We start from the raw sequence: 72,089 nt of genomic DNA, 5'->3' as shown, positions 1-72,089 counted from the left end.
TTCTGTTTACTACATTTGTCTAAGATCTTGGTTTTTACAGACATCTGATTAATTTACAAAACTAAAGTGTTAAAATATCAACCACTAAATATAAAATCAAGTACTCTTTACTTATTTAGATCCATAAAGTAATATATTTAAACATTATGTGTGTTTTCATAAATTGGTAAATGAAAAAAAGTTTATTATTGCTTTGTGTCTGTGTCTTTGCTAAAACAAGGTTACTAAGAGTTAAGATTCTGTCATGTGTAATTTATATACAAAGAGTATAAGAAGTTTCAGTTGGGTTTCAATTATAGTATTATAGTACCATAAAAAAACATGAAAGTATTTCATCTTATTAAAGTGGAGTAATTTGTCTAATTAGAAATTTTATAAGAGTTGTTTCAGAATGTAAATTTATAAAAAGGGTTAATGGCTAGAAAAGAGATATTAAAATATTGAAGATGTGAAAATATATTTTAATATGGAAGGTTAAAAGAAAAAGAAATGTTTCTAGATGAGATAATCTCTGTGTGGTAAAGTAAAAAGTTGTAAAATGCCATTTAAAAAGATTTTGAGGAAACTAGACTTACTTTAAAAGCTTGAGAAAGGAAGAAAGAAGAAAAAGGTATTTGTACATGGCAGATTGAGACAAAGCTTCTTAATGGAGAGTCCTTCCTCTAAGCAACATTGGGTAGGCTGACAAGGAAATTGCCATGCGTCATTCCTACTTGGCTATGGCTCTCAGCACTGGTGCTCTTGCTGGGTGAAGCTGCCCTCCTACCCATTTTCCTGTACACTGAGGAGAGAGGAGAGAGCTGGTGATTCTAGAAGGGTGATCTGGATGATGTCTTCTCGGCCTGGGAATATTTGGGAGAATCCCAAATATTCCCAGGCCGAGAAGACAGATCTGCAACTCTGCCTTTGTCTCCAAGACTGAAACGCCACTAGCCATGTGCCTTGCTTGTTGCTCAGAGAACAAACTGAGGCTGGAACTTTGTGGTCCCTGCTAAGTTCCACAGGGGGTGGTCATCACACACTTGTGCCCTTGGATGCCACAAGGCCCATCCTCTAGCTGGTTCCTTTATCTCTGGGGCTTTGGAAGATCAGGGGAAGGCTGTATCTACCTCCAAGCCAATGTCAGGATCAGAATCATGGATAGAAGTTGTCATCAGCTCAGCCTGTACCTAGAATCCTTTACAGCCTTCTCTCTCTATTTTTCTCATTGCATTCTGGGGACCTAAGTGTGGCTTTTCTTAGCCACTTTTCATCCTCATGGGTCTTGATAAGGCCTGTTATCTGTCTTCCTAGACCAACCCTCCCTAGAGAGGTCAGGATGAAACTACCTCATCCTACAAATTAGCCCCAAGTCAGAGCACTGAATCACGGTTCCTATCAGACCAGGCATGTCTCTGAAGTCTCTGAAAATCCTGATCCATCCATTCTTCAGTTGCTTTCTCAAGGCAGTTCCATCCCCACCCTGCCACCCCTGAAGAGTCTCACTAGAGGAAGCTTTCCAAAGTTCCCAGCCAGCAAGACCTCTGTCAGCTGTGTGCATGTCCAAAAGCTTTGAGGAATGGAGATAAACCAGCTCAGCTCAGAAACCCTATAGGGCTGGGTCAGTCCCACATAGGAGACAGGTTGGGGCAAGTATTTTCTCATCTCCCGTATGGCTCCATCCATGCTTGATGGGGTTTGGACTACTACTGTCCTTTATATGAGCATTGCAGACTCTTGTGGTCACAGGAGTTTATTGCTATCCAGGTAAGTCCTGTCACCTGGTCTCCAGCTCTTCTGAACTTTTTAGAGCTTTGTGCCAAGCCCTCAGTTGGTGTTAGCACCTCCTCTCTCTCTCTGTCCATTTTCCATGGAGAAGCTTGGGCCAAGTGTGACTGGGGAAGCTTTTAAGCACTTCTGCTCATTTTAGCCCATCACTTCCTTTTTCTACTACAGCAAACATGATCTCCACCATATTAACCTAGAGAACCAGCCTGAGAGGTCTGGGAGAAAAAATTGACATAGTGAGCAAGGAACAGATTCTAGCCAGAAACCCATGCTCTGAGAGTCCACCTTTCTTCATCTTTCCCATTGATGGCTTTGGACTTGATTCTTCCATCTCCATGGGAACAGAATTCTACAAGCACAACTCACTGAACTTTCCTTCAATTTTACATGTTAACAATGGATGACATTAATCTTGAATCTTTTGGCATCTTTTCCACTGAAACAGAATTGCTTTCTCATAGTTTTTATTAGAAAGATGTCCAATATACTAAAGCAAACCAGACCTTGTCACTTTTCTTTTTTAAAAAAAAATTTAAATTGATTTTTTAAAAAAATAAATGACAGCAGAATGCATTACAATTCATATTACACATAGACAGTACAATTTTTCATATCTCTGGTTGTATATAAAGTATGTTCACACCAATTCATGTCTTCATACATGTACTTTGGATAATGATGTCCATCACATTTCACCATCTTTGCTAGCCTCCTGCCCACTCCCTTGCCCTCATACCCCTCTGCCCTAACTAGAGTTCATCTATTCCTCCCATGCTCTCCCTCCCTACCCCACTATGAATCAGCCTCCTTATATCAGAGAAAAAATTTGGCATTTGCTTTTTTGAGATTGGTTAACTTCATTTAGCATTATCTTCTCCAACACCATCCATTTACCTGCAAATGCCATGATTTTATTCTTTTTTATTGCTGAGTAATATTCCATTGTGTACATATGCCACATTTTTTTATCCATTAATCTACTGAAGGGCTTCTAGGTTGGTTCCACAGTTTAGCTATTGTCAATGTGGCTGTGTCCCTGTAGTATGTTGTTTTTAAGTCCTTTGTGTATAGACCAAGGAGAGGATAGCTGGGTCAAATGGTGGTTCCATTTCCAGATTTTCAAGGAATCTTCATACTGCTTTCCATATTGGCTGCACCAATTTGCAATCCCACCAGCAATGTATGAGTGTACCTTTTTTCCCCACATTCTTGCCAACACTATTGTTTGTCTTCATAATAGCTGCCATTATACTGGAGTGAGATGATATCTTAGATAGTTTTGATTTGCATTTCTCTAATTGCTAGAGATGATAATCATTTTTTTATATTGTTGATTGATTGTGTATCCTGTTCTGAGAAGTGTTTGTTCAGATCCTTGGCCCATTTATTGATTGGGTTATTTGTTTTTTTGGTGCTTGACTTTTGAGTTCTTTATATACCCTAGAGATTAGTGCTCTATCTGATATGTGAGCCTTAATCTTGTAACGTTTCTTACTGAAACATCCCAAGCACAAAAACCAGTGTGAAGGTGTTCACAAACATGAAGGGTGGGATTTGGTGAGATCTGTTCATGATTGGAAGAGAACCATCCTTTGAGATCTGGGCTTGGACCATAACACCAGCTATCAGTTTTTGAATATTTCTTGGCTTTTTTCTCTAAAAATGGATGCTAGTGGTAATAGCCTAAAAACACTTGGGAATAATGAAATTAATTAACTTAATGAAAGACCTATACAATGAAAACTACAAAACGCTAAAGAAAGAAATTAAAGAAGACCTTAGAAGATAGAAAAACCTCCCTTGCTCTTGGATAGGCAGAATTAACATTGTCAAAATGACCATACTACCAAAAGCACTATACAGACTTAATGCAATTACAATCAAAATCACAATGACATTCCTCATAGAAGCAGAAAAAGCAGTCATGAAATTCATCTGAAAAAAATAAGAGACCCAGAATAGCTGAAGCAATCCTCAGCAAGAAGAGTGAAGCAGGTAGCATCACTATACCAGACCTTAAACTATACTACAGAGCAATAATAACAAAAATGGCATGGTATTGGCACCAAAATAGACTTGTAGACCAATGGTATAGAATAGAGGACACAGAGACAAACCCACATAATTAATTATCTTATATTAGACAAAGGCACCAAAAATATATATTGGAGAAAGATAGCCTCTTCAACAAATGGTGTGGGGAACACTGGAAATTCATATGCAGCAAAATGAAAGTAAGACCCTGTCTCTCACCATGCACAAAACTCAACTCAAAGTGGATCAAGGACCTGGGAATTAATCCAGAGATGCTGCACTTAATAGAAGAAAAAGTAGGCCCAGATTTTCATCATGTTGTATTAGGCCCTGACTTCTTAGAACAAGAAGTCCTATAGAACAAGAAATAAAATCAAGAATCAGGGCTGGGGATGTGGCTCAAGCGGTAGCACGCTCGTCTGGCATGCGTGCGGCCCCAGTTCGATCCTCAGCACCACATACCAACAAAGATGTCGTGTCCGCCGAGAACTAAGAAATAAATATTTAAAAAAATTCTCTCTCTCTCTCTCTCTCTCTCTCTCTCTCCCCCCTCTCACTCTCTCTTAAATAAATAAATAATTCTCTTCTCCCCCCCCCCTCTCTCTCTCTCTCCTCTCTCCCTCTCTTAAAAAAAAATCAAGAATCAATAAAATGGGATGGGTTCAAACTAAAAAGCTTCTTCTCAGCAAAAGAAACAATTAGTGAAGTGAATCAGCAAAAGAAACAATCCTACAGAATGGGAGCAAATTTTTACCACACACAAACCAGATAGAGAACTGATCTCTAGGATATATAAAGAACTCAAAATCTTAACATCAAAAAATTAAATAATCCAATCAATAAACGGACCAAGAAAATGAACAGACACTTCTCAGAAGATGATATACAATATAAACAAATGTTCAACATCTCTAGAAATGCAAATCAAAACTACTCTAAGATTTCATCTCACTTCAGTCAGAATGGCAGCTATTAAGAATACAAAAAATAATAAGTGTTGGCAAGGATGTGGGGGAAAGGCACACTTGGTGGGACTGCAAATTGGTGTGACCAACCTGGAAAGCAGTATGAAGATTCCTTGGAAAACTGGAAATGGAACCACCATTTGACCCAGCTATCCCACTCCTTGATGTATACCCAAAAGTTTTAAAAACAGCATACTCTAGTGATGCAGCCACTTCAATGTTTATAGCAGCACAATTTACAATAGCTAAATTGGGGAACCAACCATATCCAGATTAATGGATAAAAAAATGTGGTATATATACACAAATGGAATAATATCAGCATTAAAAAAGAATAAAATCATGGCATTTTCAGGTAAATGGATGGAGCTGGAGAATATTATGCTAAGTGAAGTAAGCCAATCCCCCCAAATTAAATACCAAATGTTTCTCTGATATGTGGATGCTGATTCATAATGGGGATGGAGGGGGGAGCATGGGAGGAATGGAGGAATTTTAGATAGGGAAAAGGGGAGGAAGAGGAAAGGGAGGGGGAATGGGTGTAAGAAAGATGGTGGAATGAGATGGACATCCTTACCCTATGTATGAAGAAATGAATGATGAGACTACTTTGTGTACAACCAGAGACATGAAAAATTATGCTCCATATGTGTAATATGAATTGAATTGCATTATTCTGTCATATATAACAAATTAGAATTTTAAAAAAGTGGAGAAGTATCAAAGGATTCAAAGAATATGCAAACAAATATTTGAACGAATTAAAGAAGACAGTACAGGATAAGAAAGAGCATTTTAATAAAGAAAGATTATAGAAAAGGATAAAACAGAAATATTGGAAATGAGAAGCTCAAGAGGAAGAAAGAATGCTGGGCTTAAAAACAAATTGGATGAACTAGAACATTCAAGTCATAGTAAAAACAAGAAAAAAATTAACTATGAACAGAAAATACAAGACCTCAGGGGCAATATTAAAAGGCCAAACTTAAGACTTATATATTTTGGGAAAAGAGTAGAGATACAGAATAATGGCATGGAAAACTTGTTCAGAGAAATAATAGCAGAAATGTTCCCTAATCTTGGAAATGAGATGGGCATTTCACTTCTGGTGGCATTTAGAAAATAAGGTAGATGTGACCAGGAAAGAACCTCTTCATGACATATTATAGTTAAAATTACTTTGTTACAAAACAAAGAAGGAATTTTAAAAGCTGCAAGAGAAATGTGCCACATGGCTTATAAAGGCAAATTCATGATGATAACAGATTTCTCAGCAGAAATTCTAAAGGCTAACTAAGGACAGAGTAGGGACGAAGAGCATGAGAAGAAGATTAACATTAAACAGGGATGAGAGGTGGGAGGGAAAGGGAGAGAGAAGGGAAATTGCATGGAAATGGAAGGTGATCCTCAGGGTTATACAAAATTACATACAAGAGGAAGTGAGGGGTAAGGGAAGAATAATACAAGTGGAAGAAATGATTTACAGTAGAGGGGGTAGAGAGAGTAGAGGGGAGGGGAGGGGAGGGGGGATAGTAGAGGATAGGAAAGGCAGCAGAATACAACAGACACTAGAAGGGCAATGTGTAAATCAATGGAAGTGTAAATGATGTGATTCAGCAATCTGTATACGGGGTAAAAATTGGAGTTCATAACCCACTTGAATCAAACTGTGAAATATGATATATCAAGAACTATGTAATGTTTTGAACGACCAACAATAAAAAAAGAAAAAAAAAGAAAGAAATTCTAAAGGCCAGGAAGACATAGAATGATGTATGTCAAGCCCTGAAAGAAAATAACTTCCAACCTAGATTAGTATATCCAGGAAACTATGATTTAGTATCAAAGAAAATAAAAAATAACTTTCCAAAATAGGCATAATCTAAAGGAATTCATGCCCACTGATCCAGTATTGTGGAAGACATTTAAAGGAATCCTATAAATAGAAGAGGAAGTGAGACAGTACAGAAAAGAACAAATATCATTTGAAGAATACATGGGCAATTGATAATTAGTAATGAGTCAAATATTAGGAAAAATAATAAATGACAGGAATTTAGTGCATCTTTCTATAATAACCCTGAATATAAATGTACTTAATTCTCAAATTAAAAGACATATAGAATGGCAGGTGGGATTAAAAAAAGATACTCTGTGTTTGTACAAATATATCAGAATATACTCTATTGTCATGTATATCTAAAAAGAACAAATAAAATTTTAAAAAAATAAAATAAGTTGAAAAAAAGAGCAGCTATATATTCCCTGCAAGAAACATATCTTACTGGCAAAGACATACCCAGACTGAAAGTAAAGAAGTGAAAGATGATATCCCATGAAAATGGAATGCAAAAGTAAGCAGGAACTGTTCATTCATATTGCCAAAGTGGAACTCAATTCAAAATTAGTGAGAAGAGACAAAGAAGATCTGTACATATTGATACAGGGAACAATTCAGATATAAACATGGAAGATATATATATACACCTAACATTGGTACAATCAATTTCATAAAATGAATGCTACTTGACATAAAGGGAGAGATGGGTCCCAATGCAATGCTAATAGGCAACTTCAATATCCCATTATCACAAATAGGTCATGTGAATAAAAAATTTACAAAGAAATAACAGAATTAAACTATACTATAGACAAATGGACTTAATTAGATATCAATAGAATATTCCATTCAAGAAGAGCAGAATACACATTCTTTTCAGCAGTTCATGGCACATCATATTTTAGATAACAAAGTAAGTATTAACAAATACAATTTTGAAATAACTTTTTGCATTTTATCAGATCATATGGAATGAAATAAGAAGTCAACAGTAGGAGAAACTACAGAATCTATTCAAACACGTGGATAGTGAAAAATACACTTTTGAAAAATCAGTGGGTCATTGAATAAATCAGGGAGAAAAACATAAAATTCCTATAATCATATAAGAATGGAAACACAACATACCAGAATCTGTGGGATACAGCAAATGCAATTCTAAGAGGAAAATTTATTAGCTGTGAGTGCCTACATTAAAAAATCAGATGCATCTCAAGGCCTTAGAAAGGAAAGAGCAAACAAAACTCAGAAGAAGGAAAGAAATGTAAAGATAAGGGCTTTAACTTAATGAAATAGAGACTTACAGATCAATACAAAGAATCAATAAAACTGTGAGTTGATTACTGGAAAATACAAATTGAATTGGTAAACCTTATAGCAAAACTAATCAAGATAAAGAGAGAGAATACCAAAATTAATAAAATTAGAGATGAAAAGGAAATATTACAGCAGACATAATTGAAATCCAGAGAATTGTTAGGGATTATTTTGAAAACTTATATTCCAATAAATTGGAAAATATAGAGTAAATGAACAAATTTCCAGACACATGATCTACCAAAATTGAATCAAGAGGTTAGTAAAAAACCTAATAAGATCAAGAATAAACAATGAGACTGAAGCAGGAAGAAGAAAAATCTCTCAACAAAGAAAAGTCTGGGGCCAGAAAGATTCACTACTGATCATAACTTTAAAGAAGGATGAATACCAAGTTGGACATAGTGGCTCATGTCTATAACCCCAGCTACTTGGGAGGCAGAAGAAGGTAGATCACAAGTTTGAGGCCAGCATGGCCAACTTAGTGAAGCCCTGCCTCAAAATAAAATAAGAAGAAGGGATCAGGATACTGTTCAGAAATGAAGCACCCACCTAGCATATGCAAGGCCCTGGGTTTAATGCCCAGTACAACAAAAACAGCAACAACAAAACCACCCCCCATGCAAAATTCAATAGCTAATATCAATTCTCTACAAATTATTTCATGAAATTAAAAGGGAAGGAAAACTTCCAAATTCATTCAACAAAGCCAGTATCACCCTTGTGCCAAAGCTGGATGAGGACACAATAATAGCAACAATGACAAAAAGAAAGTTACAGACCAATATATTTCATGAACATAGACATGAAAATCCTCAATAAAATACTTGGAAACTGAATTCAACAGTACATTAGAAAGATAATATACTGTGTTAAAGTTTGTGTCATTCCAGGGATGCAATTTATCCAAAAGAACAAAAATTGGCATGCTGTAGTGATACAGGTGCATCAGTATTTATAGAAGAGCAATTCACAATAGTCAAGTTAAGTATCCAGCATATATATATATATATATATATATATATATATATATATATATATATATTAAATGAAGAAGAATAAAATTATGGCCTTTGCTGGTAAATGGCTGAAACTGGAGACTAACATGCTTAGTGAAATAAACAGGATGAAGAAAGTCAAGGGTCAAGTGTTTTTAAATATATCCAGAAGTTAGAGCAAAATAAGAAAAACAAATATGAAAATAGAAGGGAGATCATTGGCGTAGAAGTGAAAATAGAAGGGAGATCATTAGAATAGAGGGCCAGAAAGAGGATGGGAAAAGGGAGGAACTGCTGGATGAAATTGACCAAGTTATGCTATGCACATACATGAATATGCCACAGTAAGTTTAAACTTTATGTTTATCTATAAAGCACCAATTAGAAAAGCAATAAATAAGTAGAAGGAAGATTAGAAGAGTAGAAGAAGGAGAAAATGAATAAGGAGGAGGGAAGGGAAAGAGGAAGTATTGGGAACTGAAATAGAGAAAATTATATTTCATGCATGTATGATTATGTTGAAATGAACCTCAATATTATACGTAACTATAATGTACTAATAAAAACATTTTAAAGAGTTAAAACACACAAATAAAAAAACTGTAATAATCCATGCAAATAGAATCAAGGATGAAAATCACAGGGTAATCTCAATCAATGCAGAGAGGGCATTTTTGACAAAATTTAATATACCTTCATGATAAAAATACTGAAGAAACTAGGTATAGAAGGATATTGCCTCAATATAATTAAAACTATATATGACAAACCCAAAGCCAACATTATATTGAATGGGGGAAAATTGAAAGCATTTCTTCTAAAATCAAGAACAAGACAAGGATATTCACTCTTACTACTTCTATTCAGTAAAGTACTTGAAATTGTAGCCAGAGGTATTAGGCAAGAGAAAGAATTAAAAGGGATACAATTAGGGCTGGGGTTGTTGCTCAGCAATAGAGTGCTTACCTAGCATATGTGAGGTGCTGGGTTTGATCCTCAGCACCACATAAAAATAAATAAAAAAATGTATTGTGTCCAACTACAACTAAAAAAAATATTTAAAAAAGGATACAATTAGAAAGAAAGAAGTTAAGTTATTCCTACTTTACAGATGATGTAATTTTAAACTTTAAGACCCTAAAGATTCCACTGAAGACTTTTAGATGTGATAAATAAATTGAGCAAAACAGTAGGATACAAAATCAATGTACATACATCAACAGCTTTTCTATATGCCAGAGGTGAATCTGCTGAGAAAGGAATCAGGAAAACAATTCTATATATAATAGCTTAAAAATACCTAGTAGTAAATATAATCAAGGAAGTGAAAATCCTTTACAATGAAAATTCAGAACAATGAAGAAAGAAATTCAAGAAAACATTAGAAGATGGGAAGGCATTCCAGAAAAGTTAAGGTTTTTAAAAAAAATTTTATTGGTTCTTTTTAGTTACATGACAGCAGAATCCATTTTGACATAATTATATAAGCATGGAATATATCTTTTTATAATTCTGACCCAGTACCTTTCCTTCCACTTTCATTTCCACACCCCTGCTCACTTGCCTCTATTGATCTTTCTGCCATTTACATATGGTTATTTAAAAATAAATTTTATTTATTTTTTTGATGTGGTGCTGAGGTTTGAACCTAGTGCCTCACATGTGTTAGGCAAGTGCTCTACCACTGAGCTGCAGCCCTAGCCCATACATACAGTTATTTTTTAAATTAAGTATATTATCAAAAGTGATCTATAGATTCAATGTAATTCCCATCAGCATATCAAGGCCAACATCATCCTAAATGGAGAAAAATTGGAAACATTACCTTTAAAAACAGGAACAAAGCTGATGACATGATCTATACCTAGAAAATACAAAAAAACTCCACCAGAAAACTTCTAGAACTAATAAATAAATTCAGCAAAATAGCAGGATATAAAATCAACACCATAAACCAAATGCATTTCTATACATAATTGATGAATCAATTGAAAGAGAAATTAGGAAAATTGCTCCATTCACAATAGCCTTTAAAACAATAAAATACCTGGGAACCAATCTAATAAGAGGTAAAAGACCTCTACAATGAAAACTACAGAACATTAAAGAAAGAAATTTAAGAAAACCTCAGAAGATGGAAAGATCTCCCATGCTCTTTTGGATAGACAAAATTAACATTGTCAAAATGGCCATAATACCAAAAGCGTTATAAAGATTTAATGCAATTCCCATTAAAATCCCAATGACATTCTTCACAGAAATAGAAACAACAATCGTGAAATTTATTTGAAAAAATAAGAGACACAGAATAGCTAAAGCAATCCTTAGCAAAAATAAATAAATAAATAAATAAATAAAGCAGGAGGCATCACAATACCAGGCCTTAAACTATACTACAGAGCAATGGTAACAAAAACAGCATGGTATTGGCACCAAAATAGACTTGTAGACCAATGGTACAGAATAGAGGAAACAAAGAAAAATTCACATAAATACAGTTATCTTATACTAGACAAGGGTACCAAAGACATTCACTGGAGAAAAGAGAGCCTCTTCAACAAATGGTGCTGACAAAACTGGAAATCCATATATAGCAAAATGAAATTAAACCTCTATTTCTTACCCTGCACAAAAATTAACTCAAAGACTTAGGCACTAGAACAGAGACCCTGTGGCTAATAGAAGAAAAAATAGGCCCAAATCTTCACCATGTCAGCCTAGGATCTGACTTCCTTAACAAGACTCCTATAATGCAAGAAGTAAAATCAAGAATCAATAAATGGGATGGATTCAAATTAAAATGCTTCTTCTCGGCAAAGGAAACAATTAATAACGTGAGGAGAGAGCCTACAAATTGGGAGAAAATCTTTATCACATGCACCTCCATCCAATAAAACATTAATTTCTAGGATATACAAAGAACTCAAAAAACTTAACACCAAAGAAAACCAAATAAACCAATCAATAATCGGGCTAAGGAGCTGAACAGACACTTCACAGAAGAAATACAATTGATCAACAAATATATAAAAAAGTGTTCAACATCTCTAGTAATTAGAGAAATGCAAATAAAAACTACTCTAAGATTTCATCTCACTCCTGTCAGAATGGCAATCATCAAGAACACAGGCAACAGACTGGGATTATGGCTCAGCAGTAGAGTGCTCGCCTAGCATATGTGAGGCCCAGGGTTCAATCCTCAGCACCACATGAAAATAAATAAAATAAAGATATTGTGTCCAACTATAAATAAATAAATAAATAAATAAATAAATAAATAAATAAATAAATAAAAGAATATAGGCAACAATAAATCTTGGTGAGGATGTGGTGAAAAAGGCACACTCATATATTGCTAGTAGGACTGCAAATTGATGCAACCACTATGGAAAGCAGTATGGAGATTCCTCAGAAAAGTGGGAATGGAACCAACATTTGACCCAGCTATCCGACTCCTTGTTTTATACCCAAAGGACTTAAAATCAGCATACTATAGTAATGCAACCACATCAATGATTATAGCAGCTTAATTTACAATAGATAGACTATGGAACCAACTCAGGTGTCCCTCAATAGATGAATGGATAAAGAAAATGTGGTATATATACTCAGTGGAATATTACTCAGCTTTGAAGAAGAGTAAAATTATGGCATTTGCCAGTAAATGGTTGGAACTGGAGAATATCATGCTAAGCGAAATAAACCAAACTCCCCAAACCAAAGGCTGAATGTTTTCTCTAATATACAGATGCTAATTCACAATAAGGCAGGGTGCACTAGGAAAGAATAGCATTACCTTAGATTATTACTGTATGCATAAATGTGACTACATGACCAATATGATTCTGCACATGTACACTCAGAAAAATGAGAAATTATATCCCACCTATGTATGATATATCAAAGTGCATAAATACATTCTACTGTCATGTATAACTAATTAAAACAAATAAAAAAGAAAAACAGGAACAAGACAGGAATTCCCTCTTTCACCACTTCTATGCAACATAGTCCTTGAAACTCTAGCCAGAGCATTAGATAAAAGAATTTAAAGGATATGAATAGAAAAAGAAGAACTCAAACTATCACTATTTGCTGATGACATGATTCTGTACTTAAAGGATTCAAAAATTTCTACCAGAAATCTTCTAGAATTAATAAATGAATTCAATGATATAATGATATAATTCAATGTAGGATATAAAATCAATACACATAAATCAAATGCATTTCTATATATCAGTGATGAATTCTCTGAAAGAGAAATTTGAAAAACTACCCCATTCACAATAGCCTTAATAAAAAGAAGTACCTGGAAATCAATCTAACAAGAGACGTGAAAGACCTTCTATGATGAAAACTACAAAACACTAAAGAAAGAAAAGGTACACTCATACATTGCTGGTAGGACTTCAAATTGGTGCAGCCAATATGGAAGGCAGTATGAAGATTCCTTGGAAATCTGGGGATGGAACCACCATTTGACTCAGCTATCCCTCTCCTCAGTCTGTAACCAAAAGACTTAAAAACAGCATACTACAGGGACACAGCCACATCAATGTTTATGGGCAGCACAATTCACAATAGTTAAACTGTGGAGCCAACCTGGGTGCCCCTCAGTGGATGAATGAATTAAAAAATGTGGCATATATACATAATGGAATTTTACTCAGCAATAAAAGAGAATAAAATCATGGCATTTGCAGGTAAATGGATGGCATTGGAGAAGATAATGCTAAGTGAAGTTAGCCAATCCCAAAAAAGCAAATGCGAAATGTTTTCTCTGATATAAGGAGGCTGACTCATAGTGGGCTAGGGAGGAAGAGCATGGGAGGATTAGATGAATACTAGATAGGGAAGAGGGGTGGGAGGGAAAGAGAGGGAGCAGGGGGTTAGCAAGGATGGTGGAATGCAATAGACATCATTATCCAAAGTACATGTATGAAGACACAAATTGGTGTCAACATACTTTATGTACACCAAGAAATATGAAAAATTGAGCTGTATACGTGTAATAAGAATTGTAATGCATTCTGCTGTCACTTATTTTTTTTAAATCAATAAAAAAGAGAAATTGTTGAAGACCAGAGATGATGGAAAGATCTCCCAAGCTCTTAGATAGGTAGAATCAATATTGTCAAAATGGCCATACTACTCAAAGCACTATACAGATTCAATATGATTCCAGTTAAAATCCCACATCACCCCTTATAGAAATAGAAAAGGCAATCATGAAATTCATTTGGAAAAATAAGAGAACCAGGATAGGCAAATCAATCCTTCTTGCTAAGGTATCACAATATCAGAGCAATAAAAATTGTACTTAAATTATACTACAGAGAAAAAAAATACATGGTATTGGCACCAAAAGACATGTAGACCAATGGTACAGAATAGAAGAAACAGAGACAAACCCACATAAACACAGTTTCTCATACTAGATAAAGGTGCCCAAAACATATATTGGAGAAAAGATAGCCTCTTCAACAAATAGTGCTGGAAAAACTGGAAATCCATATGTAGCAAAATAAAATTAGACCACGATCTCTCACTATGCACAAAACTCAACTCAAAGTGGATCAAGGACCTAGGAATTAGACCAGAGACCCTACTCCTAATAGAAGAAAAAGTAGGCCCAAATCTTCATCATGTCAGATTAGTCCCTGACTTCCTTACAAGACTTCTACAGCACAAGAAATAAAATCAAGAATCAATAAATGGGATGGATTCAAACTAAAAAGCTTCTTCTTAGCAAAAGAAATAATCAATGAGGTGAATAGAGAGCCTGCATTTTGGGAGCAAATTTTTGCCACATGCATATCAGATAGAACACTAACCTCCAGGATATATAAAGAACTTGAAAAACTTAACTCCAAAAAGCAAACAATCCAATCAATAAATGGGCTAATGAGCTGAACAGACACTTCTCAAAAGAAGAAATATAGTTGATCAACAAATTCATGAAAATATGTTCAAATCTCTAGTAATTAAAGAAATGCAAATCAAAACTGCCGCAGTCTGACTGGGTACAAATAACCGGGAGATCACCAGCCACTTGTAGGTTCAAACAGGAACTACTTTATTGCCTGAACCCAATGGGAAATCCACCGGAACTCAACAGGAACTCCGTGAGAACTCCGTGAGAGCAGGCACCTGAGGTAGCAGGAGCTGCCTTATTGCCAGACAACAGAGGTTTATATACACAACTGAATACACAGCTTGTTTCAATTTAGCATCATCCAGTTACAGCAATCAGTCATTATCTTAATAATTATACACAGCTTAACTTAATTATCATCATCTTAATGGCTGGATGGCGTTACTTCTCAACCACTCCTCTGGCAAAATGCCAGGCACCATCTTGATTTGGTTGTGGCTCTCAACACAAATCTACTCTTAAGATTTCATCTTACTCCAGTCAGAATGGCAGTTATCAAGAATACAACCAACAATAAGTTTTGGCGAGGATATGGGGGAAAAGGCACACTCATGCATTGCTGGGGGGGACTTCAAATTAGTGCAACCAATCCAGAATCAGTATGGAGATTCCTTGGAAAACTTGGAATGGAACCACCATTTGACTCAGCCATTCCACTCCTTAGTCTATACCCTAAAGACTTATAGAGAGCATACTACAGCAACACAGCCACTTCAATGTTCTTAGCAGCACAATTCTAAATTGTTAACCTGTGGAAGTAACCTAGATGTCCTTCAATAGATGAATGGATAAAGAAACTGTGGTACATATATACAATGAAATATTATTCAGCATTAAAAGAGAATAAAGTTATGGCATTTGCAGGTAAATGATAGAGTTGGAGAATATCATGCTAAGTGAAATAAGTCAATCTGAAAAACCAAGAGCTGAATGTTTTCTCTGTAAGTGGATGCTAATCCATATGGAGGGGGTTCATGGGATAAGTGGAGAAACTTTAAATGGGACAAAGGGAAGTGGAGAGAGGGCAAAGGAGTAGGAAAGATGGTGGAATGAGACAGACATCATTACCCTAGGTATGATTACACAAATGAATGTTACATGTTACATGTATGATTACACAAACTCTAATTCATGCACAACCAGAGTAGTGGAAAATTCTGCTCCATTTGTATATAATTAATCAAAGATCTTTCTATTGTCATGTGTAATTGATTCCAACTAATAAACAAATAAACAAACAAACCAAGGACATTCTTCACAAAGCTAGAAAAACTAATCCTACAACCCATAAGAAAGCACAAAATACCCAGAACAGCTGAAGAAATCCTGAGCAAAAAAGAGCACCACAATACCTTACTTCAAAATATACTGCAGAGTCAAAAAAACAAAAATTGCATGGTATTAGCATAAAAGCAGATACATAGACCAGTGGAATAGAGTAGAGGAGACAGAACTAAACCCACAGAGCTAAAACCATCTAATTCTTGCCAAAGGCGTTAAAAACATACATAGGACAAAAGGCAGCCTATTCACAAATAGTGCAGGAAAACTAGATATCCACATGTAGAAGATTGAAACTAGACTCCTGTCTCTTATTATGTACAACAATAAATTCAAAATGAATGATAGACCCAAATATAAGGCCCAAACCTTTGAAACTACTAGAAGAAAATAGTTTTAGTCAACTTTTGCACTGCTATGACTAAAGGATCTGACCAGAACAATTGTAGAGGAGGAAGAGCTTTTTAAGAGCTTATGATTTCAGAGGCCCACAGATAGTTCCATTCCTCTGGGCTTGAGGTGAGGCAGGACATCTGGCTGGAGTGAAGCAGTTCACATCACTGTATTCAGGAAGGAGAGAGAGAGAGAGAGAGAGAGAGAGAGAGAGAGAGAGAGAGAGAGAGAGAGAGAGAACTCCACTCTCCAGATACAAATATATATACCCCATAGCCACTCTCTGATTCCCACCTCCTCCAGCCACACCCTACCACTTCAGTTAATTCCATCAGGGATTACTTCACTGACTGGGTTAAGATTTTACAATACAATCGTTTCTCCTCTGAATCTTCCTACATTGTCTCATGCATGAGCTTTTCCGGGGGACACCTCACATCCAAACCATAACAAAAAGTAGGGGGAGCATTTCAAGATATAAGCACAGGCCAAGATCTTTGCCAAAGTGCCAGTGGACCAACCATTCCAGAAGCTGATAAGATTCTCCTGGAGAGGAACACATGATGATTATTCCCAGTCTCTTCTTAAATGTCGGCAGTGTCTTATTTTGAGTGGCTGAAAAATAAGAATCATGTCAGCTATGGCTGATTAACCTTCAATTATGAAAGGGATTCTGATTATCACTTGCTCATATCTGTTCTAGAAAGTTTAGAAGGAAAATTTGGAAAGCATGGTGGGACAATTCTTGTCATTCCCACTACAGAGTTCCAGGACAGAATATCAGGTACATCAAGGAAAGACATTGTGAATTCTGGCTTGGTCTACACCATGGAGTGTTGAGCCAGGCAAATTATGCATACAACCATGAAGTATAATCTGAGCTTTGACCTGAAAATAGCTGCCTATGTTACTGCCATTGAGAAAGTTTTCGAAGTGTACAACAAAGCTAATATGACTTTCACATAGATGGATCGTGGCTAACTTCCTCACCATCCTCTTTATCTGTAACTTCTGTTGACCTATAACAAGTTTATATGTAATTTTTACAGAAATTTTACTCTCATGAATCATTAAATAACAGACACTGGTCTCAACAAGTCAATCCAAGCCAGCCCTTAAAAAGAAAGAAATTAAGTTTAGGGGATCATGTTCAATCTGATGAGTGTGAAAGTAGAAATCACCTATTTCAGAGAGTCTTTCAGGCATTTTGCTATTAAATACAAATTCTCTTCCATCTGACTGTGCTGCCTTGTTCCAAGGCTCTTCTCAACACAGTTAGTGCTATTGCCAGGGAAAACAGTCAAGAACAGTCACTCATTTTTCTCTGGGCAAGTTTGGAACATGCTGTAACTTTGACACATGTGAGAATGAGATGTATGGTATTTTCAGAAGGTGGCATGGTCCTGAAATGAGTTATTGGTATTTTACATCTGCATAATAATAACTCAATTTTACAAGTTGCAAACAAAAATAAAAGCTGTGTCATGTGCATTTTATTCTCAGAATAAAATTTGTACAGCTGCTGTAATAAAATTGCCTTGAATCACTTAATAAGCCTAACCTTGACTCAAGCAGTGAATGCCTACAAACATAGTAAATGAAGAAAGCTAGTATTTTTATAACATGAAGCAGTATCATTTATAGCTTATCAGTCATGTGTTGTTCAGCAAAGTAAAGAGCCTGCTTGAGGTCTGTCTTTATACTTGGTGACATTGGAGGTTGTGTTTGTTAAGACTATCAGAATTTGCTAACTACCATTATGCCGTGTAGTCCAAAAAATGCAATAACATTCTTTCATGTTAATTAATTATTCTTCCCTTTTGAAGATCTATCCTGTTGACTAATTGAACCATAATCCAAGTGGAGTATCCCAGGAAAAACCCCCTGTTGGGGGTCCAGCTGGCTCTGAGCACTGCTGGTGGCCCCAACTCATCCTGACTGTGTCCTCTCCTTCTGGAGGCTTTGCATTCTGCACCCAGATTTATTAACAGCAGGTTGAAAATGACATAGGTTTTAGCGTGTAGAGTTTTTTGGCCAGGGCCTTTTAAGCAGTAGTGTTCCAATGAAGTACTAGATATTTATATAAGAAAGAATGCTTTTTTAAAAAATACAATAATGTCCTTTCACAAATTTCTAAGTACTTTGTAACTGAATGAATTAACATGGTGATAAGAGCAGTTATTAAAAGTTTACCTTTTTCAAGTCAAAAAGTAGATACAGGCACAGGCAACAGCCTTATGACTCCATAGCTTTAGGAAATAATAAAAAGAATCAATAAATGGGATTGCATAAAATTAGAGTTTCTGCACAGCAAAGAAAATCATTAACAGCATGAAGAGAGACCCTACAGAATAGGAGAAAAATTTCCCAGCTACTCTTCTGACTGACAGTTAATATACAGAATATATGCTGAACTAAAAAACTTAAAACAACAACAACAATAAAAACAAATAACTCAATCAATAAATGGGAAATGAACTGAAGAGACAGTTTTCAATAGAAGTGCAAATGGCCAATGTCAGTTTAATATTGTTAGCCATTAAGGAAATGCAAGTTAAAACTACATTGAGATTCTATTTTACTTCAGTCCTAATGGCTATCATCAAGAACACACACACATACACACACAATCTAATAAATGCTTGCAACCTTATTGATGGGGAAAGGAATCCTTATACATTGTTGGCAGGAATTTAAACTAGTACAACCACTATGGAAATCAGTATGAAACTTCCTCAAGAAAACTAAAAATAAAACTATCATAGAATCCAGCTATACCATTTCTTGATATATATTGAAAAGAATTAAATTCAGCATTCTATAAAGATACTTGCATACCTATGTATATCATGGCACAATTCACAATGCCAAGTTATGTAATAAGCCTAGGTGCCCATCAAGAGATGAATGGATAAAGAAAATGGAGTATTATCCAGCTACAAAGAAGAATGAAATCATGGTTTTTCAGGAGAATGGATGGAACTGGAGATCATCATGCTAAGTGAAATATGCTAACCTCAAAAAATAATTGCATGTTTTCTCTCATATGTAGAGTCTAGGGGTAAAAAGACAACATGAAAGTAAAAGAGAGACTCTTAGAGAAAGAAAAGGGATGAGGTAGGGGAAAGGGAAGGGTAGTGGGTAAAGGGGGATGAAAATAATTCAAGTAAATTATATGCATGTGTGAATATGCCACAATGAAACTTCTGAATAACTACTATGCACAAATAAAATTAGAAGATATAACTAAATCTCTTAGAGGTTAACCAAAGATATTGAAATTCATATGAATTGAATTGAAAAGTAGCATTTTTGTGCTTGGTTTATTTCACTTAACATAATATTCTCCAGGTTCATTCATGTTGTCAAAATGATAGAATTTCCTTCTTTTTATGGTCAAATATATTCCAATGTGTTTACATACTTTATTTTTTTTATATATGTATTATTGGTAGACATTTAGGTTTAACCCTTGACTTTCTGAGTTTGGTTTATATCATCTTAACATGATATTCTCCAGTTCCATACATTCTCCTGGAAATGACATAATTCAATTCTTCTTTATGGTTGAGTAAAACTCCATTATGTATGTATGTATGTGTGTGTGTGTGTGTGTGTGTGTGTATTCTGAATATTAATCTCCTTTCAGAAGTGTAGCTGGCAAAGATTTTATTTCACTCTATAGGCTCTCTATTCGTGCTTTTAATTGTTTCCTTTGCTGTCCAGTAGAAAAAGCAGTATTTCTTGTTTGTCAGTTTATATATATATATATATATATATATATATATATATATATATATATATATATATATATTTTGGTTCTGGGATTGAGCCATATATTTTTTTAATTTATGGGGTTTTGTGGGGGAGGAGTACATGGGATCAAACTCAGGGGCTCTCACATGCTAGACAAGTACTCTCACACTGAGCTAAATCCCCAGACCATTTCTAAATTTTGAGACAGGATCTCACTAAGATGCTCAGGCTAGCTTCAAACTTATGATCCTCTTGTTTCAGACTCTCTATCTGGGATTACAGTTATGCGCTATCACACTTAGCTTAATTTATGTTTTTTAAATAAATTATGTGGAAATTGATTTATGAAGTTTCTCTAAGAGGTCAGAAGCTTCTGCATAACTGTGAATCACTGGAATAAATATTTCTCTTTCAAAAACTCCCTTTTTGATGGTACTAAATAACATAAGTGGGTCTTATACTCTCTATTTTCTCTATCCAAATTGATTAAGGTTATTCTCTGTAGACATATATTGACAATATATAAATATGCCTCTTCTCTAACTTGTAAAGAAATACTCAGGACTCAAATTCACAATATACAAAGAACTAGTACAAATCAATAGGAAAAAAGACAAACATTGACAAAGGGAATTGTTAGTTGTATTCTTGATGATTGCTATTCTAACTGAAGTGAGAAGAAATCCCAGTGTAGTTTTGATTTGCATTTCACAGACCACTAAATGTTTATTTTGAGTTTTAAAAAATGGGCAAAGGCAATTGAGCAGAAACTTCCAAAAAATAAAAAGATAAGCAAATGGATGAAAAATGTATTAAATAGTGCTCCACCTCACCAGTAGTTAATAAGCAGAGAAATGTAAACTAAACAATGAGATCTGAATACTTACACTCACCAGGGTGGAGAGAATTTTAGAAGACTAGTAAGGCAAATTGCCATGATTTGAATATGGCTTGTTCATTGCAAAAGTCATGTTGAAATACTATCCTCTTCTCTTCCTGGGGGAGGAGAGAAAGGAAAGGGGGAGTACCAGAGAGTAAATCAAATTCCATGCCTGTATGATTATGTCAAAATGAACCCAACTATTATTACAGATGTACTGCACTAATAAAAGAAAAAGCTTTGCCACCATCTTGGCTGGGCACAAAATCACGAGCCACCACACACCTTATAGATTCAAACAGCAATTCTTTATTCCCGAACTCACACCGGCCTCTACACACGCGTTCTGGGGAAATCACGTTCTGCCGCACAATTCACGTCCCAAATACTTTCTCAATTCCACGAGAGCTCAACGGGAACTCAGGCAGCAGGATACGCCCTATTCTCAGCAGCAATAACCTTAAACCTGGAACTTCCCTAAACCCAGATTGTCTTAAACTGGGAACACCTTAAACCCAAATTATCCTAAACTGGGATACTTCCTAAAACCTGCAGGATACACCCTAAACCTGGATCCACCCTTGTCCTTGAGCAGGGTCACCTTTCTCAAACACACATGCAATGTCACAGCGAATTTCCAAGGCAAGTCCATTTAACATGGGGTACGCTGGCAAGGAAATTTCGATGCGTCATTCCTACTTGGCAATGGCCCTCAGCAAAGCTTAAAGAAAAAATTTAAAAGAATGCAATCCTCACTAAAAGATATTAAGAGGTAAGACCACAGGAAACTTTTAGGAGGTTATTCATGAGATTAATAGATTAATGGGTTATTCCAAGAGTATGTAGGTCTTGAGATTTTAAAAAGGAGCCAATTTGGAACAGATGTGCTTTTACTCTCTGCCTCTCTTGCTGTGTGATCTCTGCATTGCCCAGAACTCTGCCAGCAGGTTGTTCACCACCTGATGTGACTCCTTGACCTTGAACTAGAATTATGACTCAAAATAAACATCTTTTCTTTATAAATTACCCTATCTGTGTTATTGTATTATTAATGACAGAAAAAAAAGACCAAGACATAAAGTGTTTGAAAGAATGTGAACAATTAGAATTTACACTACTGATGACAGTATAATTGATATAACCTTTTAGAAAGCAGTTTGGCAATACCAGGTAAAGCCGAAAAAGAACATACCTTATGACATCAGAGTCACTTCTAGGTATATACTTTCCCCCTTCAAAATGTGTATACATGTTCACAAAATTATATATATATATATATATATATATATATATATATATATATATATATATATATATAGTATAATAGAATGGGTAAATGAACTTTGATGTCCAGGAGATGGCTTTATATTCAGTGACAGGCCATAGTGTTCTATTGAACAAAAATAATTTCACTAACATCAGGAAATGTTACTTTACTGTGGTGATGGGTTAAGAGAAAAAAAGAGCACCCCACAATTTTGTCTAAATACAGACAAAAAGGGCATAATCCAATCCATAGAAATGACCAAACATCTCTATCCTGGCCAATATTAGTAACTAACTTATTTGCCAGTAAAAATGTTAGTCTTGCCCTGTTTGCTTCATCTTCTACATAAGAATTATTAATATACCACCATAGAATTAACCTCACTTATGACAGTATCCAATCTGGAGCAAAGTCCTACTTCAAATCTCTTCCAAACCACCAAACATAAAACCAAATACCATTATGTTCTTTATTATAACTTTCTTATTTAGATGCCCCATTATCTACTATAGTGTGTAGTTTACCCTGTTGTAGTAAGTCAGTCAATACAACTTTGTTCAAATACAGGTGTTAATGATGGTCTTTGTTGAAAGACACTGACAATACACACAGGAATTCTATAAAGTGGTAATGAAAGTGAATCAAATAGAGCTAAACACAACAACATCAATCTCACAATGAGCTAAATAATTTGGGAAATAAACTAGATTCAAAGAATTATCTGCTATACACTTTAGATATAATTTTAAGGCACAACTAAATAGTTTAAAACATACACTTAAGCAAGTGTTAAGATATCTGATAGATTGAGGGGTTCCATGAACTCTATCATGTTAGGATGTTGTTAATATTTTGTACACTTCATTTTCATTCACTTTGATCTCATTTGAAAAATATGATTTTGGCTTATCTTATGTGACATTATTTGTATAGCATCTAGGATTGAAATGATGACAACAAATAAGAAATCAAATGCTTTGAATAATGAGCATGAGACAGAGTGTCAGAAGACAAGTTCTAGTTCTTACTCTGTTATGAAGAGCTGAATGAACTGGTCAATAGACTTCATCATTTGGGACCTTAGTTTCTTCATCTGTTAAAAATAAAGTAATGGACTCTAAGATTTCATCTCATTTGAGTCAGAATGGCAGCTATCAAGAATACAAACAACAATACATGTTGGTGAGGATGTGGGGAAAAAGGCACACTCATGCATTGTTGGTGGGACTGCAGATTGGTGCAGTCAATATGGAAAGCAGTATGCAGATTCCTTGGAAATCTGGGAATGGAACCACCATTTGACCCAGCTATCCCTCTCCTTGGTCTATATACAAAGGACTTAAAAACAGCATACTACAGGGACACAGCCACATCAATGTTTATAGCAGCACAATTCACAATAGTTAAACTGTGGAGCTAACCTAGATGTCCTTCAGTGGATGAATGGATAAAAAAATATGGCATATATACACAATGGAATTTTACTCAGCATTAAAAAAAGAAGAAAATCATGGCATTTGCAGGTAAGATGGAGTTAGAGAAGATAATGCTAAGTGAAGTTAGCCAATCCTAAAACACAAATGCGGAATGTTTTCTCTGATATAAGGAGGCTGACTCATAGTGGGGTAGGGAGGGACAGCATGGGAGGATTAGATGAACTCTAGATAGGGCAGAGGGGTGGGAGGGAAAGGGAGGCGACAGGGGATTAGCAAGGATGGTGGAATGTGATGGACATCATTATACAAAGTATATGTATGAAGATTTGAATTGTGTGTCAACATACTTTATATACAAACAGAGATATGAAAAATTGTGGTATATATGCATATTAATAATTGTAATGCAAAAAAACAAAGTACATGTATAAAGGCATGAATTGGCATGAACATACTTTATATACAGAGATATGAAAAATTGTGCTCTATATGGTAATAAGAATTGTAATGCATTCCACTGCTGTCATGTATTTAATAAAATCAATTAAAAAACAAAAATTGTGCTATGTTTAATATGAAATAAATTGCAATCTGCCATCATATATAACAAAATAGAATAAATAAATGATTTAATTAAAAACATATAAAACAAATAAAGTAATGGGAGGGAATTGGGGCTAATTTTTTCTGTTTTGAAATCCAAAGCCAAATATTTCTCTTCGTATGGTTTCCTCATTTGGTTTACTGAATTATCTGGGAAACAGTAATATATTGATTAAAGTATAGAAATGTGAAGTCAGACAAAATTAAATTGAATTTTATCTCTAACATTTACAAAGTAAGGGACCATAGGGTGTGACATAATCTTTCCTTTCCTATTTCTGTTTTCTGGTCTTTTTTTTTTTTTTTTTTTTAAGAATGTCTTCCTTGTAGACTTGTTGCAAGGATTGAATTAAATAACGCATGTAAATCACTTTAACAGAGTGTTGGTACATAGAAAACATACCCAATAAATATTAGTGCCATAATAATCATAAGTGACAAGCAACAAGCTGCTTCCTAAGCATTTGAGGGTTCTGGAACAAGGAATGGATCTGAGGCCAGTTGTCTTACTCCCTTCTCAGTATATCCACTGGACCTCAGGTTCCTGAAGGAGGTCTGCCTCTCCCCTTTTCTTTGCCTTTTGACTTCTTCCTCCATTCTTTCTTGCTCTCCCTCACGTCTGCCGCTGTCTCCTGGATACCTCTGCTGCCTAATACATTTTGTTTGGGCTCCAGAAGACACCGCAGGGTCCTTTTTGCTATTTGCTCGGTCTCTGGGAGCACTGTGAAGCGTGCACACATAGTTTAAAGCGGTCCCTGTTTGCCCAAGGCTGCAGTGGCCCCAGCTGGCTAGCAAATACAGTGACGTCAGCTTGAACGAACATCCTCATTGGTTTCTCAATTCCCAAGGACTTTTTTTTCCCCTGAAAGGGGATTAACAGGCGAGTCTACCGTTGCTTTGGCAACAAACTTCCAACCTCTGCCCAACTCTCCGGAATGAGAACATATCTATTAATACATTGGATAGACTGGAGTGTCGGGTTGCTCAAAGCAAAGTTGTGTTTGTTTGTTTGTTTTTCCAGTGTAAAACAGTGTACCTGTTCAGCGAGCCTTTGGTGGCCTTGCGATTAGAGATTAGTAAAGCGGCGAGCCCTGTTGAAGGAGCCTGTTGCGGAAAAGTGAAAGTATATTCTCAACAGGTGGCGGCGGCTGCAGGGAATGCATTTGTGGGAACTAATGGCGGTTGCAAGCAGAAAACCTTTGCAAAACAGGCAAGTGGCGTCTCTTTTCCTTTTTTTGTGTGTATCTGTGGGGGATGCAGCTACCATCCGCTATTCCGTGGCAGAGGAAATGGAGAGCGGCTCGTTTGTAGCCAATGTGGCTAAGGATTTGGGGCTGGAGGTAGGGAAGCTGGTTGCGCGCGGGGCGAGGCTAGTTTCCGAGGGCAACAAGCTGCATTTCCGGCTCCACCGCAAGACCGGAGATTTGTTCGTGAAGGAAAAATTGGATCGGGAGTCACTTTGTGGCAAAGCTGACCCATGCGTTCTGCACTTTGAAATTGTCCTGGGAGAGCCGCTGCAGTCCTTCCGTGTGGAAGTCAGGGTATTTGATATCAATGACAATGCCCCAAGTTTTCAAAACAAGGAACCACTGTTAAAGATTCCGGAGAGCACTCCTTTGGGTTCGCGTTTTCCTCTGCAGAGCGCCCAGGATTTGGACGTGGGCCTCAACGGTCTCCAAAACTACACCCTAAGCACCAACGCATATTTTCACCTGCACACCCGCTTCCGGAGCCACGGGCCCAAATATGCGGAGCTAGTGCTGGATAAACCCCTGGATAGAGAGGAACAGGCTGAAGTTAACTTAACAATTACTGCGGTGGATGGCGGGTCCCCACCCAAGTCTGGCACTGCACACATCCGCGTGGTGGTTCTGGATGTCAATGACCACGTGCCCCAGTTCTCACGATTGGTGTATCGTGCTCAGATACCAGAGAATAGCTCCAATGGTTCTTTGGTGGCTACAGTGACTGCCACGGATCTAGATGAGGGCACCAACAAGGAGATAACTTACTCTTTAGCTCAAAACCCAGAAGCAATTCTCCAGACATTTCAGATTGATTCTCATACTGGAGAGGTTCGGCTCCGAGAGCCACTAGATTTTGAAGCTACAGAAACATATGACATTGACGTTCAAGCTACGGATGGAGGAGGACTCTCTGCCCACAGCAAAGTTCTGGTGGAAGTGATGGATGTAAATGACAATCCTCCCGAAGTGATGGTCTCCTCTGTGTCTAGCCCTCTGCCTGAGGACTCGCCACTACAGACTGTGGTGGCCCTCTTTACTATAAGAGATCGGGACATCAGAGTGGGAGGAAAAATCACTTGCTTCCTCAGAGAAGACCTTCCCTTTGTAGTCAAACCTACATTCCGAAATTCTTATTCACTGGTGACTGATAAAAGCTTGGATCGTGAGGATGTCTCAGGCTACAATATCACTATTATTGCCATGGACACAGGACCACCCAACCTGTCCACAGAGACTGTGATAGAGGTGCTAATATCTGACATTAATGACAATCCTCCAATGTTTCAGAAAGATTCCTATGTCTTGACTGTTCGAGAAAACAACAGCCCTGCAGTTTTTATTGGTAAAGTCCATGCTGAGGATCTAGATTTGGGTGAGAATGCCCAAGTGACATATTCTCTGTTGCCTCCAAAAAGTGGGGATCTATCAGTCTTTGCTTACATCTCCATAAATTCAGATAATGGGAAGCTGTATGCTTTGAGAACTATGGATTATGAAGCCATTCAAGATTTTCAGTTTGTGGTAAAGGCAACTGATGGGGGCTTCCTGACACTGAGTAGCCAAGTTATTGTCAGAGTGGTTGTTCTGGATGACAATGACAACCGTCCAATGATCTTGTACCCACTGCAGAATGGCACTTTGCCCTGCAATGACCTGGTGCCCAGATCTGCAGAGGCAGGCTATCTGGTGACCAAAGTGGTGGCTGTTGATGGTGACTCAGGTCAAAATTCTTGGCTTTCATACCATCTACTTAAAGCCACCGACCTTGGGTTATTCTCTGTTCAGCGACAAAATGGGGAAATCCGAACATTGAGGCAGATATCTGAGAGAGACCCCATGATGCAGAAACTGACTATTCTTGTTCAGGATCATGGCCAACCAGCTCTTTCCACTACTGCCTCACTGAATATCCTGCTGGTAGATGGCTTTTCAGAGCCTTATCTGAGGTTCTGGGATCCATCCAAGCATTCTAAGAAGGTAAACTCAACCACTAAATATTTGGTTATTTCTCTGTCTGTGCTTTCCTTTCTGTTTCTTCTCTCTGTTACAGTGATCTTCATTATTCACATCTACCAGAAGATTAAACATAGAGACACATTCACAATTCAAGAGCATTTCTATGATGACTGTAACTTCCCTAACAACCTGGTACAAGGAGAAGGCAATGGATCCTTATCTCGGCCTTGTACATATGAAATATGCTCAGCCACTGGCACTGGCAATAGTGAGTTCCGGTTTCTTAAGCGCTTTATGCCCAATTTTCCTTTCCCTCATGCCTCTGGAGAGGTAAGAACAGAGGACAGATCCAGTTTACCAACTGATTCTAACAGGAATAGGTCTCGGGGGTCAGAGGACCATACCCAGGTATCTGATGACTATATGTAGCTCATAGTAATAGCCCTTAGTAACAGAAGTGAAACACAATTCTATACTTGGTATGCAAAGCTCTCCTATCCTCACTGAAACAAAAATGGTAGTAGATTAGTTTTAGCAGACAGAAGAGTACCAAGTTTGCTGAAAATGAGAAACCCAGAGTGAGGCTTAACTTACTTAGTACAAAATAGTTATCCTGATCTCTAGTTCATATATCTGTAATCCTGTTTGGAACTGTTTGAAGGAATGTCACCATCTGTAAGAACATATGTGACAGGGACTTCATTTTTATCTCCTCAAACAGGCAAATAATGAATGAGACATTGTTTCCCCCATGAGATTCATTGCAATACTTAATTCTATAAGGATAGCCCTTATTTTGCCTTTATTTTCCAATAGAAAGGTTGTACATATATAGGTAACAAGCTTCCAGTTTTGATATATCAGGAAGCAATCATGTTTGACAAAGAGATATAGTTTATTATTCAGAAATTTCTAGATTTTTGTCCCTGATGGGGACCATCTTTGAACCAACATCTTGCATGTCATCATTCATAATCATGAAAATGCCTAGTCAATAGTGGTCTTCACAGATTACCAAAATGGGAAGGAAGGGTAAGGTCTGATATAAAGAGATTCAGTTCAGGAATGTACTCCAGAATTAATTTTTTAATTTAATTAATTTTTAAATTTAGATATTGATTTCTTAATGGTTGTTTGAAGTTTTAAGTAAATCTCAAGTCTTTCTTTCATATCCAGATGTCTATCCTTGCCTTATCAAAGAACAGTTATTTGAATAAGGGAAATGAAGGGTGAGTGAGGATAAAAATAAATTAGGACTGCTGTCGTAAGTGCTATAGAACATTTATTTTGTGCAATTAAGTGCTATAGAAAATTTAAATTATTTTATAATTTGTAGAACAACTAAAAAAATAAAAAGGCATTAAAAGAAAAAAGCTCATTAATACCAATTAAGTGGCCTTAAAAGATGTATTTTCAGGTAGTACCAAATTTGATTGCAAGTCATTTTCTTCTGTGAGTATTCTCAAGTGATGATATTAAAAATGAGAAAAAAAGGTATTTCCAGTACATCATTCATAAAAGTAGATGGAGTAGGTAAACAAGTTAGTCTTTTTGATCATTATTTTTCCTTCATAAGCTCTTGCGCCCTCTTATTCTAAAAGAAAAGCCAATATCAAAACATCAACATAACCAATATTACACTCTGGCTTGAAAATTAAGTTAGCTTTAATGAGATTTTAATTTTATACCTTATTTAATACAGGACACATCTTCCAATCTTACAGGAAGGTAAAATATTTGTACCTGGAATTACAGAGTAGTATTCTTAAAATAATTCTCAAACATACATTTATTAATACATATCATCTTTATTAATATATGCTTCATTTTGGATTTATGACTCATACCTAATGTCACCACACGACTATAGACTTAGTAACCAGAAATATACTAAAATTTAGTGTTGTTATTTCTTAAATGTTGGATATGCTTAGGACAGAATTGGTGTAACCTATTGTTGCCTTCAGTGTTTTCTTTAATATTTTGAGAATAGATGAAGCAAATGCAGAATATCAACAATTTTTTATTATTAAATATTTTCCATAAATTGTGTTACAATCCTACTCATTTGCAGTAAAGATCTTTCTTGCACAAAACAAAATAGTGTTCTAGTGTATTTGGATTAAGATCAGTTAGGGAAGGCTGAAATCAGAGACTTTAAGGGAGAAAGAACATAGAATTAATTTTGTAGAAAAGCTGTAATTACTTACTAAAACATGATTAAATAAGAGCTACCCAACTACTTGTATTTGATTATATTCAATGATAAATAGAGCCTGTCTTAATGTCAAGGATAAGGAAAGAAAATTACATGGAGCAGTGATTTTCAGACTTTGAATTTCATAAAACATTAATTCACACACAAACACAAACAGTGGAAAGGGAACACAGATTTATTTTTTCCATGTTAAATGAAATAAGACCTGTTATTTCATACCACCATTATTTCATAAATAACTTTTGTTTTACATTTTGAAGATACATTTTATTTCATTTTTTCCTGTGTCCACAATTAAAAGTGATAAGTCAACTAACATTCTCAGTGTTGATTCTTTATAGAAAATTTTTTCATTGTATGGTCTTTATATGATCTTTCCAGTTTCTGCAGTTTGAGTTTGTGTTTATGTGCTTCTTACTTTTTTTTTTTACCAGTTCTTCTTAGTTATACATGACAGTGAAATAAGCCAATCTCCAAAAAACAAAGGTTGAATGTTTTTGCTGATATGTGGAAGCTAAACCACAATAAAGGGGGGAGGGAGAGAAAGAAGTTCAGTAGATTAGATAAAAGGGAATGAAAGGAAAGGAAGGGGTTTAGGAATAGGAAAGACAATAGAATAAATCTAATATAATTTTCCTGTGTACACATATGAAAATACCTAAGTGAATCCTATCATTGTGCCCACCACCCATAAGAATTGTCTTGGCAGACAATGTCTGCCAAGCTTCTCCACTATTAGTTACTATTTCTCTCCTTGTAATTAATAAGTGCTTGGAGGAAGATACTTTGAAACTTTGTAAATATCATGATTTTGCATAAAATAATAGAATAAGATCAGCATGCTTGTATAATTTTACAAAATGGAAATAAAATTTCAATATAAACGGGAAGACAATAATCTCATGACAAAAACCATTCTTTAAATACAAAATATATGGAGTTTTATGAAAGTTTTGTCTTTTTCTTATTTTTGCATTAAACTAGTGAAAATATTGTCACTGAGTTCATATTTGAGTACTGGATTAAATGATGATCTAATCTAATTTTTATCTAGATTTCAAGTTCCCATGAAAATTCCTATTGTACCTGAAAATTAAAAACTATGAAAATCTCTGTATCAATTAACAGAATATGATATGATGAGGCACACAAGCTGAGATTAAGTCCAGGTATCCACAAGCAAATTAAAGAATGGAAATAACTAGGACAATTATTCTTGCCAATATGTCAAGTAACATCAGAACTATTTGTATTTATTTAAAGTTGTAAGCCAAGAGCCTTGAAGAGTGTCTTATACAAAATGATTGATATTTAAAAAATTAAAAGTATCTATGTTGCTTAGGCAAATTGCTTCAATTGCCTTTTTAAAGTTTGGCATATAGGCCTACATTTCTACAGGAGAATTTAAACTCTCTACAAAACTTTTAATTGTAATTTTAGACTTATAAAATTGCAAAAATACTTAAGCTTAAGAGTTCCTATATATTTGTTTGGCTTCCCTTAATATTAACTCCTTACATAACGATAGTGCAATCATCAAAATTAAGAAATTAACACTGGTAAAATTTTATTAGGCTACAGACTTTATTCAGATTTCACTATTATCCCCCAGTGTCCTTTTTCTGTTCAAAGATCCAATCCTGGATCTCATAGTACATCCAGTTGTTTTATAGCCTGTGTCTCTACTATCTGTGATAGTTCCTTAGTCTTTCCTTATCTTTCATAACTTTGAGGCTTTTGAAGAGTACTAGGTCAGTTATCAGTAAAATCTCTCTCAGTTTGGCATTGTTTTTTGTTTTCTCATGATTAGGCTTGGATTAGTTTTATTAGGAAGAAAACTACAGAAATGTTGTGTCCTTAGAGCATATTATCAGCAGGTGTATGATATCCATATGTCACTATACTGGTGATATTTTTTTATTGCAAAAACACAACATTTACTCTATTAACCATCTTTAAGTGTGTATAGCTCAATATTAAGATGATTTCAATCTCTTTTTGAGGTGCTGGGGATCCAACCCAGTGCCTCATGCATGCTAGGCATCACTAAACTATATCCCCGTCCTAAGGTGATGTTAATCTTGAACTCTTGGTTAAGACAATGTCTGCCAAGCTTCTCCACTATTAGTTACTATTTCTCTCATTGTAATTAATAAATGCTTGGAGGAAGATACTTTGAAACTTTGTAAATGTCATGTTTTTGCATAATTTTAATATCCACTGCTGGGTATTTACTGCGGCAGTTAATATTGGGGCATTCTAATGGTGATTTTCTGTTTTCCTGATTCATTTACATTAGTTTTTCTTCCATAAGGAATAATTGTGTCTTCTCCCACACTTACTCAGTTATTACTTCTTTATATATGGACTCATTAATATATATTTTAGTATTGGTGTTATGATCCAGTATATCATCATTTATTTTGTTGTTCAACAAACCCTTGTATCTGAGATGAACAGTGATTTTTAAAAAAATATGTTTTAGTTACAGGTGGACACAATATCTTTATTTTATTTTTATGTGGTGCTGAGGATCAAACCCAGTGCCTCATGCATGGTAGGCAAGCGCTCTACCTCTGGGCCACAACCCCAACTCAAGATAAGAGTGACTTTTAAGACTAGAAGTAGCCACATAGAATACCTTGGATCAAAATTAGTACTTTTTAAACCCTATGTTAGATTATTTTAAACAAGAATAAATTTCTTTAATCTTGTTAAAATTTAATAACAATGAATATTTTAACTTTAAAGTAAAAGATAGTGACATTACGTGATTTCAAATTTTAATTACAGGTATAAAACTACTAGACATTAAACAATGAAAATTTTAAAATGTTATGCAGATGTGTTTATATATTTATAAGCCATGTATAATACAGTTGTCATTTAAAATAAATTTATATACTGAAATCAAACATACAGATATGTAAGAAATGTAATTGGTTTGTCAGATTTTATGTAATTCTCCTAAAAATAAATAAACATTAATTTTTTTATGTTTTTTTCTATTCAAAATGAAATTGTCTCATAGAAGCAAAATTCTTCCATATATAATTTTCCTGAATACACTTTTGCTTTCCACAGAATTTAATATTTTCAGAGTGAGATTAATCGTACATTCTTCAACCAAAAGTTTGACTTAATTTCCAAATCTAGGTAACATTTTTAATAATATTACTTGGGTATATTTTATGTTTATAAAACATTGACATGGACTTAAAGGTGAGAATAACTAAGGGTTCTTTGATCAAGCTTGTGAAATAAATGTATGCATCTGTGTACCACACTCTGCCCTACACACAGAAATTATAGATAACAAATAAAAACAGAAAATTAAATAATGCAAAACAGAAATGGAACAGATAAAATAGTAGGGTTGAAACCCTTGGATTTCTGAGATATAGGATGGGAATCTGACATTGGATGCCATTAGTCTGAGTATTATGGGCTCTCAGGAACAAAATATTCTCTATGAAAGATGGAGAATAAAAGCTACAGTCACTATTTAGGGGATGGAACTGGGGAAGGTCTTTCTTGTTCATACTAGAAGGCTGAAAAACCATTTGTTGGAGATTCTTGAAGCTATTTATTAATATGTTACAGACCCAAGAAGGCTAGAAAATTCTGTGGTCAACAAGATCAATGAAGTCATATATACTATTTCTGGTATCATGATGGCTAGGAAACCTGAATCATTATTATAAGACATAATTCTAGACCATGTTCAAATGGTGTAGGAGATGAACAAAGGTGAGGAGAGGAAGGAAGTAGAAAATAACAGTTTTTAAGAGTACCACTTGTTATGTTTTAAATATGAAGTTCATGTATAAGACAGTGCAAGACTTTTAAAGATAAAACTACTAGATTATTAGAGTTATAGCCTAATCAGTGGATTAATACACTAATACGGATTAACTGGTGGTGATTATAGGCAAGGAGGGTGTAACTGGAGGAAGTAAGTACCTGGAGATATGACTTTAGGGTTTATATTTTGTCTCTGGTGAGCAGAGCTCTCACTCTGCTTTCTGGTTATCATGAGCTGCTTTCCTCAGCCATGCCCTTCCACCATGATGTTCTGGTTCACCTTTAGCCCAGAACTATGTAGTTAGACAACCATAGACTAAACCTTTGAAACCATGAGCCCAAAAGAAACTTTTCATCCTCTAAGTTGTTTTTTGCCAGGTCTTTTGATCTGTGATGAAAAAGCTGAGAAAAACATTCAAAGACTGTTTAAGATGCTTGCAAAAATGAATTAAGACATTACACTCATAAAATAACTATAAATTATGAAGTAAACAAATAAAGACAGCCAACAAGAAATTTTAGAAATGAAACATGTTCATAGTAATAACACTTCAGCAGACGGCATAAAATTTAGGTCTGAATCTATTGAAAGACAAATTAACAAACTGGTATATAACTAAGGAATTCATCAATATCACAGATAATATAAAAATTATGAAAGTGTAGTTAAAGACATTAAACTTATCTTCTGTTATGTGGTAAGCCACACCAAATCCCGAGGCATAAAACAGCCACTGTGTTATGTTTATGGACACTGTGTATCAGGAATTCAGATAAGCCTCTATGATGCATAAGGCCTCAGCTAGAAAACTTGAAAGGCTAGGGATGACAAAGTGGTTATGAACTTGTGTCATCTGGAGGTGACTTCCCTTACATGACTGCTGCTGGCAATCAAAGAGAATACTTCCAAAAAAATTTGCATGTGTCTTACTTAGGTGGCATGGGTTTCTTTACTACATGGAGGCTGGGATCCAAAAACGGCATCACTTTCACTATAGTTTCTACTGGTCAAGCAATCACAGAAACAAGATTAGTGAAAAGGACACAGAATTGAATAGAGGAATGTTAAAGAATTTTGGAATCATGATTTTTTTTTTTTAATTCTAGGGATTGAACCCAGGTGTGCTTCACTACTAAGCTACCTCCCTAGCCCATTTTTTTATTTTGAGACAGGGTCTTACTAAGTTGCTTAGGGCCTCACTAAGTTGCTAAGGCCTTGAACTTGTGATCCTCCTGCCTCAGCCTCCCAAATTACTGGGATTACAGGCGTGTACCACCATACCGAACTATGGAGCCAGGTTTCAAAAATGCCACACAAAGACATGGAATATGAATTGAAAAACTTCAATATAGTACCAATAGAGGTTCCAGAAATAAAGTTAGAAATTATGGAGAAGTTAATTAGTTCTGGTTCTTGATAAGATGGCAAATTAGCATGGGCTGCAGATACCCTTCTTCTATATCAGTGTGAAAGAACAATATATCAAAACATTACAGTGTCTGGGAAATAATGGGGAAACCCTAAGAAACTCCTAGGAAGGCTGAAGGCTGTTTCATACTAGCATACTAAAGGCTTGATGAAGGCTGCAACCTGGGCCTTCCTAGGGAAGTTATAATGTCCATAATATGATAAATTAAAAATAAATCTCCTACCTTTGGCTTTGGACAATGAATACCTGCCTGTTGACTGGAAATAAGAGACAATAGTTCAGATCATGGGTATAGTTGTTAGCAATGGTAAAAATCAAGGCAATGAAGAAACTCTGCTTGGGTTACGATTTACATTAGGTAGCTGTAGACCTCACTAGCCTTGGACATTCATGTCCCCCTCATTTTCCTTTCTCAAACAATATAATTAGTGAATTATAATTTACACTTATTCCTTCATATGATGCTTCTTCCTGGGTGAGGGGGGGGAATGGAAGTTCAAACATGAAGGACTTCTTGATAAGGGGCTGTGAGACAGTAATGGCTTACTGGGGTTTTCTGGTACTTGGTATTTCCACTCAAGAATGCATTCTCTCTGCTTTCCTAAGTCTTATCCTGGCTACAAAGACTAGATCTAGCTCATTTCTCTTTTATATATATATATATATATATATATATATATATTTTCATGAAGAATATCTGATACACAATATATTTGAGAGAAAACATACAATGTTTTTCTGAGTCTGACTTGTTTTCCTCAGAATGATGGTCTCTAGTTCCATCCATTTTTCTTAAAGGAAGGGGATCAGGGGGAAGGAGGAGGAAAGGGTTGGGGAGGTATTGGGAAGTTAAACTGATCAAATTATATTTTTAAACACATATGAATATGCAACAATAAAAAACAACCATTCTGTATAATTAATATGCACAAATGAAAACATCTGAAAGCATACCTCCTTTAAAATACACTATTACAGTTACTATTAGAACTGAGATATTATAAGTATTGAATAACAAATTTAAAGTAAGCATAAGACACTTAAGGAAAGAAATAAGCTACCGAAACAAGAACTACAAACAGTTTTTAAAAGTGGAAATATTAGGCATAAAGGTACAATAATTGGCCAGATATGGTGGACACATCTGTAATCCCAGAGGCTCAAGAGGCTGAGGCAGAAGGATCACAAATTCAAAGCCATCTTCAGCAATGGCAAGGTGCTAAGCATTCAGTGAGACCTTGTCTCTAAATAAAATACAAAATAGGGCTGGGGATGTGGCTCAGTGTTTGAGTGCCCCTGAGTTCAATCCCTGGTACAGCACCCCCCCCACACAAAGTACAATAACTGATACAAAACACAACAATCTTAAAAAATATACCCAGTAAATAGCCTCAAGATAAATAATCAACTAACCAACAAATGCTGAAAGAAATAATCAGCAATTAAGATGATACACCACTTTGAGAAACTTGGAGCTCAAATGAGCAAAAGTAAGGAAAGACAATATCTCTGATATGTGGAAGCTAGCCATAATGGGTATGGGTAAGGGGAAGAATAGTTCATTAAATGTGGGACTGGAGATATAGCTCAGTTGGCAGAGTACTTGCCTCACACGCATAAGGTCCAGTGCTCAATTCTCAGCACCATACATACACACACACACACACACACACACACACACACACACACTAAAAATAAGAAGTTCACTGGATTAGACAATAGAGATGGAGGTAAAGGAGGGGATAAGAAAAGGAAAGACAGTGCAATGAATCTGACATATATTTCCTATGTATATATATGTGAAAATGACACAATGAATCTCATCGCCATATACATCCATAAGAATGGAATCCTAACTAGAATATGATATATTCCATGCTTGTATAATTACATCAAAATGGGTTCTGGTGTCATGTATAACTAAAAAGAACCAATAAATAAAAAAATACTAGAAATGTAACAAGAAACTTAAAATGAATATCCATTCAATATTAATACATATTTTGCAGGGACAAAATAATGAAAAATTTATTAACATCCACATTTGTTTAAGGACATATTAAACACATTAGGCTGAATACATATTTTATTTACATATAAATGAAATAGAAAAATGAAAGTGATAAAAGAAGAAAATGAAGTAATAAATTGACAGGTTTTCTGTAAGGACCAAACTTGACAATGTACTATTAACTGACTAATATGATGGACTCTCTGAATCTAGAATTTTAAAAAAAGAGATATGTTACTTTCAAACAACTAGAATAAAAATAAATGAACTTAATTCAATAGAACACAGAAATGGAGGGGCTGGGGTTGTGGCTCAGTGGTAGACCACTTGACTAGCACATGCGAGGCGCTGGGTTTGATCCTCAACACAACATAAAAATAAAAAAAAATAATAAAATAAAGGTATAAAAAAAGGAAAGCAGAACAGAAAAGGAGGGGGTAAACCCCAGAAAACTGGATACAAAACAATATTAGAAAAATAGGCCCAAATGTATCAGTTATCACAATAAAGGCAAAAGGTACATTTATTAAAAGAGACAAAAATATCACATTGTATTAAATATCATAATTCAGCTAAGTTCTCCTTGCAAGAGACATTAACTCAAACTTAAAGACTCTGTGTATCAATTTACTAACTAATGGAACAATCTACTACAAATTTGGTAGCTTAAAACACCACAAATGTATCACTTTAAAGTTCTGTGATCAGAAGTCTTACACAAGTCTTACAAGGCCAAAATCAAAGTGTCTGAAGGCTACATTTCTTTATGGGGATTTTAGAGGAGAATTTGTTTTCTTGCCTTTTTTAGATTCTAGACATCTCCTTTCTCCATCTTCAAAGCTAGTAACACCATCTCTCTCCACACCTTTGTTCTACATTCACATTTTCTCCTCCTCCTCAGCCTCTTCCAGTTTTAATGACCCCCAGGATTACATTGGACTGGATAATCTAGGAAAATTTCCCTATTTAAGGAAATATGATTAATAACTTTAATTCTATTTGCAACCTTAATTCCTTTTGCTACTTAACATAGTTTCAGGTTCAGGATCCAGACATCTCTGGGATCCATTATTCTGCCTATTACAAACAGGAAGGATAAAATCAGATATATAAAACATATTTGTATGATATTATATATGAATATGAGTTATCAGAAGATCAATATCATAAAATCTGTATGAAAAGCAGAAAAATTGTCCTAATGGCACAAGCATATGTTGAATTATATAAAATATCCTCAAAATAAAGCAAACAGATTTAAAAATTAATAATCCTAATGTGAGATTTTAAAATGCCCAACCTATTTATGTAATTGGTTGCTCAACCAAACTTAAAGTAGCTAGGAATCATTATGAATCTTTTTTATATTGTGAATGTGTTTCCTATTTGAAGAAAATACAAAATATAATACAATAAAATAAGAGAATCATTCTAAAAAAGAAAGTAGCTAGAAAATATTAGAATAATTCAAGAAATACACTTGATTTAAAGACATATAGAGATCCCAAAGATATAGAGAACCCTATGCCCCACAGTTTAAATGCACCTATTTAAAATGCATATAAAATATTTAAATAAGATTAAAACATATTAAGTCACAGAATAATTCAAGGGAATACCAGTCATCTATATTATAAAGACATCTTTTAACATTGATTTAAATTGAAGATCATAAACCTCCCATGGAAAGTTTTAAAACTTAAATTCAGCTGGGCCTGGTGGCACATGTCTGTAATCCCAGTGACTCAGGAGGCTAAGGCAGAAGGATCACAAATTCTAAGTCGGTCTCAGCAACTTAGTAAGGCCCTAAGCTACTGAGTGAGACCCTATCTTAAAATAAAAAATAAAAACATCTGGGAATGTGCCGCAGTCTGGCTGGGCACAAATCACGAGCCACTGAAGCAGGAACAAACTTTATTTCTGAACTCCACCAGCACACTCCACAAACGCTCCCGCTCCCGGGAACTCTCCCGAACGCCACCCATGCGGCTCCTCCAGGAACCACCAACTGGAAATCCCTCCTCCGGCACTTCCCCAACCAATGCGAACTCTTCAGGAATCCCTGTGAGAACTCAACCAGAACTCAACAGGAACTCCTCGAGAACTTAAAAGTCATCATCTTAATGGCTCGCCTCTCAACCAATATTATTGGCAAAATGCCAGGGGCCATTCCGACTTGGCTGTGGCTCTCAGCAGGGATGTAACTCAGTGGTTGAACACCCCTGGGCCCTGGGTTCAATCTCCAGTAACAAATAAATAAGACTTAAAGCTCATGAGCAAAATCATTCATAATTAAAATCAGAAAATATTTCTTGTGTGGTAATGAAAATACTGTTATGGTTTACACATTAGGTGTCCCCCCAAACTGTTAATGCAGGAATATTCAGAGGTGGCAACGATTAGATTGAGACCTATAACCTAATCAATCCATCCTAGTTTGAAAGGACTAGCTGATAACTACAGGCAAGTGGGGTGTGGCTGGAGGAGGTAAGACACTGGGGGCATGCCTGTAAAGGATACATCTGCTACAGCTCCTTTCCACCTGTCTCTCTGTATCCTGATCCTGCCAGGAGCCGAGCAGCTTTCCTCCACTGGGTCTTTCCTCCATGATATGTTGCCTCAATTTGTACCCTGAGCAATGAAGTCTGCCATCTATGGACCTTTGAAACTATGAGCCCCAAGTAAACTTTTCCTTCTCTAAGTTGTTCCTGTTGGATATTTTGGTCACAGTGGGAAAAGGCTAAAACTAAGACAAATACCATACACCAAATTTGGGAAGATGGAAAGAGCCACTTAGAAATAACTATTTCTAAATACTTATATATAAATTAATCTGGAAAAAAAGTGTGAAGTCAAGAAACTAAATTATATCAACAGAATAAACCCAAATAATTTATAGGGAAGAAAATAATGAAGACAAAAATAAATACATTGGTAAGAATGATAAAATAAAAATAATTATAAATAAAAAAGTTCTCTAAACAGCTTTGTGAAAATAATGTGACTGAGGAAAAACACAAATAATATTCAGAATGAAAAACTGGAAAACTTAACATATAGAAAATGTTAATAATTAATAATAAGATTAAATAATTAATGACTAATAAGATTAATAGTAATAAATACCCTAAGAACAGCTTTATGAGGATGACTGTCCTAGAAAAATTGATGCAGGAAAAATAGCAAAATTAAATAAACTTACTTCCATTAAAATAACTGAATCAGCAGTTAAAGGCACACCACATACATTCCAGGTAGAATAAGGTACACAGAGATTTTTCATATAATTCTATCAAAATAACAAACATTGGTGAGTATGTGAAGAGAAAGGAACTTTTAAACACCATGGGTCTTAACGGAAATTAGCTCATTTACTAGTCAGAACAATATGAAGCTTCCTCAAAAAACTAAAAATAGAATACAATATAATCCAACCTTCCCACTTCTGTATATATAGCAGAAGGAAATTATATAAGCATATTTAAAGGATACTTTATTTTCTTTTTGGGGAGGGGGGAGTACCAGAGATTGAGCCCAGGGGCACTTAATCACTGAGTCACATCCCCAGTCTTTAAAATTTTTTTTTTTCATTTTGAGACATGGTCTTGCTAAGTTGCTTCAGGCCCTGCTAAATTGCTCAGGCTGGCTTTGAACTTGTTATCCTTCTGCCTCTGCTTCCCTAGCTGCTGGGATTACAGGTTTGCACCACCGTGCCCAGCCAAAGGGATACTTTCATGCCCATGTTTATCACTGGACTATTCATTCACAAAAGCTAAGATATTGAATCAACCTGGATGAATATTGGATAAAGAAAATGTGGTAAATATACACAATGGAATAACACTCAGCCATAAATGGAGGACATTATACTAAGTGAAATAAAGTCACCCAATGCAGAAATACAAATTCCACATTTATATGTGGGTTTATATATGGGTGTTAAAAGGTTGATAGAAAGGTATTTTAGTGATTACTAGAGCCTAGTAATAATGGGAGTGATGGGGAAAGGTGAAAGGTTAGGTAACATGTACCTAAACACCATTAGATGGAAATAATATGTTCTAATGTTCTACAGAACGCTGTGGGGAGTAGGACTATAGTTCACAATAACCTAATAAATATTTTTATAAACAATGAGAAGAGAGGGGCTAGAAGGCTCCCAAAACAAAGTTATGAAAAGGAAATGGAAGTGTTAATTACCTGATTTAATTAGTACACATCATATACATGAATTATCAAACTGTACTCCATAGTCATGTGTAATAATTATGGTAAGGCAAAAAAATTTAAATTTGTACAATTAAGATAATAATTTAAAAATACACTAAACAAGATTTCATTTGCTAAATATTATAATATCAATTTAAAGTACACACTAAGTGTACTTGTTCACATTTCAATTATCCCAGTTAACTCTCAGGGATTACTGGATAAAATGAAGCTATCATGTATATTCACAAGACACTAACTAAAAAAAGAAAAAAAAACTAAAAAGTAATAGCAGAAAGATCAGTAGAGTACAAGGAAGAGAACAGGGGGAGGGAAGAAGGGAAGGAAAGGAGAAAAACTTGGGGCTGAATTAGAGCAAATTATATTCCATGCTTTTTTAGTTATGTCAAAGTGAATCCTAAAGTTATGTATGACTAAAAAGAAACGATAAAATGATTAATTCTTTAATTTCACAGTCTGATGAAATAATTAGATGCTTTCTTCGAAAGGATCCACATAGAAACATAAATAAATGTAGGAGTCCATCAATAAATCCACTGAACTCACAAGTAAACTGTACAACCACACTTGCATTTATTAAATTGCCAAACAGAATATACATCAGTTTACAAGTCACTCAAGGTCTGAGTTTTAATAATTGGTCATTGCTTGTAAATAATGTCATAGTATTAATGTGTAGGACTCAGTGAACTCTATCAAAATGCAATATACTTTTAGTAAAAAATTGTTCATGAACTTGATAACCTCTAATTCACATAAATGATAGATATGACCTACCTATGAATAGGAATTTGAAAAACTCAAGTCTTGAAAATAATATCCATAAATATACACATTCATCTCTCTGAAAAGTCACAAAGCATGTAGGAATCATAAGGAAACTTCGTATTTCCCTCCAAATTAACTTCCTTGAACTTACTATTCAAAGAGAAAAAAATTAAAATTAATAAAAATAAAGGGAAATATTGTCTGGCAAAATGCCCAAATTAGAACTTTGTAAAGTACTAGGACTTCACTAACTTTTGGCTTATACCTATATACTCCCAGTGAGCTCTGTAAGAACACATTTTCTTCTAATAAATATAAAGATTGAAATTTACCTTACTCATATCATATCTTTAAGATTTTTCAAATCTTGTTTCCAAAGTGAAAACTCTCTTGGCCTTAGAAAGATTTAGGAAAAGCCTATTACTAAGCATCAACTGTAATAAAAATTCATTGTTGCCTTAATCAAGTGAGCTTGATTAAGTGTACTTGTTCTTGCTTAATCAAGTGAGCTCTCAGAGAATTCGACATAATCACTTAACATATTTTTAAATTGGGCTTTCATTCATCTCACTTGTCTCCAGAAAAATAATGAAAATACCACTATTCTGAATTAAAAGATGATCCTTTTACAAACACAAGAAAGCCTCAAATTTTAAATAAAATTTCAGGAAAAAACTTGAAACAATTGAGGTAAAAGAAAACCCAGAATCCTCAAAAGATACACAGTGACAAATCTATTTGTTTATATTCTGTAGACACTGTAAACTCTAAAAAATTCTATTTTGCTTCCAAATGAAACCTGTTAGTACAACATTAAAAATGAGATATGAAAGAAAATTTCACCTGATTTTAAATTGAATATTTTCTTTTTTAATATTTATTTTTTGGTTAGACACAATACCTTTATTTATTTATTTTTATGTGGTGTTGAGGATCGAACCCAGGGCCTCATGCACACTATGCGAGTGCTCTACCACTGAGCCACAACCCCAGCCCTCAATTGAATATTTTTGATCTTTAATTTTGATTTTCAAGGTAGCCTGAGAATATTCTGTATATTTGCATGTTCAGTGTGCACGGCTTCATACAAAGGAAAACTGCAATAGCAGAAATAATACTGAACAGAAAATCAAATCATGTTAAACTGCTGGTTTTGTCCAAATATACCAGGATGCTAACTTATTTACATTGAAGTGGCCAATACACATCAAGATAGTATGAGGAAAACCTGAAACTTCTTAAGACCAAATCTGAAACCTACGTATGCTGAATATGTTTTTAGTAGAAAAAAAGCAAAGCTTTCAGGTTCATTTATTATGGGGTAGGTATTTATTCTAATTAGTTGTTTTTTAAAAGTGCTATTATATATGACTCTTTTTCTTGTTTGGGATATCATTTTAATAAGAAGAGTTGTGTTTTGTTCTAATTCAGAACATTTAATCTTAATTTTGAAACTTAGCATTAAATTGAAATTTACTATGCTATCTTGCACTTAGTATTTTGTAAATAAACTTGAATGGATATTCACTTGTGTTGATTTTTAATAGTTCAGTTTTTGCTACAAGTTGAATATCCATTATCTGAAGTGTTTGAGATCATACCATTTCAAATTTTGAAATGTTTTCAGATTTGAGAATACTTGCACAGACTTTACCCACTGAGTGCTCCTAAATCCAAAACTCAAAATCTGAAATACCAGGTAGTTCTGGAAAAAAATGGAATACCAGAGTATTTTAGGTTTCCTATATTTTTTAGTTAGGGATGCTAAACCTGTATTTGTACTCTCCTCCTTACTGAAGACCACCTACATGAACACACATACACACACATGAATGTTTCAGTACACAAAAACTGTTCTACTTTCTGAATCATCTTCTGATTGTGATACTGTAGGCTTATAGTTTAAAGGAAAATTGTTTTAATCTTAATATATTAATTCAGTTCCCTTTGTATATAGTTATACTCACTGGTAGATTGCCAATGGAGCACTTTCTATGCTCATAAATCTGACCCTAACATATATTGAAAAGGGTAAAAAATAAATTCAAAAGTATCAAGAAAACTGGGAGGAGCAGAAGGCACCCAAACAGGATGCAAAGATGAGGAAAGGAAAATAACAGTTTACTCTGCCTATGCAAACTACTTTAACCAATGATACACTCAGTTAAATCCATTTTTTTTTTCTGACCAGCAGTTAAGTACAGTCTTGGGGAAATTTCCTACTAAAAATCCCAAACAGTATAGACAATTCTTCCTGAATGCTCTAATATACCCAAATTAGCAAGATTTATTCTCTTCTTTCTAACTTTTGCCTATGCAAGGGTGAGACACAGTTTGCGACATCCAATGTTCTTTCCTGCTCGATAACACATGGAACACTCAAATGTAATAATTCCACTTCAGAAGCCAGAGTTAATATGCCACAAATATATGCTAACAAACTGACCACTGTTAAATAATGTACAGAAACAAATTAATGGTTTCATAACTTCCTAATACAGTGCATTTTTCAATTTAAACTTTATATAAGCAAGGAGGGCTCGATTTTCAAATGTATGCATTTTTATATTTATTTTCAGTTTTTTAATGTAGACACAATATCTTTATTTTATTTCTATGTGGTGCTAAGGATTTAATCCAGTGCCTCATGCATGCTAGGCGAGCACTCTACCACTGAGCCACAACTCCAGCCCCAAATGTAGCATTTTTAAATTCTCTTTATACCACTTTAAGTTCACTACTACCCATAAGGCTTTTTCTCTGTTTGTAACATCAATCATAGCACTGTGGTTACACCAAGTGAAAAATACTCAAATCAGCTTAAGAGAAAGCTTGGAAAATAGTCACAGAGATATCATCCCGTGATTTGGCAGAAATCGCAAAGGAAAGTTCTATACTAAAGACGTAGCATATCAAAATAAAACCTTCATAAATTCCTTTCCCGACTCTCCATTCTCTTTCAGTTTGGGTTTGCTCATGTAAGAAACAGCGTCTCCTTTCACGGAAGCCGGAAGTGAGTGCATTTCTAAAACCGCTTTTCCAGCCGCAAATTTTCTCAGGCTTTCGTGACAGAGGCAAAACAGTTTCAGTTAGTTTAATATGAAGAGCAGTTAAACTTAGATATTAGCGAGCTTTTTGGTTCAGGAAGTACATAAGACGCCGAGAGAGCCGCTGATTCCGTATTTTAATGCGAACTTACCGGAAGTGGCTCTGAAGAGCTCTTCCGGTACCGGCAACAAAATCAGTCCTACCTGGAGGAAGCGGAAGTGAGGCTGTTAGACTGCTGGGTTCTAGTGGTTCCTATCTATAGGACGTTTTTCTCGCTTTTCATTTGACCGCGTAGAAGGTAAGAGCTTACAGCTGCCAGAACCACCCGTTTCCAACAATAAAAGGACTTTTGTGCGAATGAGAGTGGCAGTTAGTCATCTCCATCATCACTAGTTTTTACAAGGTTTGGAATGAGAATAGAGGCCTTTAGGAATTTAATACATGTGTTTCTTCCTTGTATTTGGAGGAGCCTTAGACAAGGTTCTTTAAAGAAAGAAAGGAGATGGGGACGGGGTGCTATCTGAATCCTATAAACTACATCTGTTTTCCCTATTAATTTTTTGCTATTTGTGTAGAAAATTCACATCACAGGGAACCACTTCCAACTTTTAGTCCCAAGTACTATTCTCTCATCTAAGAAGTTATCAAATTTGGTCATCACTGAAAGCCTGGGGTGCAAGGGAGTCAATTAATTAAGACATATATTCACAGAGAAAATTGTGTAACTGTACATGCTTTTCTTTCAGTATGAAATATTGTTTTTCCCTCCTTTGCTGTATGTCCTTGTAATTTATTCAGAGTTTTTGCTGACCACTATAAGTAAAAATCTGTTTTTACAGTCATAGATAAAGCTACTAGATTATTTGTAGCATTTAGCCAAATTGCAATCTTCCATTCATTTCTGGAATTATTTGATTTTTCATCACACCAACAGGTAGGGATAGTTTCACTCACAGTTTGTATTAACAAGAAGCTATCTTACTTTCTGGTATGGAGTAGATTCTCAAACGAATTTTGTTAAATAAGTGAATCTTGGTAAATCCTGAAACTTCTACAGGGAGACCAGAGACAAGGGGTATAGGGTACTGCAAAACCTAAACAGCGCTGAAAATGTGCTTGTAAGTAATAATTCAGAGGCAGGAAAGGGACAAATCTACACAGATCTTGGTGGGCTATATTTCTATAAATAAAATGTAGTTATTTTTCAGTTAATATTTAAGTCTGAGACCAAAAAGCACAGGGATAAGGATGAATAGAGGATGAAATCAGTTGTTAAGGTCAGTGGTAGAGCACTTGCCCAGAATGCATGAGGCCATGGGTTTGATCCCCAGCACTGAAAGAGAATAGGAACCTAATATTCCCATGCTTTAGGCATATAATAATATTTCTCTTAAAAAGGAAATGAATTAGGAAATGGAATTAAAAATGAATAAAGAACAGTCCCTTCTGGGTGTAGTGGTGCATGCCTGTAATCCCAGCCTCTTGGGAGGCTGAGGCAGGAGGATCATGAGTTCAAAGCCAGCCTCAGCAATTTAGTGAGGCCCTGTCTCTAAATAAAATATATAAAAGGGCTGGGGATGTGGTTCAGTGGTTGAGTGCCCCTGGGTTCAATACCCAGTCCCTCACTCCAAAAAAATTGTCAGTCAAAGTAAAGGGAAAGCAAAAGGCCAACCAAGATCGGGGAATAGACTATTACATGAAAAAAAAAAAAACTTTCACTAGAAGGAAACTGGAAAATTGGAAAGCATGGAGAATAACAAGAAGTTATTGAAAGTCATTTACTAATGAGAAAAGTGGCTAAAAACTGAAGCCAGGAAAGTAAGCAGAGGCTTGGGCATGACAAATATTTTAGTCCATATATAGAATTTTGAATTTTATTATTTAAGGAATGAAAGGTGACTGCAGGTATTTCAGCATGGAATGACAGAATTTTACTTTGATCTTTACAAGGTTACTTCTATTGCTCTGTGGAGTATAAGCTGAAGAGGGTATATGAGAGACTATATAAAGTAAGAGTCTGTTAAGAGTCCAGTGAGCAAAAGAATATTTCCTGGATGAAGGTGTCATCAGTGGATGCAAATACAAATGAAATAATTTGTCATAATAATTTGGAGAGAGAATACACCAAGCCTGATCATGATTTAAATAGGGTGGTGAGAGAGGTGAAAGTGTTAGATACTTCTGCTTATAATATTCAGAAACATTAAAAATATCTTTAAAAACCTTCACTAGAAGGAAACTGGAAAATTGGAAAGCATGGAGAATAATGAGAAGTTATTGAAAGTCATTTACTAATGAGAAAAGTGGCTAAAAACTGAAGCCAGGAAAGTAAGCAGAGGCTTACTTTTTACACTTTGGAAAATAATGCCTCCTTTTGCCACTGCCACTCAACCCCTGCAAAAGTGGCAAGTCATAAAAAATTTATGATAATCATGCAATTTGGATGGTGAATATTTATTCTAGAAAAGATCTATCATGGAAGGGCTATCTATAATAAATTGCAGTCATAACTTTCCTTGATAACCATTCCATGTCAACAATGGAAAAGTGGAAAAATTCTGGGGCTTGACATTGTACATACAGCATGACTATGACATTCAAGATAAACTTCTTACTGTAAAAGAATCAAGCAGTTAATGCAAGAGCTATCAAACCAGGTGAACAGGAGAACAGCATACAAATATCTTTAAATATGTCTCTGTGAACCTTTCATTCTCTTCTGAGAATTTATTTTCTATTTTCAAGGGTATTTTATTTTGTTAGGTATTTTATTAAGCTAAAGAACTCTTTATACATTTTATAAATGAAGAATCTTCAGCTTGAGAGATTAAGACCTGGCCATTATTACATAGTCAACATGTAGCAATTGCTGTACTCAAATTTCATGAGAAGATAGAATGAAGAAAGAGGATGTTAAGTTATAGAAGGAACAAAATTGAGAAACCTTAATATGTAAAGGATAGATAATGAGTCTCTACAGGAATTTAGAAGGAAGGAGAGAGGAAAATCAAAGAAACTTTAATATGTAAAGGATAGATAATGAGTCTCTAAAGGAATTTAGAAGGAAATAGGAAAATCAAAATGTCAGAAGTGTGTGTAAATAAGGGTGGGGTTATAAACCATGTTTTAAGATTGTTAACAGTTTAAATGAAATGAGTAATGAAAATTATCTACTAGATTTGGCAGCACGGACATGAATCAATGACATTGATGAGAACACTTAGTGAGAAATTGTACAAGGATGAGGAAAGAGTAAGGAAGAAGTATTAGCAGTATTTGTATAAACTATTTCCATGAAGCTTGGATATATAGGAAATTTTTAGAAATGGGGTCATTGGTGAAAGGTAGTAATGGATTTCTTGCCAAATTTTTAAGATGGAGATAAAAGTCAATTCATTGAAAATGGAAAAAAATATATATATATATATGACAAAATGAGAAAAAAATCTACTCAAGGGTAAAATTAAGTGAAATTCTCGTCATTTATAATATACTTAGAGGTTTTAGATTTTAACATAAATAAGTATAAGTGAGTTTCATAAAATCAAGGGTCAGATGTTTTCTTTCATATGTGGAAGCTAGAGCAAAATAAATGAAAGAAGGAAGGGAGGATCTGGTATCAAAGATATAGGGAAGATCAGTAGAGTAGAAGAAAGAGATTGAGAGATCAGAGAAGGGATAGGAAAGGAAAATACATAATCTATTTAAGAATATCATGTCATGTGCATATATAAATATACCATAGGAAATTTTACCTTGATGTATAAGTAGAAAGAACAAATTAAAAATAAATAAATGAGTGAAATGAATATCAGCAGAGTAGAGGAAGGAGAATGGGGGAAGGGAGGAGGGGAGGGAAAAGGTAGGAAATGTGAACTGAAATTGAATTCCATACATGTACGAATTTGTTGAGATGAACCCAACTACTATAATATCTAATAAAAATTATAAAAAATTTTATAAAAAACAATTGCTGTATTTCCTGTTAAGGAGGAAAGATGACAAATCACTTAGTCTCAACATTTGTTTATAGGAGTAAATGACTGTGTTAGACTTTTGTTGATGTGACCAAAATACCTGACAATAACAACTTAAGGGAAGAAAGGTTTAATTTTAGCTCATGGTTTCAGAGGTTTCAGTTCATGGTTGGCTGGCTCTAAGGCAGAAATATCATGTCAGAAGGGCATAGAAGAAGAAAGCTGCTCAACACATGGCAGCTGAAAAGGAGAGGGAGGGAGAAGAGTGAGAGAGGGAGGAAGGAGAGAGAGAGAGGGAGGGAGGAGAGAGAAAGAGGGAGGGAAGAGAGAGAAAAAGGGAGGAGAGATGGGGAGGGGAGAGGAATGGGAGAGGAAGAGAAGAGGGATATCTAAGGACAAGATATTATCCCCATAGCATGGATGGTGGAAGGAGACCCTTATCATTATACAAAATACATATATGAAGATGTGAGTTTGGTGTCAACATACCTTATATACAAACAGAGATATGATAAATTGTGGTATAAAGGTGTATTAAGAATTGTAATGCAAATAATAATAATAATAATGAGAGCTCATTATAATGGCATAATTTGGCGTGAACATACTTTATATACAGAGTTATGAAAAATTGTGCTGTGAATGGATAATTATGATTGTAATGCATTCCACTATTGTCATATATGTAAGAAATAAATAGATAGATAGATAGATAAATAAAACATAAAAACGGATATTATCCCCAAGGGTTCCAAGTTATCAACTTCCTCTAACCATGTTCTACCTGCCTACAGTTTTCACCTTCTCCCAGTAGTCCATACACATTATTAATCCTTCAATGGGTTAATCCACTGATGAGGTTACAGTTCTTATTATCCAATCACTTCTCCAAAGTTCTACCTCTGGGCATTGCTGCATTGGAGACCAAGTTTTCAACACATGCACTTTCGGTGGACATTCAAGATCCAAACTGTAACAAGGACTATGTAGATAAAATTTGTGCTTTCATATTGTTACCACTAATAATAGCATTACAAAATACTATGATGTTCCAGGAACTAAGCTGAGCATGTCTTAAACATTTTCATTTAATTCTTTCAACTTTATGAAGTAGATAGCATAATTATTTGTATTTTTTCACATGAGAAACTAATGGAAATTTGGAAAGATTGAACAATTTTCTCAATATAACGTATGAAGCAGTAGAGCCAGGACTTGAATATGAATCTTCTTGATATAAAATCCTATGCTCTTAATCACAATTTTAAAGTTTTTCCTAAATATAATATTTTAAAATTTCCTACTCAGCCATGCACGTTCTTAAGCTACAAGGCTCCTCTTTAAGTTGAATATTAGAAGTGTAACCTAAATTCAAATTGGGAAGACCATCCCTCATCTTTTGTGGTCACCCCTCAACCCTTCATGTAGGACTCTGTTGCTGTTGATTGACTAAAGGACTGCATTCCTACATGGGTCATCGTGATCCCCCCCTTCAAGGGAAAAATATTATTTCCCACAAAATAAAATGTTTAATTTGCAGTAGAAAATCATTTCAGTGGTTAAGTTTGTTTGCCCATAAAATTAATCTTAGTTTAAACCTTACCTCCTCTGAGACTCTCTTTTGATACTTAACTTCTGATCTTACTTGAATAACTTTTTAATATTAAATATCTAAAAGTTCCTGTACAAATCACTTAGTACTCTAATTGATGCTTTATCTGTGTCACACCCATCTAAGGCTATAACTACCTGAGGTATAGGCACCAGGCTTTATTAAACTTTGTATTCCCAATGCTTTTTAAAATGTCTGGATATAATCTGTAATAAATACCAGCTGAAGAACTAATAAATTCAATTAATTCATGGACAAATGACTGGCATAAGAAATTCAAAAGTTAATCTCAGATGAAATTGCACAGATAAATAACAATTAATAAATATTTCGTTCACATTAACTAAGCTAAGAATGGGAAAAGTAATTACAACTATCAGGAGGTAAGAATTCCACTCCCATAAATGAGTATTTTGGGTTTCTGCAGGAAAGCATTGTACATCTCAGATTTTCAGTTTGGACACCTGGTGGTGTTACAAGCTAAAAGTTAGGAGGAGAAGGCTGCATTTGCCTTAGGTTCTATTTTATAAAAGCAAAATCTGAAAGGTGCTGGGACTTGACATGAGTAGAAAGCTCACATACTAGAGCTTTCTTTAAATGAATGTGGACAAAACATAAGTTGATCTTACTCTGTTTACAGGACTTTGAAATACTTCATTAAAGGCAATAATACATTCAGATAATATACAGGAAACTGCCAGAGAAAATATAGCAGAAAAGGCAAATGGTATATTTCATTTTCTTCCTGAATGTAGTACAACTAGTCCAGGAAAAGGTAAGCTACTAACTGTGGCCAGAGTTAGTACTGAGATTTGGCGCTGGCAGCAGAAAGGGAAGCATCCACACAGTGGTAGGAGGACATTAAAGAACAGACTATTTCCAAAGAGTTCAGACCAGCCCAGAGAAGAACCATTGCTCCCAAATAAGAAACTAGATTTGCAAGACCTCTTTGTTTCCAAGTATTACCTGTAAATTTCTTTTTGTTTTCTAAGAAAAATATGAGTCTGTTGTAACTAGGCCCACTTTGATAAAAATCTGTTTCATAATGTACACCAGGCACATGCTTGAAGCTTGAGTGATTTTTTCCATCATTGGAATCTGTGCAATCAGTTTCAATTTTCATTCTTATAATAATGTGTGATACCATAGTGGAGTAAGTAATTTTTCCATTCCTGGAAAAAATGCTGAATGAAGAACAACCCAAGGTAAGTTTAATACTCACAGAAAAGAATGATAAATATCAACACTAACTTAAGATCTCCAAGGTCCAAATTTTGACAGTGATAATCCTTGAGATTCATGTCCCTCAGCAACCTTGTTATTGAAATCTTGGCTGAAGATTTAGTCTCAGTAAATAATTAAGAAATGGTTTGCCTAATTCTCCAGGCTTGCAGAATTATCCAACTTCCAAAGAGCACCAATGAAACATTTTACCACTGATATTACTGTATCATAACCATTGGGTGCAAGAAAATTATCTGGCAATGTAATTATATGGCCAGAAGATTACAGCATAAATAGTTTCAAAAATGTTTTTCTTTATGCAGAAGATGTTGAAGACAATCCTACTGGATGACAATTCCATGGAATTGTTCATGTTGACAGTTACCTGCTTCATCCTGGGACTTGCAGAAACAACCCTTTTCTCTTTATGGACCATAATCTTAGCACTCTGGGATAAAAAGAAAATACCTTGTTTCTTCCTTCCAGAATTTTCTTTACATTGAATTTTAAGGATATTCATATTTTGCCAACCTAATACAGGAAAGAGAAAAGAGAGATACATGCCATGTTACTTTATCTCCAATGAAATTAGATACTTAAAAGCTCAAACAAGACAGTAAGTGGAGACAGTTATCCATAGAACTTTTGCTTTTGAATTCAGGATACAAGGTAGAGAAAAAACATCATCTTTCTGAGCCATTGTCATTATAATTTTATGGCTCTAAGTAATTTTTTTTCTGAAGCATACCTGATTGTTTGCTGATAGCAACAATTATTGGTGGCTTAGCTATTTTTGTCTTTCTATCAATCTCACAGAGGAATGTTTAGAAGCTAGCAAATCATGTCTGGTGCAATGGTGCATGCTTGTAATCTCACTGGCTCCAGAGGCTGAGGCAGGACCAAGAGTTCAAAGCTAACCTCAGCAAAAGCAAGGTGCTAAGCAACTCAGTGAGACCCTGTCTCTAAATAAAGTACAAAATAGCACTGGGGATGTGGCTCAGTATTCAAGTGCCCATAAGTTTAATCCCCAGTACAAAAAATACCTTGCAAGTCATTTCCTTTTTTTCTGTTTGATTATGTATTCTTTTTTAAATCCTCTTTATTCATAAGCAATAAAATAAAATAAAATAAAGCTCATGCCTCCTTTCTTTTGATCTTCCTAAAGATGTTACCCTAAAACTTTGAGCAGATATTCTGAAGCTTCACAAAGAATTCCACCCATAAAATGATAGCCTTGTAACTTCTCAGATAAGTTCAGGCCATTTATTTTAAATCATCTTTTGTTTTTCTTGATATTTGATAAATGAAGCATGACACATTGTGATAATCTACTTTTTAGCAGTACTGGTCTCCATCTACTTAATTCAGGTATTTATTTGCTTGATTGATATTATATAGTTTTTATTTGAAACAAAATTCCTTAATGATTTTGATGACTGTGATAACACAAAAATCAAATTCAGATATAAAACTATAGGGAAAATAATTGTAGAATTACGTGTATCTTTCATTATGTAAGTTGTAAATCTCATGAATTGCTGTGTAGCTTAATTATTTCAAAGCTAAATTTATATTTGTTAATTTCTACTAAGTTCCTTATTTATTAACTATCAAGAATAATTAATTCTTTACCAATTAATAACCCAAGATTTCCAATACATAAAAGGAAATATCATGTAAGAGACCAAAAAACAATTTTACCTTTATTCCCTGTACCAATATTTAATATTCTCCAATATTATTTAGAAAAACTAAAGAGAATACAAAAGAATGTGCTTCAAATAAGACCTGTTTGTCAATAGTTAATGTACTTACAATGGTTGCTGAGAAAAAATACATATTCAACGCACACTGAATAATAAATATACAAATACGAAATATTTCATTTTTAAATTTGCATTTCATAAATATATTTTTCTGGAGAATGTGAAGCACCAATTAAGGTCATACAATGACACTACAGACTTTGATGGTGGTTAAATCAGTATGTAAATACAGTGCTGTATGTACCATATTATATTTCTGTGTGAGTTGTATTGGAAGCTTGAGATTCTGATGACATAAGTAACAAAAAAGATTAGTGTGATCAGTCTTTGTTCAGGGCCACATTTGTTGGAAAGTGTTAGAAGGAATAATGGGATGTTTAAAATTCAATCTAAGGCAAAGTCTGATTCTTTCTATTTTACTTAGCATGTACCACTCAGAATACTGGACTTAGAATTCTGTTCCAGAGGCACTGGAGGGTGGCTCCTTCATTGATTGTTTAGCAGAAATTTGGGCCTAAAATGGGCAAACTGAGGGTGGGGAGAGAGGGTAATTAACATTTCTAAAGATATATGAGCATTGTCAATCAACAGACTCAGGATTTGATACTAAATAGAGATTGGATCCATTGGGTAGACCAAGTGAGACATTGATGCTGCACTTCAGTTACTAAAGGAAAACATGTTGCATTTTTCCGAGTTGAGATTCACAGATATAAATACCCTCTTATAGGGTATTTATATAAATATCTTTATAACCTTATAATTCTATTTTTAAAAATCCCATAGAGCATTCCTATAGGGACCAAAGTTCAGAACTTGGATATAGACAGAGCAGTGTTCATAAGTACATCTTGAATCCCAATTCCCATATCCATCTTTCACATGTCAGGACATGGGTATCAGGAAATACCCTGAACTGTAATGGGCAAATTTCTCAATTGAAAGAAATAGTTGAGTAACCATAATAAAAAATATTGAATGGCAGGTCACCGCACATATCCAGATCTGTACTGGTCTTCACCAAAGTTATGGGTTGTCAGTGATTTTGCTTTGTTGTACCATAAAGTACTAATACTAGAAAAAAATCCTCTGGCAATCACATTTTCTGAAATTTGGATGTAAGACATGATAGGCATTTCTTTAAGGATTTTCTGAGAGTACTGAAGACTTAATGACATTTTAAAATAAAACATATATATTGGTAATAAAAAACCCACTACTTAGATCAATATATTCCAAAGTAATACTAATGTACATCATGGATTCTGAAATCAAAGAGTCAGGGAACTATACCACCTTAATGTAAAAGACAGTCTATCCCTGATAATTATGAAGAGCATCCCAGGGAACTGGCTTGAGGCCATAGTTTCTATTTTTCCAAGTTTCAGATCCAGAACAGAAGGGAAAATATATCACTTGAATGTATAAATACACCTCCAAACCTTAATAGAGGTAGTTAATGACTAGATAAGTATTATTCTAATTGCCAAAGATATGGATCCAAAATAAATGAAACATCATATAAATATGTGTTCCTTTTCACCAAACTGCCTACCACTTTTAAAGCCTCAGAACACAACCTCAGAGTGCATATACTTTAGCAACATGGTGTCAGACAGATTTAGAAGAATTTGTCTTCTAAACAAACTACTTACTGCTGATGTCACAGTATATGCACCAAAATGAGCACAAAGAACCTGTTTACTCTGACATTTCTGAATTGTAAGGCCCTTAAGTTCCAAGTTTTGCATGAGGAAAACAAAAGTAGCTCAATCAAGGTAGAGAGCATGGTGTTGGTGTGGCTGATAACATTTGATAGTAGTGGTAACTTACCCTTCAGGTTATATTTGATGCAGAAATAAATATTTGGTTTTCAAGATGGTAGCAGGTCTGGAAGGTATTCCCATTATCTCATTTACTCAAGGACTTGAGACTCTGTCTGTTTATAGCATGTAATCTCAAGACAGGAAAATATCAGAATCAGCAGATTTCTTAGAGTTAGTAATCTAACCAATCATAAATTTAAGGTATAGTCAAGGTCACTGAGATGCCACCAATGTCCCCTATGCTCTGATTCCAGCTGCTATTGGTCATTTGTTTTGCTCAGCTTTACTCGCCATATCTTGACAGGCCCTAGGGAAAGTTTCAGACTCTTCACTTAACATCTCTTTTTTTATTACTATAGTCTCAGCATTCTTTTGATATCTGCCTATTCCTTTTCAAATAAATATCTTATCAAATAAATATCTCAATGGAATAATACATATTATTTTCTCATTTGAGCATTATTATATTTCTTTAGCACATCTAAATTATTTAAACTTTATATTTAAGCTTCTTTCTCCCACCACATATTTGCTTTCTCCATGTCTTTGAATTTCTTCATTATATATTTATTTTTATAGTATGTTTAATAGTTAACAAACACATAGCCATATTGTCTTTTTAAAGTGAAAATTCAATTGTGGTCTTCATAAAAATACAATCATCTATTAGATTACCTAAACCTGATGAAAGTTTTATTTATTTATATATGACAGCAGAATGCATTATAATTCTTATTACATATGTAGAGCACAATTTTTCATGTATTTCACACCAATTCATGTCTTCATACCTGTACTTTGGATAATAATGATCATCACATTCCACCATCATTAATTACCCCATGCCCCCTCCTTTCCCCCTCCCATCCCTCTGCCCTATCTAGAGTTCATCTATTCCTCCCATGCTCCCTCACCCTATCCCACTATGAATCAGCCTCCTTATATCAAAGAAAACATTCGGCATTTGTTTTTTTTTGGGGGGGGATTGGTTATCTTCACTTAGCATTATCTTCTCTAACTCCATCCATTTACCTGCAAATGTCATGATTTTATTCTCTTTTACTGTTGAGTAATATTCCATTGTGTATATATGCCACTTTTTTTATCCATTCATCTACTGAAAGGCATCTAGGTTGGTTCCACAGTTTAGCTATTGTGAATTGTGCTGCTATAAACATTGATGTGGCTGTGTCCCTGTAGTATTCTGTTTTTAAGTTCTTTGGATGTAGACCGGGAGGGGGACAGCTGGGTCAAATCATGGTTCCATTCCCAATTTTCCAAGGAATCTCCATACTGCTTTCCATATTGGCTGCACCAATTTGCAGTCCCACCAGCAGTGTATGAATGTACCTTCAACACTTATTGTTGTTTGTCTTCATAAATAGCTACCATTCTGACTGGAGTAAGATGAAATCTTACAGTGGTTTTGATTTGCGTTTCTCTCATTGCTAGTGATGATGAACATTTTTTCATGTATTTGTTGATTGATTGTACATCATCTTCTGAGAAGCGTCTCTTCAGGTCCTCGGCCAATTTATTGATTGTGATGAAATTTTTTACCTATTGTAACCATGAAAGAGAAGATGGAAAAGGTCATATACATTATGTAATATATTTATGGAGGAAGGGACGGAGAGAGAAAGAGGGAGGGGGAGGGAGAGATTGTGAGAAGGAAGGAGGGAGAGTGAGAGAATTTGAATATTTGTGCAAATTCCCTGTCAAAAATTTTCAAGAGAACAAATTGTACAAGAATACCATGCAATTCTCAAATGAACAAACAAAAAATGCCAAGATTCTTGTGTAGCTGTCTCTTTGAAAATAATTAGTTACATATGTGCTGTGGGAAGAGAACAATACCACCTTAATTTTTCTCTGCTGGATTCTCTGCTTAAATCACTTTATTTTGAAATCCTGCTCACTTTATCTTCATGAACTATTTGCATTAAAAGGTTATGGAAAAACAAATAAGCTTGTGTCCTCAATAAGACTAAAACACATTGTGTAAGTGCCACCACAGGTTCATACATACCTCTTTATTCTACCACTTGATAACTGAGTTAATAAAAGCAGCTTGTAGGCTGAAAGCCATTGAGCAGAACCAAAGATTTTTCCCTATGAAAGAGGGCTAGAAATGTGGATCATATGTCCATATTGTTTGATATTATGTTTGGTAGGGGAAAGCAGACACATAAATCTCTTTAACTCTTCTTTCTTTTTGTTTTTATAATTTATATCTTGTGCTAGTCAAAAGAACCAAATCATCCTTAAGTCAAAAAATAGAGGCAAGGCTAAGATGATATAGCTTCAAACAATGTGTTCTTATTTACTTTTTAAATCACTGATCATTTTGTTTTGTAGTAAGACTACAGTGACTTGCTTTTATTTTCTGATTTAAAATATTTTTCTCATAGGTAAAAAATTATTTGTATATATATTTTAATGTTGGGATTTTATGAAGTGTGACTCCTAGGATAATGTCACTAACTGAGAATTATATAAAAAGTAAAGTGAAACAAAATAAACATAATACTGTAATTCTTTATTATATAATAGATTCTCTCACAATAATGTTAAAATCATATAACTGCATAAGTATTTTATTTAGGTTTATAAGTATATAGATTCTAATTCTAACATATATAATTTCTTATTAAAAGGATATTAAGAAAATAAGAGCATTTATAAAAGGTACTCAAAAAGGAATATCATCAAGATTTAAGAAAAATTAATTATTTTAAATAGTTTTGGGAAAATAATGCATTAAAAGCTAGAAGTCATCTACAAACATAAAATATTAGTATTGGGCTGGGGATGTGGCTCAAGCAGTAGCGCTCTCACTTGGTATGTGTACAGCGCTGGGTTCAATCCTCAGCACCACATACTAATAAAGATGTTGTATCCGCCAAAAACTAAAAAATAAATATATATAAAAAATATTGGTATTGGTTCTATCATCTCTGAAAAAAGGAAACTTCCTTTTTATTTCTAGACTTATTAATAGCATTGAAACAGAAAGAAAGGTGAAAGCTAATGAATTGTGAGAACAATGACTCAACATGGAAAGTTTAAAAGTTCTTTCTGCACAATAAAACATAATATGTTCTTGAGTATTGTTTCCTCTTCTTAAAGTCTCTTAGATATTAAGTTTCCTTCAACTGTGAAAGGTGCTAGATTATGTAATTTTCTTCCTCATCTATTTTCCTCTCCTTTATGTTATCCTATACTCATTATAACTATTTAGTTTAGAGAAACTCCCCCCAAATAATAATCATATGCTAGGTTAAAGGTAAAATTTTGAGTGACCTAGCAGTCATCATCTGTCTTTATGAGGTAATCAAAGTATTATAACCCATCTTAAAGTTTTGTAACCCATATAAAGAGTTGTCTTTCAAGACTGGGGTTTTTGGATTTTTTCACCTGGATTAATTGTGTTTAATGCTCAAGGTAAATGAATTGAAATGTTTTGAATTATTATTATAATATCATAAAATGATAGTCATGAAATGAATCTGACATAATTTTCCTATATACATATATGAAAACATCACAGTGATGTACATCCAGAAGAATAGGGTGCTAACTAGAATAAGATACATTCCATGCTCATATAATTATATCAAAATATATTCTACTGTCATGTACAACTAAAAATAACCAATAAATAAAAAATAAACAAATAATTCCAACAGGATAGAAGTAGGTATCTGATTTCTAAATGTTAACAAAAGGAACCTATTATTTTCCAATATTTTACAGAAAATGAGAGCTTTTTAAATGTTATGCATTGTTACATTTAATAAATATCCATATACTGAGGCCATAAGCAACTTAGCAAGACTCTATCTCAAAATAAAATATAAAAAGGGCTGGGGAGGTAGCTCACTGATTAAAGCACCTGTGGGTCAAATCTCTAGTACAAAGAAGTCATCCTTTCAGTCTTCTAAAATACAAGGCATAGAGGAACAAGTTAAATGACATTATGAAACTAACAAATTCAGGATATAGGCTATCCCAAAAGAAAAATTAGTCTGGACACTTCAAAAAATTTAGTATCACAGAGGTGGGAGAATATTCTATAGTAAATAGACCTAACGCCTAATAAAATTATACAATTTGGTTTAAAGAGTTTCTGAGACATTCTTTACAACAAGTGACTAAGAAAATAGTGCATTTGTAAAAGGAACTCAACAATGAATGTGATTTTTATCAAAGTTAAAGAAAACTGGAAGAGGATAATGGAAGGATATTTAGTGAGATTTAATAGGGTCTGGACTTAAAATCATGTAGAATTGTTATTAATTTTCTTAGGTATGTTAGTAGCATTGTGATTTTGTGGGTGTCTTTATACCTAGAAAATACTTGCTGAATATTTAGAAGAATCATAATATCTACAAGTAACTTTCAAATTAATAATCAAAAAGTTGCATGTAGAAAAAAAGGAAGAACAGCAAATATGTCAAAATATAAATAATTATTTTGTTTGGATGGAGGGTAGAGTTGTGTTTATTGTTTATATTTTAATTTTTTCTTGGTAAAGAATTTAAATTATTATAAAAACTATTTTAGAGCAATTTTAGGTTTTACAGATAATTGGGCAGATAGTATTACATTCCTATTTACCTTATCTTTCCCACTTAGTTTTCCCTATCATAACTAATCTTGCCTTAGTATTACATATTTATTTTAAGTATGAACAAATGTTGATGCCTTATAAACTAAAGTTAATAATTTATATTAGGGTTGACTTTTTGATGATGTACTATTCTGTGAGTTTTTACAAATATGTAATATCTTGTATCTACCATTACAGCATAATAAAGTTTCATTGCCCTAAAAATCACTTGTATTTTCTCTCTTTATTCCTCCAACCCTCTGCCCCTGGCAACCACAGATCTTTCTAATTCTCTATATTTTCGTTTTTACTAGAAACTCATGTAGTTGGAATAATTCAGTACACAGTCTTTTCTGATTGGTGAACTTTATTATATTTTGTGCAGTGCTGGGGATTGAACTCAGGTCCTCACCAAAGTGCTCTACCACTCAGACACATCCACAAGACCCTCAGATTGGCTTCCTTAAGCAGTATGCATTTAGTTTCCTTTATGTCTCTCTGTGGTTATCAAGTCTGAGGTCTGGCTTGATAACTCATTCTTTTTACCATATACTATTTTAAGACACAACAAGATGGTAACTTTAAAAACCTAAGAAATGTACCTTGTTTGGAACATTTCTTTAAAGACATTTTGTATGTGTGTGTGCTAGAGATTGAACACAGTGATTCAATCACTGAGCCACATCCATAGCCTTTTTTTAATATTGTATTGAGAGATGGAGTCTCACTGAGTTTTTTAAGGCCTCACTGCTGAGGCTGGCTTTGAACTTGCCATTCTCCTGCCTCATTCTCTCAAGTCACTGAGATTACAGGTGTACACCACTGCACATAGCTTTGCTGGGTTTTTGATATGGAATTATTAATTTTGCTAGATTCAATACTGAATCAAAGTTATAAAATGCTCTTAATCTGTTAGAAATAAAAATTAAAATGTTATCATATTCACAAGAAAAACTGACTACATGAGATTTTCATGTAGCTCACTCATATCAAACTTCAGGGAAATGAGAATTGGGAGCTATTCAAGAAATATAATAAAGAATATTTCATTGTACACCAGAACATTCTCATTGAATTCTGTGCTTTTCTTGAATCTTGATATTTTTCATTTGGATTTGAGTGTGAGGATGGTAACCTAATCATCATACAGATGTGTGGATACACAAATTCTTATAAAAACTGGGAACTTTCTAATCAAAGTCTTCTTTCTACTGCATCCTAGGACTGAGGTCACTCAGTTTCTAAAGTAGATCTTTTTTCCATAGCTACATGGATCTGCAAGGAAACTAAAGTAATATGTCAATGCTTTCCACGTAATTTTAGATGCAATGAAAGCCTTTCAAAATGTGAATAAGACATTGGTAAATTGGAAGACACTAAACAAAAATACTCAATTTTAGTCATCAATCTGGATGAAAGAATTTTGATTTTCTTAGTTTTGGAGAAAATGCTCGGAAAGAACGCGGGGTGGCGCTGTAGCCTTAGAAGTAGAAGGAACAAAAGCCAACCGATGACGGCGGGTTTAGCCAGATATTCAGATAAAGAAGCAAGCAGGAGGAGGAGGCTTTCTAAGGCGGTGGTTCCGGGAAATCGAGGCCCTAGGATTGTTCACTTATCTCAATATTAACAAGATATTTGTGAGAGAAGAGTCAGCGACTACGGGTTTGCTGAGAGACCAGAAAGCAATGGAAACCAGAGAGAGAAAGGAACTCCTTCTGGAACAAAGGCAAGTCCTGATATTTTTTGTCTTGCTGGGCATGACTCTGGCTGGTTCTGAGAGTAGGCGCTATTCGGTGGCTGAGGAAATGGAGAGTGGCTTTTTTGTGGCCAATTTATTAAAAGACTTGGGGCTGGAAGTAGAAGAACTGATTGTGCGGGGTCCCCGGGTTGTCTCCAAAGGGAAAAAACTGAGTTTACAGTTTGATAGGCAGACAGGGGATTTATTTTTAAATGAGAAGCTGGACCGAGAGGAGTTATGTGGTTCTACAGAGCCCTGTGTATTACCTTTCCAGGTGTTATTGGAAAATCCCTTGCAGTTTTTTCAGGCTGAGCTACAGATTAGGGACATAAATGATCATTTTCCAGTCTTCCTAGACAAAGAAATATTTTTGAAAATTTCAGAAAGTACCACACCCGGAACCACTTTCCTAATAGAACGTGCCCAGGACTTAGATGTAGGAAGCAATAGTCTCCAAAATTACACAATCAGCCCCAATTTCTACTTTCATCTTACAATACAAGACAGTACTGATGGCATATTGCCACAACTGGTGTTGGATAAAGCACTGGATCGAGAGGAACAGCCCGAACTCAGGTTAACTCTTACAGCGCTGGATGGCGGTACTCCACCAAGGTCTGGTACTGCCCTGGTCCTCATTGAAATCTTGGACATCAATGACAATGCCCCTGAGTTTACAAAAGTACTCTATGAGGTGCGGGTTCCAGAAAACAGCCCCATTGGATCCCACGTTGCTACTGTCTCTGCCAGGGATTTAGATATTGGAGTTTATGGACAAATATCTTATGCATTTTTCCAAGCCTCTGAAGATATTCGCAAAACCTTTCAAATAAATGCAAAATCGGGAGAACTCCTTTTAACACAAAAGCTGGATTTTGAATCAGTTCAGACTTACACTATAAATATTCAGGCAACAGATGGTGGGGGCCTTTCTGCAAGTTCTGTGGTTCTTATCCAAGTGATAGACTTGAATGACAACCCTCCAGAACTGACCATGTCCACACTTATCAATCAAATACCAGAAAACTTGCAGGAAACCATAATTGCCATATTCAGTGTTTCAGATTCTGACTCTGGAGACAACGGAAGAATAGTGTGCTCTATCCCAGATGATCTTCCTTTCTTCCTGAAACCGTCTGTAGAGAACTTTTACACTCTGGTGACAAACACAGCCCTGGACAGGGAGACCAGGTCTGAGTATAATGTCACCATCACTGTTAGTGACATGGGGACACCCAGACTGAAAACTGAGCACAGCATAATAATCCTCGTTTCTGACGTCAATGACAATGCCCCTGCTTTCTCCCAAACGTCATACACGCTGTTGGTGCACGAGAACAACCAGCCCGCTCTGCACATAGGCAGTGTCAACGCCACAGACAGAGACTCAGGCACTAATGCCCAGATCACTTACTCCCTGCTTCCAACCCAGGACTCACACCTGCCCCTCGCCTCGCTGGTCTCTATCAATGCAGACAATGGGCAGCTGTTCGCGCTGAGGGCGCTGGACTTCGAGGCCCTGCAGGCGTTCGAGTTCCGCGTGGGCGCCACAGACCAAGGCTCGCCCGCGCTCAGCAGCCAGGCGCTGGTGCGAGTGGTGGTGCTGGACGACAATGACAACTCGCCCTTCGTGCTGTACCCAATGCAGAATGCCTCTGCGCCCTGCACTGAGCTGGTGCCCAGGGCGGCAGAGCAGGGCTACCTGGTTACCAAGGTGGTGGCGGTGGACAGAGACTCGGGCCAGAACGCCTGGCTGTCATACCAGCTGCTCAAGGCCACGGAGCCAGGGCTGTTTGGCGTGTGGGCGCACAATGGCGAGGTGCGCACCGCCAGGCTGCTGAGTGAGCGCGACGCGGCCAGGCACAGGCTGGTGGTGCTGGTCAAGGACAATGGCGAGCCTCCGCTGTCTGCCAGCGTCACGCTGCACGTGCTGTTGGTGGATGGCTTCTCCCAGCCCTACCTGCCGCTCCCGGAAGTGGCGCCCGAGCGCGCGCAGGAGGACTTGCTCACTGTCTACTTGGTCATCGCCTTGGCCTCTGTGTCGTCTCTCTTCCTCTTCTCTGTGCTGGTGTTCGCGGTGGTGAGGCTGTGCAGGAGGCGCAGGGCGGTGCCGCTGGGTGTCTGTTCTATGCCTGAGGGCCACTTTCCGGGTCACCTGGTGGATGTTAGTGGTATGGGTACCCTGTCTCAGAGCTACCAATATGAAGTGTGTTTGATGGGCGGCTCAGGCACCAGCGAATTCAAAGTTCCTAAGCCCATTATCCCCAATTTCCTTGCTCAAGGTGTGGAGACAGAAAGTGACGAAAATCCCAGTTTCAGGAATAATTTTGAATTCAGTTAAATATCAAGAAGAATCCACTGAGTCTGGTCTCAATTTGTACAAAGTTCTGTTTTTATTGCTTTGCCCGTTTATGCCTCTCCTCTCCTCTGCTCTTCTATCTTCCCATCCCCTCCCCTCCCCAATCCTCCCTCCCCTCTTTTCTTCTCTCCTTCCTCCTCCTCCTCCTCCTCCTCCTCCTCCTCCTCCTCCTCCTCCTCCTCTTCTCTCAAGTATCTATTCCAATTCTGTGCACATTACTGATATTTCTAAATATATGGTCTTGTGGTATGATTAATGTAAATTTTCTTTGTATTCCTTTTTTAAAATTAGTCTAACAACTTAGCTTTAAAGTGTGAAATAAATTTTGTATTTTTAGAAATCCTTAATTTTTAAGTTAAAGCACCTTACCCCAAACTCACATCCCCAGAAAACTCATATGCTCCTAACTAATTTTGAAGTCCTACATTTAAAATATTTGCTATCATTACACATGATACAATTTTCCCATCTGGAATATTTTGGGGTTTTATATCCTCTTCCCTGAATGCAACTTTTATTTTGTGAACTTACAGTGGCTAAACCATTAATATAGGTTTATTCATGAATAAATTTCACCCTCCATGCATTTGTCCAAATATGTACTTCTTTAAAATATTGACATGTAAAAAATATTACTCTTTAGCGAGAAGCCTAACTGTTGGATTCTACAAAACATTCACATTACAAATTATAAATTTTTGTCAAAAATCACTCAGCTGGGCAGTAACCTATTGCCAGAAAATTGTAAGCTTAATGCCAGCCTTGGTCACTTAGACCCTGCCTCAAAATAATACAAACAATGGAGATGTAGCTAAGTGCTATAACATTGTGGGCTCAATCACCAGTAGGAAAATCACTCATATTCTAAAATAATTTAAAATTTAAGTTCTACCATTTAACTAATAGTACCTATCCAGTGATTTTCAAAGGCATGCCAATTTTTCATGTTTTCTATTTAAAATAGAATTTTAAAGGGGGGGGGTTTAATCCCCCCTTTAAAAACCTGTTTTAATTATTTAAAACCCTCTAACCGAGCCCTTCATCAAAATCTAAAAGTATACCAGAGAATATATCTTTGACCTTTATCAACTTTTAGAAAATTCACATGTAATTGGGATTTGCATTTTTCAGATTTTTTGGAGTATTTATGAAAAAACTATATTAATGGTTTAGCCACTGTAAGTTCCCCAAATAAAAGCTACATTGGGGGAAGAGGATATAAAACCCCAAAATATTCCAGATGGGAAAATTTTATCCTGTGTAATGATAGCAAATATTTTAAATGTAGGACTTCAAAATTAGTTAATTAGTTAATTAGAAATAAACCTGATGGAGGACAAAAATGTATGCAGGTCCACTCAGTCTATTTTTTGTGCTGCCTTCTTCTATTTGGTCTCTTTAGTTCCCTAAGATTTTCAATTTTTTAAAAGTTGCTTAAATCATGTTTGTCAATAGCTCCCCATATGGCATGATTAACACAGTCATTAGACCATTTTAAGTTCTTAATAAAAATTTTGAATGATTGGAAAAGTCTTTATTTCACCTGTAATGTATTGATATTTAAATACACTAAGATACTTTAAAGGACAAAAGTTCTTCTGTAATTGAATACTTTCTGATGTACAATGAATTATGTAATTTTGTATAATTGAACTTTCACTATTATTCAAACCATCTGGTTATCAGTCTTTAGTGTCCCTTTACTTCAACATATCTTTCCCTTTTTTCCTCACTGGTTAATTTGAGTCTCCTCTCCTGTTCACTGGATTAGTTAGGGAATAAATAGGAAAACTGTGGTATTCAATTTTATAATTCATATATTCTATAATTCCTAATGATTCATCCAATTTTCTTCATTTCTCACAGTTTAATTTCTGATCTATATGTTAAAATTAATTTAAACCAATGTTATTCAGTCTATCTTTCCATTTATATATGATTTTATGCATATTTAAATATGATTAAAATTACAATATGAATTTTGAAAGTCTCATTTTGAGATTATTGGTGACAAATAGCACTATCTTGGTTATCTGAGGAGAAGGATCACAGATTCACAGCCAACCTGAACAACTTAGTGAGATCCTGTCATAAAATAAAGTAACCAAAAACATGTTGCTGGGGATGCAGCTCAGTGGTAGACTACCCCTGAAGTCAATCCTCAGTACCACCTCCAAAAAACAAAAAATCCTTATCACTTTTAGGACCTTGAGTAAGTTATCATTTCCAACCCCCAAATGATAACTGCTGTTTCAATAGCTTGCAATTATGATAAAGTAAATAGTATAAATATTAAAAAAAATAATTGCTGTTATTTTTAATGTCACCAAGAATAGAGTCAAAAGATGTGCCAGCATATGTATCCCTAATAACTGTCAAAATACAAAAGAAGCTAGATTGAACACATGATATTTGCAATTTTTCATGTATTTTCCTACAACTTTACAATGATTTTTGTTATTAGAATAAAATCTAAGCACACATTCTTTGGCCTGCATTTACCTCCCTACCCTCCTCTTCTCACCTACTCTTGAAAGTTCTAAGTTCTGTGTTCACTATTCTTCTTTACTAGATTAGTCATGCTTTTCTAGCTCAGGAATTTCACATATTATACATTCAACCTCTGAAACACCTTTTCATCCATGTTCCAAATTAAATGGTACATCTTAAGGAACATTTTCTTAACTTCTCCCCATTAAGTTAGGTCTCTTTATTGTATGTTTTCAGTGCCCTAAGTACATTTTCTATGCAACACTTCTTAGGCTGAACACCTGTAAAATAAGGATAGAGCATGTTTCAATGTTTATTGAAGGTGAAAATATAGAAGTAATTAGGCATTTGTAGTCCTCTGATCTACCCCCTGACATGACCTATTATAATTTTTTACCACTTTGTCATTTGATAGTATTTTTCCAACTAGAAATGCAACTCTCACATTTTTATAAAATTTAATAATAGGATTTCTAATCATGTTCTCATTTAGAAAAAAAATTTAAATTTGCATGTAATGATTACAGAATGTGTTCACTGCTACAAAATAATGTAATTGAGGATTCTACAAGGAACAATCACTTCTTTAAGAGCTCATTTTACTTCTCTAGGTTATGTTTACTTAACTTACATGACACAAGAAACTCTTCCAGTAGCCTCTACTGAGTTTGATAAGGGCAATAAGCAATATAACAAAAAATCAAAAACAAAACCTACCTTTTGCAAGAGTTTAAACTGTGAGCGAACGCATGGTGGCGCTGCTGACTAAAAAGGTGAATTAAATCACACGCACACAGGACTCAGAGAGCACAGCTCCGGTGCGGTAAACTAGAGTTTGTGAAATGGTGACGATTTTTAAGCAAGCCTCGTGAAAGGATTATTTACCAGGTTGGAATTTCCAGGACTTTGGAAATTCCCAGAACCTTCTGAAGCTCGGCTTGGCTACATTCCTTGGAAGAATATAGCAAGAAGTGCAATGGAGGCCAGAGGGGAGAGCTTTCTTAGACAAAGGCAAGTCCTGCTTTTCTTTGTTTTTGTGTGTGGGTTTCTGGCTGGGTTCGAGTCAAGACGCTATTCAGTGGCTGAGGAAAAAGAGAGGGGCTTTTTAATAGCCAATCTAGCAAAAGATCTAGGGCTGACTGTTGAGGAACTGGTGGCAAGGGGGGCCCAAATTGTATCGAAAGGAAACAAACAACATTTTCAGCTCAGTCATCACACCGGTGATTTGCTTCTGAAGGAAAAAATGGACAGGGAAGAGCTATGCGGCCCTACAGAGTCATGTATACTGCATTTTCAGGTATTACTGCAAAACCCTTTCCAGTTAATTACACAGGAGATTCAGATCATAGATGTAAATGACCACGCTCCAGTATTCTTTGAAAATGAAATGGAGCTGAAAATCCCAGAAAACTCTCCACCAGGAACAGTGATTCCTTTGGAATATGCTGAGGATTTGGATGTGGGAAAAAACAGTCTCCAAAACTACACAATTGTTCCCAATTCCCATTTTCACGTTCTCATGCGCAGTCGGAAAGATGGAAGGAAGTACCCAGAACTAGTACTGGACAGAGCGCTGGATCGAGAGGAGCTGCCTGAGTTCAGTTTAACACTCATAGCGCTGGATGGGGGGTCGCCATCACGGTCTGGGACAGCCCAGATCCACATTCTGGTCTTAGACATAAATGACAATGCCCCAGAATTTGCACAGTCCCTCTATGAAGTTCAAATTCTAGAGAACATCCCTATTGACTCTGTCATTGTCACTGTTTCAGCTTCTGATTTAGATACAGGAAATTTTGGGGCAATATCATATTCATTTTTTCATGCTTCAGAAGAAATTCTCAAAACTTTTCAACTAAATCCAATTAGTGGTGATATGCAATTAGTTAAATATTTGAATTTTGAAGCAATAAATAATTATGAAGTCGACATAGAGGCCAAGGATGGTGGAGGTCTTTCAGGAAAATCTACAGTCATAATTCAGGTGGTTGATGTGAATGACAACCCACCAGAACTGACTTTGTCATCAGTTAACAGTCCTGTCCCTGAGAATTCGGTAGAGACTGTGGTAGCCATTTTCAGTGTTTCTGATCTAGACTCTGGAGACAATGGAAGAGTGATGTGTTCCATCCAGAACAATCTCCCCTTCGTCCTGAAACCATCCTTAGAGAATTTTTACACCCTAGTGTCTGAAGGAACGTTGGACAGAGAAAGCAGAGCCGAATATAACATCACCATCACAGTCACCGACATGGGGACACCCAGACTGAAAACTGAGCACAGCATAATAATCCTCATCTCTGACGTCAATGACAACGCCCCTGCCTTCTCCCAAACGTCATACACGCTGTTGGTGCACGAGAACAACCAACCCGCCCTGCACATAGGTAGTGTCAGCGCCACAGACAGAGACTCAGGCACTAATGCCCAGATCACCTACTCGCTGCTGCCAACCCAGGACCTACACCTGCCCCTCGCCTCGCTGGTCTCCATCAACGCAGACAATGGGCAGCTGTTCGCGCTGAGGGCGCTGGACTTCGAGGCCCTGCAGTCATTCGAGTTCCGCGTGGGCGCCACAGACCAAGGCTCTCCCTCGCTCAGCAGCCAGGCGCTGGTGCGAGTGGTGGTGCTGGACGACAATGACAACTCGCCCTTCGTGCTGTACCCAATGCAGAACGCCTCTGCGTCCTGCACTGAGCTGGTGCCCAGGGCGGCAGAGCAGGGCTACCTGGTCACCAAGGTGGTGGCGGTGGATAGAGACTCGGGCCAGAACGCCTGGCTGTCATACCAGCTGCTCAAGGCCACTGAGCCCGGGCTGTTTGGCGTGTGGGCGCACAATGGCGAGGTGCGCACCGCCAGGCTGCTGAGTGAGCGCGACGCGGCCAGGCACAGGCTGGTGGTGCTGGTCAAGGACAATGGCGAGCCTCCGCTGTCTGCCAGCGTCACGCTGCACGTGCTGCTGGTGGATGGCTTCTCCCAGCCCTACCTGCCGCTCCCGGAAGTGGCGCCCGAGCGCGCGCAGGGGGACTCGCTCACTGTCTACTTGGTCATCGCCTTGGCCTCTGTGTCATCGCTCTTCCTCTTCTCTGTGCTGGTGTTCGTGGTTGTGAGGCTGTGCAGGAGACGCAGGGCGGCGCCGCTGGGTGTCTGTTCTATGCCTGAGGGTCATTTTCCTGGACACCTGGTGGATGTCAGTGGCAGGGGTACCCTGTCTCAGAGCTACCAATATGAAGTGTGTCTGATGGGAGGCTCAGGGACTAGTGACTTCCTGAGTCCAATTATCCCCACTAGTGTGATTCAAGACTCTTAGCAGCTCTGTTTTAAATTTGCAATTGAAGGAATGGTTTAGATTTCATTAACAGAATAATCAAAAAGTAGTTGTGTGGCTATGCATGTTTCCTTTTAAAATCAAGAAAGTTTAGTTGATACAACATTTTGTTTATAGATTTTACTTTCTATGTAAGCATATGTTAATCCATTCATATTTTTCTTTTTTCATCTGCTCTATGTCTTATCAATGCAGTCTTAATGCTTGTTTTTCTTTTTCTAATAGTGGAGAAAAAATGAATTCATTGTCTTTTAATGGCAATTTCAAATTATATATTTCAAAGCAGTGTGGACAGTTTCAAATCACAAATTCAGTAATTTTTCCTGTTGAATATTCATTCATATGCTGTTTTTTATGTTCTGAAAGCTGTTTGGTCCATGATTAATGAAGCTTGAGGGTTAATAAAACAAAAGATATGGTAATGTACCATCTTTTTAGAGGTATAATAGTCAAATGAAAGTAATACATTTGTTTTCTATATTGACACTTTCAGTCAATATTTCAATATTGTATACATTGTTATCATCCAAGTGGACAAACATTATAGACAAATGCAGCAAAGTACTCTTAGGTAGATACTTTTTAGGGTTGCTTAAAGTGTAATCATTATGGCTGAGGGAAAAATTAAACATAAGCCATTTTAAACAACTGATTGTTCTTTCATTTTTAATGAAATTTTATTTAGGAAGGCATCTGGTGGGACGGCAGTTTGGTTTGTAAATTCTGGTATCTAAGCGTAAACACCTGAGGGCCTTTTTTTTTTTTTTTTGAAGAACTTACACAGATATATGATCTTTAAATGTTTTACAGTAAAAGCACTGTCCCATCAAATTGTACTTTTTATTACCTACTTACCATATATCAAGTAATTTAGAAGGGAAATATTTTGCTTCCTGCTTTGATTCCCTTCTTTAGATTGAAATCTGACATGATTTAGCATTATTTATGGTCTTCCTGGGATAAATATCTGCCATCCACATCAGTATTCCACCTCCTATATTGTAATTAAAAGATCACAATAGGAAATTCTCAAGAGAATTTAGTTCTCTTTTTCTCATTGTAAAAGTCTAAATTGGCTAAAACTAAGAATAAAATCTGGAAGCAACCAAAATATCAAATTGTATGGTTATTTTGAGTGAAACAAAATTTTATTTTCAATGAGCCAAATATTTTTTTCCTTAATAGAGAAATTTTTCAGGAAAAATTACATTTTCTTTTCAGATATTTCCTGACTCAGAGAGAGAACTTTCTGGCAGCTGAATATTCATGAGTATAAGAAACAGAACTTAAGTTCCAAAGGTTTTGAAAACTTCCCTTAAAAGGAGTTTAAGATTGACATAACTCCAATCACATATCAAATGTAGTAATAATCACATTTAAATCGTGTTGAGCTGGAGATATAGCTTAGTGGTAGAGCATGTTCTTAGTACTTAGTATGCAGGAGGCTTTGGGTTCAATCCCCAGAACCAAAAATAAAGGAAACAAAAAGTATAAAAGAAAAACAAGGTGAAGGTGTCATTTTATGTAATAGCATCAAATGCACTAATAACCTTAATAATCAGAGAAAATAGTGTTTCTTTCATTCTAAGTTTCTTATAGAGATCTTTCAATCTGGATCTTTTGATCAGATTTCTTCTTTTCATGCTTAGGTGAAATTTTATGAAGATAAGGGAAAAGATATATTTAACAACATGTATCTATATTTGGCATCCTGAGTCTTTAATAGTATCAGAGCTGTGGGAGTATTTAATAGTAGCAGTTATAGTTCTTTTGGGAGGCCAATATGGTATATGAGCTGAGAATAAATTTGGAAGGACCATATATGCTGAGAAGCTACTTAAACATTGAAGACAGTAGAACAAATACTACCAGTGACTTAACACATAGATGGACTGATCTACACACTGTTGATAAAGTGAACAAAATTTAACACATAATCTGGACTAAAATTGAATATCAGAAGTAATAAC

The 72,089-nt window shown here is 35.6% G+C and overlaps 2 protein-coding genes across 3 annotated transcripts in view; both read left to right on the top strand.

The window, feature by feature from the left end:
• The first annotated feature begins 25,363 nt into the window (after positions 1–25,363).
• On the top strand, positions 25,364–64,436 carry LOC308650662 (protocadherin beta-2-like). Of its 2 annotated transcripts, none has more exons than XM_081296843.1 (2): positions 25,364–25,890; positions 62,136–64,436. In XM_081296843.1, the coding sequence occupies exons 1-2, from the start codon at positions 25,633–25,635 to the stop codon at positions 64,281–64,283; spliced, it is 2,406 nt and encodes an 801-aa protein (XP_081152969.1). In that variant the 5' UTR covers positions 25,364–25,632; the 3' UTR covers positions 64,284–64,436. The 2 variants fall into 2 exon arrangements, with proteins under 2 accessions (XP_081152969.1, XP_081152970.1); XM_081296844.1 differs by having other exon boundaries at positions 25,364–25,971; positions 62,217–64,436.
• A 3,213-nt stretch (positions 64,437–67,649) lies between these two features.
• The window catches only part of LOC308654505 (uncharacterized protein), a 19,006-nt gene continuing 14,566 nt past the window's right edge, over positions 67,650–72,089 (top strand). The window contains exons 1-2 of the mRNA XM_081304027.1: positions 67,650–70,100; positions 70,613–70,690. Of these exons, the coding sequence (XP_081160153.1) occupies positions 67,768–70,100; positions 70,613–70,690 (2,411 nt within the window). The 5' untranslated portion in view covers positions 67,650–67,767. The remainder of the gene's footprint in view (positions 70,101–70,612; positions 70,691–72,089) is intronic.

The sequence above is a fragment of the Spermophilus citellus genome (genome assembly GCF_964194105.1).
Source record: "Spermophilus citellus genome assembly, chromosome: 1".
Classification (NCBI taxonomy): domain Eukaryota; kingdom Metazoa; phylum Chordata; class Mammalia; order Rodentia; family Sciuridae; genus Spermophilus; species Spermophilus citellus.
Note: the sequence above shows the minus strand (reverse complement) of the source record. Positions and strands in the feature narration are given on the sequence as shown.

Coding starts and splice junctions, on each gene's coding strand:
- LOC308650662 (XM_081296843.1), top strand. CDS start 25,633: ATGCATTTGTGGGAACTAATGGCGGTTGCAAGCAGAAAACCTTTGCAA. Junction 25,891..62,135: donor ATTTCCGGCTCCACCGCAAG/ACCGGAGATTTG, acceptor TTTGATAGGCAG/ACAGGGGATTTATTTTTAAA.